This window comes from Globicephala melas, chromosome 12 (genome assembly GCF_963455315.2).
Source record: "Globicephala melas chromosome 12, mGloMel1.2, whole genome shotgun sequence".
NCBI classification, from domain to species: domain Eukaryota; kingdom Metazoa; phylum Chordata; class Mammalia; order Artiodactyla; family Delphinidae; genus Globicephala; species Globicephala melas.
In genome coordinates this window covers 51,487,043-51,558,188 of record NC_083325.1, presented here as the reverse complement: position 1 = coordinate 51,558,188, position 71,146 = coordinate 51,487,043, and the positions used below count along the sequence as shown (strand labels likewise).

The 71,146-nt window shown below is 50.1% G+C and overlaps 1 protein-coding gene across 1 annotated transcript; it reads right to left on the bottom strand.

Annotated features, from left to right (window-relative positions):
- Positions 1–15,817: 15,817 nt before the first annotated feature.
- On the bottom strand, positions 15,818–68,771 carry KCNK12 (potassium two pore domain channel subfamily K member 12). Its single transcript, XM_030857738.2, has 3 exons — positions 68,757–68,771; positions 66,880–68,291; positions 15,818–16,878 (listed from the first exon to the last, which is right to left on the bottom strand). Exons 2-3 carry the CDS (start codon positions 67,268–67,270, stop codon positions 15,977–15,979), a joined length of 1,293 nt encoding a protein of 430 aa, XP_030713598.2. The 5' UTR covers positions 67,271–68,291; positions 68,757–68,771; the 3' UTR covers positions 15,818–15,976.
- Positions 68,772–71,146: the final 2,375 nt, after the last annotated feature.

The window sequence follows — 71,146 nt, the reverse complement described above, 5'->3', positions numbered from 1 at the left end:
CCCCAGGCAGGCAGCAGATCACCCCCTTCTCAGTGCTTATTCCAGAGTGTAAAAGCCGAGAGCAGGTGTCACCTGAATGGACAGGCCTCAGAGGAGGACTGAGATGAGGTCTCACTGCGGGAGCTGGGGACTGCCCAGGAACAATGTTTGCCAGGCCTGGTGTCACTCCCAGAGGAGATGGGGCCGGCTGGGAGCCAGTGGGCAGAGCGGTTTGGGAGCCCAGCCTGTGGATTCGGTTCTGGAGACTGAATCCTTGGCGTGACAGCCCAGCATGATTGTGGTTTGACCCCAAAGCCTGCCGCCACCCTGGCTGTGGGCCCGTCCCTCCCAGAAGCCCAGTCTAGGTGACGTGTGGGGTGAGGCTCTGTCAGCAGGCCCACCCTTGATGGGACCGTCTGCCACGACTGCCCTGTCTCTGAGGCTGGGCTTCTGGGCTTCTGACAAACCAACCACAAAGCTGCTGGACCTTTGTGCCCTCCCACCCCCTCCCCACCCCCAGCCCCTCGTGGTACCAGTGAGGCCTGCTATTTCTGCCTTTCGCTCTGCCATAAACAGCCCCATGCAAGGGTTCTATTGTCAGTCATCTATTTGTGTGGTAGTATAAGTGGAAATCACAGTATCTCCTTTCTACCTGGTTATTTACACTTCAAGTCATATTGTGGAGAAAAAGTTTCTGTCAGCAAAAGAATAGTAATCCTCCTCATTTCTATTCATAAGGCCTCCAATGGTAGACATAATTTTTCTCATATGTCATCTTTTGGGCATGGGGTATTATAACCCTGTTTTACTTGCATCCCTGTGGAGGGCTCATTTGCTTATGTGGCAGCTCTGGCAGGCCCAGGCAGTATTGGCATATCTTTGTACAGGGATCGGGGGTCCCTGCGGCCTTTGGAGTTGGCGGGGGGGAAAACAGCCCCAAGATGGAGGAAAGAGATCGCCCTCTCCATCCACCAGGATGTTGACAAGGTAGAGAAGAAACTCCTCGTGAGGTTGCAAAGACTTAAGGCACTTGCACTGGGTCTTGGAATTCTGTGGGGAGAGGTCCTTTTGGGTATGACACTGTGGAGTGCCACGTGAGTACCCTTTGATATGGATTGTCCATGGTTCCTTGAGCGAGAGAGCTATAGGAAAAAGAGACAGCCGGGCCTGCCCTTGGGGACATTACTAGGGGCTGTAACACTGGTAGAGAACTTCTACCTTCCAGAAGAGCTGAAAACGGGACGTGTGTGAAAGTGATACAGCAGAGTGATGTCACCAGTGGGCGTGCAAGAGGAGCGTGTCAGGGTCCTTCCCACTCACGTGGAGAGTCAGGAGGTAGAAGGGATAAGGGTCACCTCTGATGGCCGCAGCAGGACAATTTTAATGGCCACCAAAGAGGACACATCAGCCCCTCAGGTCCCTGTTCGGGGAAGAGAGGGTCTTTGGGGCTGGGATCTGGTGCTAATTCTGCTGGAAGGGGCCGTGGAGCCGAGCCCAGCTGTGCTTCCAGTGCTCTTCTTGCCCATTTTGGCCACTGGCCTCTGCTGGCATGACCCAGGGAGGCAGAGTCCACCTTCCAATGAAGAACTGGGCCCAGGTGCAGGTGTGTGCAGGAAAGGGTCTACTCTGCAGGTTGGGGGTGCTCACATCTGCAGGTTCTCAAGGCCTGGCCCTTAGCTGCTCTGGGGAGGTAACCTCTGAGCGCTTGGAAGATCCTGCCTGATAGCAGTGTCTTTGCACACCTGGAAACTCGAGCCACGCTACATAGCTTACACTAACAGTGTGATTCGTGGCGATCACCTGGGCCCTGGACAGTGCTGTGTTGGTTTGCTTTCTGGAGGGGCTGAAGGCTGAGTAGCTAAGGTCAGTCCGTGGGTGCTCCCTGCCTGCGTGACTGACCCTCATGAAAACCCTGGACCCCAAGTCTCAGGTGAGCAGCCCTTGTTGGCAAATACTTCGTACATGTTGTTACACATCCTTACTGGGAGAATTAAGTGCTGTTCATGTGGTTTTGCTGGGAGAGGATGCCTGAGTACTTGCACCTGGTTTCTCCTGGATTCTTGCTGATCTTAATTTGTATCCTTTCACTGTAATAACCCACAGCTGTGAGTAGAGTAGCTTGTCTGAGTTCTGTGAGTCCTTCTAGTGAATCATTGGACCCGAGGGTGGTCTTGGGGACCCCTGACCAAAGGTGCCGGGGTCTGAGCCTCATGTTTGTTTCCAAAGTCCTACAGCAGGTGGTCTTGCCAATTTTCAGCACCAAGATGCTGGTGGGGGAGCACTGTTTTTTCTTCAAATGGTACCGTTGGTGAAACTGGGGAAGAGATGTCTGAAATCTCAACCCAGAGGCAGCTGCTGACTTGCCTGGGGGTTGCACCTTTTCTTGAATGTCTCAGGTGGTGTGCTGGTCACTTCATTTTCAGTGAACAGCAAGTAAGCACTGGTGGGGACTGGGCCCTGACATGGGCACTGGGGCAGATGGGGTCGGGGGTTGATGATGGAGAAATGGGGAGTAAAGAGATTTTATACTTAACAGTTGTGCTGTTTCCAAGCTATGTCTCTTTTTATTTTCACAAAATCCCTAAGAGATGTGGGCTAACATTTTAAACTCTACTTTATGGTTGAGAAAAGCAATCCCCAACAAGGCTGTGACTTGTCCAAGTACACAGTAAAAGGGGGGACAATTTGGCCTTGTTCTTGGGGGAGATCATGAGCTCCTGGAGCAGGTGGGGACATACACTCAACCATGATGAGAACAACTATAGATGAACAAGTGTGTACCGGTCAGGATAAGCAATGCGAAGCTGCAGTAACAAACAATCCCCACATTTCAGTGGCTTGACATTTCAGAGGTGTATTTCTTGTTCATACAAAGTCTTCTGTGGATCTGGATGACTCTCCGGGCAACTGTCTGGGGGACTCTCCAGGTGGGCTGGGGTCACCTGGGGTTAGACCTTGAAGGCCTTGAAGTGAGAAATGTTAGAAGAGAGGAAGCCTGTAAGCAGCAGAGGAGAGCATCTCCTTGGGGGTATGGGTCAAGGCCATGTTCTCCCATGTTCTCCCTGGCTATGGCTTGACATCATGGAAAAAGCAGAGGCTCTGTGCCAGAGGTGCCAACAGATGTGCTTCTGGTCCAGGCTTTTCCCACATACAACCAAGAGACTCTGGCCAAGTCACTTCTCTCCACCTAGGCTCCTCATCTGTAACACAGGAGGGTCAGACTAAAGCATGGTGGGCTATGCAGGCATCCGTAGTTTGGGAGGATTTCTTGGATCTCCCTTCCAGAAGAGAGGTGGCCAGCCCAGGCTGGAATCTGGCCTCGTCCACAACCTGTGTGGCTCTGAGCAGTTTCCCCAGTGTGCAGTGGGTGAGCTGGAGCGGCAGTAAGATGGCAGTGATGCTTTTCTTGCTCGTTCTGTGGTCAGATGGCTGATTTCACCACTGCCTCTAAGGGGGCACTGAAATTGGTGGCAAATCTCTCTGCAGTTTCTGCAGCAGGAGTGAAGCTCCTCCATTGCATCAATGATGGAGCAGCGGGTGTAAGACCAGGCTGGAGTCCACGTGCGGTCCCCCCAGTCACGGTGCAGAGAGGATGGGGCACTCACTGCGTGAGGCTGTGGGAGGAGGGAGGGGGTCTTACTGCCTTCAGGAAAAGGGGTTGAGGGGGACTGTAACATCCAGGAGAAGGCTGCACCATAGGACATCTCTGGGCCAGAAAGCTTGACTCTGCCTCCAGCATTTTGCATCATTTTCATTAACTTGTTTAGGATGAATAAAATTGCAATAGTAATAATTTTTCCCCCTTCTTTTATTTCGATTTTTAACCAGTGAAAAAGAAAATTCCTTGTTAGGGAGAGTGGAGTGAGAATTGGAGGGCTGGGGAGAGGCAGACCTTCCAAGTTTCTGGAACAGAGATGCTCCTGGCTTTCTAGCCAGAAGGAATCTCCCTCCTGCCGCCCTCTTGCCCCAAGCTCTGGATGCTCAGAAGAGAATCTGGGGAAGTTGGAACATGGAAGAGAGAGACAGATTGAGAGATTCCTGCAAATGTTGGGGTGTTTGGTTAATAGAATTAGAAGCCGGGCTGGCAGAGACCCTGTCACATAAACATTAAGTCAACACAGGAGACTGAGCATTTGTTAGAAATGTAACAGGATGGCTGGAAATTTTTTGTGTGTGTGTGGTACGCGGGTCTCTCACTGTTGTGGCCTCTCCCGTTGTGGAGCACAGGCTCCAGATGCGCAGGCTCAGCGGCCACGGCTCACGGGCCCAGCCGCTCCGCGGCATGTGCGATCTTCCCGGACCAGGGCACGAACCCGTGTCCCCTGCATCGGCAGGCAGACTCGTAACCACCGCGCCACCAGGGAAGCCCTGGAAATTTGTTTTTTAAGGGAAGGAGTGTTAGGGCTTCTATTCAGTTTCAGTTCTCTGAAGCCTGAGTCAGCAAGGTTGATCCATGATGCCTTCAAATGGCCTTTTCTGTGGCCTTTATTGGATCAGTAGAGCTCCCATCTCCATATGCCAGGAGCCAGGGCTTTTCCCTCCCTCTGCTCCATCAGAACCTGGTCTCAGGAGAGGCTCCACTGTCAGTCATTTACACTTTAGTGTGAAGTGTTGTTGTACTCACTCTCCCAGAGCGAGTCTGCATTCCAAGACTGAACTTTCCTATGAAAGTGGCTATCTCTGTAAAAGGCATTTCAGCCCTCAGAACACAGGGAAGGAGTTAATCTGGGGTAAAGAGACAGTGTTAGCCCAAATTTTTTTGGTTGCAGGGTAACCTAACTCAGCCCACAGGCAAAGGGGGAAGTTACAGGTTTACACTGGTAAAGAAAGGCTGAGGAGGCTCCCAGATTTGAAGGAAGAACTGCAGGCACTAGGCCTCAGGGAGCACAGCTGGGCTCAGGCAGGCGGCTAGGCCAGCCTCTGCTTCCTCTGCACGGTGGCTTCCCTCTCCTCCTGTAGGCAGACCCTCCATGTGGCAGAGGAGGGCGTTGAGCGCTGGCTGACAGCTCCTGCAGGCAGGATGTGGCAGACAGGCATTCAGCATCTATTCCACCCTCCTCGAAGCAGGCTGCCCTGTACTGCAGAGGCTAGAAGGCTGAACACTACACTTCCCAGACTCTCTTGCAGCTACCATTCTGGATGAGATTCCAAATGTTAGATGCACTTGCACAAGATTGGAGGTAGAGCCCATGCTTCTGCTGTTTTCTGTTGGCAAGCGGGTGTATCTGGTTTTTGGGGAGTGGCTTCTTGTTCATGGTGGGCTTCATCAAAAGGGCTGCTTCCTGGTCATAAGAGAGATAGCACCACCCTGTGGGTGTGTCTCTCCTGAGAGTTGGTCCTGAGAGCCCAACCTAGAGTCTTTTCAGCTTTCCCAGTGATGGGCCATTTAACAGCCCAGGTTAAATTAAAAAATGAAGCCCATCAGAGACCAAAAGTAGAGTGCTGAGTGAAAAAGTTGTCTGCCAAGCAGGAAACCTGACCCAGGACAGGGTCTAGGAAGGCCGTGAAGGCCGTTTCGATGAGGATCTTTTTTTTTTTTTTCCTGGCCGCACCCTGCGGCTTGTGGGATCTTAGTTCCCCAACCAGGGATCGAACCTGGTCCCACAGCAGTGAAAGCACCGAGTCTTAACCACTGGACCACCGGGGAATTCCCTGGATGAGGTTCTTGAGGAGGAGAATTGGTGTAGGTCTTTTAAAACCAGAAGACTGCTGTAATGCACAGCATGGTGACTACAGTTAATAATACTATATTTCCTAGTGGAAAGTTGCTGAGAGAGTAGATCTTAAAAGTTCTCATCACAAGAAAAAAAATCTTGTAACTTTGTATGGTGACAGCTGGTAATGAGAATTACCGTGGTGATCATTTTGCAGTGTATACAAATATCAAATTACTATGTTATACATCTGAAATTAATATAATGTTATATGTCAATTATACCTCAGTTTTAAAAAAAAGGCTGCAAATTCCCTCACTGTCCCATAGTAGGAAAGCAAAATCTCTGAGTGATATTGGCTAGAGTTGTTGGCTCTGTAAGCATTTGGGGAATGGTGGTGGCCTGTTGTGTACGAGTGGTGCCTGTCTCAGGATTATGGTGTCCAGATGTCTCTCCTAAGCACATAAGACCCTGCCCGGGGACTATGGCATCAGGGCCCTGTCACATGCCTGAGTCGTAGTATGTAACTCTGTCAGGTTGTCAGTGTCAGTGGGCTGAGTGGCCAGGTCAGTTTATCACCTACAATAAATTTTTTCCGCTTAAACCAGCTGAACTGAATTCTGTTGTATTAACTTTACCCTGACTGGTGTACTAGGCCTAACTTGTATCCCAAGAGAAGAAAGGGCCACTCTATCACCTCCAGTCCTTGTAAGGCCAGGGAGCTGCTTGCCTGGCCGGGGGCATGTGCCCTTCCTTAGACCAATGATTGTGTCTTTAAGGCTGTGGGACCATGATTGATCCAGCCTAGAGGGGAGGGTGGCAGGGACCGTAGGTGGTCTTACTCCACACCATCCCAGTCCCCTTGCCCTTGCTGTCCTCCTGTATAGAGGATTGAAAGCAAAATGCACCATCTCCTGGCCTCCCCTGTAGGTAGTGGTGACCATGGGACATTCTTCTGATTAATAAGATGCCAGCAGAAAGTCCCTAGGGAAGCCTGGGAAAAGGCTCGCTAGGAATTCTCCCTTCCTACTTCTTGCTGCTGGTAACATGGATGTGGGACTTGGAGGTGTAGCTACTGAAGTCACAAGCACGAGGACCAAAGCCAGCATGCTAAGGACCCCAGGGCAGAAGAGAGGAGGAGCTAGCTGTACGGCGGGCATCACCGAGACACGCACCACCCCACACCACCTGCCTCCAGACTTCTGGTTGTCGTCATCAAATAAACCGCTGTTGGGCTTCCCTGGTGGCACAGTGGTTAAGAATCTGCCTGCCAATGCAGGGGACATGGGTTCGAGCCCTGGTCCAGGAAGATCCCACATGCCGTGGAGCAACTAAGCCCGTGGGCCACGACCACTGACCCTGCGCTCTAGAGCCCTCGTGCCACAACTACTGCAGCCCATGTGCCTAGAGCCCGTGCTCCGCAACAAGAGAAGCCACTGCAATGAGAAGCCCGCGCACCGCAATAAAGAGTAGCCCCCGCTCACCGCAACTAGAGAAAGCCCGCACACAGCAATGAAGACCCAACACAGCCAAAAAAAAAAAAGCCCTGTTTCTCCTTCTTTAATCTACTCTCTGTTGGGCTGTCTGTTAATTGCAGCTGAATGCATTGGTAAGTAACACAGGAGGGCACCCTGTGATCCACAGGCCTGCTAGACCACAGGGAGATGGCCTGGAGTTTTTTGCAAAGGATAGAGCAACAGGGATACTGTTCCCATAAGAAGGAAACAGGAGAGCATCCTGGGCAGACAAAGACAAAGGCTGTAGGATCTACTTTGACAGGCCTTCTCAACACACCTGAAGTCTCACCTGCAGACAGCTATGATTCCAACTACGAACAAGCCCCACAATCATGGTTTGTGCCTACTGAGTGCAACTCAGTAGTACTGCGACCTGGGTGTGAGAAGGTCTTTAAGAACCTGGAGCAATTTTAGGTGGAGGAGCAAAAAGGTTGGGGTGTGGGTAGAAGAGGTCTCTAAACTCTGGTGTTAACTGGCTGCTGACATTTTGATAAATGAAGAATGTATCTTATTCTTTGCCAGGTGGAAAGGATGAGGAATGGGGAGCCACAGGACTAGAGCTGGGGTGAAGTACAGAGCCACCCAGTGCTGGGCGTGGGGCTCAACCCCAAGCCCTGGCTGTACCTCCTTCTGTGGTCACCCACCACCATGTCATAGCTGCTCGACCACAGTGGGCGGGATTCATGTCTTATTGACCATAACTGCTCTAGGGCTTAGCACAAAGCATACACGCAATAGGTGCTCATGTGTTTGTTGAATGAATGAACACAAGACCAGGCAAATGGGCTGGACAGAGCTGTGGGCCAAGCAGAAAGGCCGTCTGGCTGCTGCTGGAGATTGGCTAGTGAATTGCTGTGTGAGCTTCTCCTTGCTGGGCCTCGTTTTCCTCCATCTGCAGAATCAAGCAAGTGCTCCTTTGTTGTTCCCTCTCTGCCAGAACATTCCTCAATGAATGTTCAGATCAAAGGGAACAGCTCTCTGAAGTTTTGCTTCATGTCTTATTTGCAGCAATTCCTGGAACTAGGCCTTTAATAGAAATGTTTGTGTGCCCGTGCATACACATATGTATTTGGACCAAGGGCTCTCATGTGTGAGGACACGCATCCCGAAGGAATCTACCCATAGCCCCCCAACATCTATGGGGGCTGTGATGGGAGAGGCTCCCATTTTACCAATGTGGATGTCACCCACAGTGGTATAAAGTCCTAAAGGAGGCCTCAAGGGGTAACCAAGGGGTGGGGGAGGGGTGGGCGCCCCACGGTGAACAGCAGCAGGAGGGCTTTCCCTAGGGACAACGGAGAAGAGGCCACTTGGAGGTGGAGGAGACCGCAATGGGGCCTGGTGGTTGGGGAAGAGCTTCTACTTCAACTTCCGCCAGCCCCAGCCGCAGATCCCCCATGGGGTTCAAGCTTTCTGATTGCAGAGCTCCTCTAGAGCAGCACTGCAGCACAGACCTCGCTGCGGTGAAAGAACTATTCTGCGTCTGTGCTGGCCAGTATGGTAGCCATGAGCCACGTGTGGTTCCTGAGCACTTGAAGTGTGGTTGATGCAGCTGCAGAGCTGAATTTTTAATTCCACTTAATTTAAATTCATTTAAAATTAAAGAACTGTGCGTGGCTGGCAGCCACTGCATCGGACAGCACAGCTGTAGAGAATGGTACAAATGAGAACCAGGACCCGGCGCTGGCGGAGGTTCTTACAGGGTTGTGGGTGTGCTGGAGCTGCAGCTTTCAGCAGGAAGCTGGCCAGCCCTCAGGGGGCACAGGTCCTTCCCTCCTGCATCCAGAGGGCCGGTCCTGCTCAGCCCAGTCCATAGGCAAAGAAGAACAGGGACAAATTGTTGAAGCTGGGTTGGGCACACGGCTGAGGTTAGCTAACGGTGGTTCTTGATGAGAATCCCTGTGGCACTCTCACATTTCTCCTCCCAGACCTCAGAGTTACGGAGCTGAGAGGCCAGCCCCTCAGGTTGCTGACATGGAAAAGGAACCCTAGGGAGGGGAGGAGATCTGCTCACAATTGGCCAGATAGGCAGAAGCCAGAGAGGCAGAGGTGAGCTCTCATCACTGGGCGTTCGTTGCCTTATGGTTAAACCTTTCTTCAGCGATTCCACCAACATCCCTTCTGTGAACATTTCTCTCAGAATGGAGTAGGAAGGGGCCTTGAAAGTAGTTTTCTTTGCCGGGACTCCACTTCTTTCGGTCAAGGAAGCACTGTGCAGGCTCCAGGCCCGCAGGAGTGCACACAGTTCCCCTCTCTGTCTTCTCACATAGGGCTCCTTCTGCCTGGGACGCCTGTGCCCTGCTGCAGCTGGCTCACCGTGGCCCGTCTCGGGCTCAGCTTGGACAGCCTGCCTCTGAGAGCCTCCCCTGACTGCCTGGCGGGCTGGTTGCCTCTCTGTGGGTGCCCCTGGCGGCCCAGACTGCCCGCAGATGTGGAGTACTCGTCCTGCAGAACTGCGGGGCCCTGTCCGCTGTCAGCTTCCCACAAGCCTGGAGTAAGGGCCGTACTGTCCTTCTCACTTTGTCTCTCCAGCCCCTAACATGGCAGGGGCGTCCTGGCCCCAAACTAAACAAATTACTCATCCCCTCTGACCCAGGACAAAATGAAGGGGAAGTACCAAATTCCCAAGGTTGGTAGGAGATTAAGTGAGAAAAAATATGCAAATCTCTTGTCCAAGTAAATGTAAGGTTTTTTTTTTCTTATCTTCTCATCAGGAGAACAGAAAGGTAACTGAGCAACTGACCATAAAAGGGAAAGGGTTGGCAATCCATCCAGGATGGCTGGCTGGGGATCTAAAATGTCATAGGAATCATAGGCCTTAGAGCTTGAAAGGAAGGTAAGGACCACTTCATGCAGCTAAAACACCCACCTGAATTGATTACACAGCTGGGGCATGAGACCAAAGAGAGAGGAAGACTGATGGGTGAGCAGAGCCCAGGCCTGTCCACTGGCACGGTTAGCTTGCGGGTCTCAGCTGGAAGCAGGGTAAGAGAAAGGCCTCTTTCCAGAAACACCACAGGCTAGAGTTTTTCAAACTGCTGGGTATAATTCCTAGGCAGATCAGGAAATCAATGTGATGGCTTTGACCAGCACTGAAACAAAACCAAACCAAAAAACCAGAATGGAAAATAGTACACTGTGTATCACTGCAGCTGTATGAAATCTTTGGGGCTGGGGGGAGCCAGAGGGTGATTTTGCAGATTGAGGTGGGCAGGGCCTGCACTTGAGTGACCTGTCGATTACTTCTCATCTCTAGGGCAAACTGAAGGAAAAAGATGACCTGGGGAGGGGGCTGTGGAGGAGAGGGGAAGTCTCAGTGGAGTTTGGCGGTAGTGATTAAAGAGGTACCAAAAGGGAGAGGGTTGCACAGGCATCGTGGGCAGAAGCGATCATCTGGCTGCAGCCTTCTCCCCCAGCTGGCGCCACAGAAAGGACCCCCTGCAGAAGCAATAGGGGCTGCCTGGTCTCTTATCATGAAACGCCTCTATATCAGTGATACTGTATTTGTGGAGCATTTATACTTTTTGGAGTTCCCAGCCTCCTGCGAGGTGATGGTGAGGTGGTGGTGGGGGCGTGCGGGGGGTGGGGGGGGATGAGATCATTCTCCCATTTTAGAGGTGGGGAAACTGAGGATCTGATGAAGCCGACTGCCAGATGCGGAGCTAGAATCCGGACCTCCTAGCTTCTGAATGCGTGCCCTTTCCATACCACAGTGTGAGTGCTCTGTGTTTAGAGTGTACGTTTCAGAACCTGGTTGCCCTTTAATTAATTAATTAATTATTATTATTTTTTTGGCTGTGCCGCGAGGCATGCGGGATCTTAGTTCCCCGACCAGGGATCAAACCCATGTCCCCTGCAGTGGAAATGCGGAGTCTTAACCACTGGACCGCCAGGGAATCACCTTTAGAATCACCTGGGCAGGTGCCACAAAATTCCATTGCCTGCCTGCTTCCCTCATTGAAATTGAAATCAGAACTGGGGAGTGGGAGCGGGGCCAGGCCATCAATATCTTTCAAAGCTCCCTTCAGAGAACCTAGTTCACAGCCAGGCTTGGAAACCACGGCCACAGTTGGGGTCATTTCCCCCAGTGCTGGGTTCCTCATGCCCCTACCTTCTTTCCAGCCCTGGCCATCAGAATCTGCCTTGGCCCAGTCTGGCCAGGCTGCCTGCAAGGTCCATTGGTGCCCTTAGCTCAGATGGATTTCACTGTTGTTTTGTAAAGTAACTCCCCTGGGACGCTGCCACCCTGGCCCCATCCTCATCCTCTGAGCTGACGTCTCTTGGGCTCACCCCCCGCCCCCAGAGGAGGTGTGATTAGGGAGATGGGGAGGCAGGCGGCTTTGACAGACGAAAAGCAAACAGCTCAAAGGGGTGGCAGGCTGCATTTTATTCATCGTTAATTTAAACACCCCTCAAGCCCTCTCTTGGAGTGCTGCTCGGAAAAATAAATGTATTGTCTAAGAAACCCTGCAGGCTTGCCCCGCATGCTCTAACCCCCTCCTGAGAGAATGGGTAGCATAGAAAATGATTTATAAAGCAAGGGGGGAAGCTTCCCTAGGGAGGAGGTGGGGGGAGGCTGACAGAAAGGGGAAGGGGGTCTTGGGCCAGGTGGGTGCAGAAACCTCACCGCTTCAGTGATGAGACTGGCTGGGTTCGGTACCTGCAGGTGTCAGAGCTGCTCCAGGGACGAGAGTCCGGGCCCTGAGTCCATGCCGATGAGCCCGTCCTGGGGGTCAGGGGTGGTGTCAGCAGCCCTCCCCCGCCCCAGAGTGGAGCCTTCGGTGGCACCAACCAGCACATTTTGTAACAACTGTTCCAACAAAAAAACGGGCCCCAGCCAGCGCGTCTTCTGGACTCAGAAGTGCCTCAAGCCGTCTGTCTGAATGTGCTTTCCAGACAGTGTGCGTGTGGAATTGTGCTTTTTGTTTGTGAAGAATGTAAAAAGTTACAGTAAGGTGGAGCCACCTGGCCCACGGCTCCTGTGGTCTCCGCCTCTGGGGGCTGCCGTGGCCAGGAGGGCTCGGGGGCCCCTCACCCAGGGCGCAGGAAGAGGGATCTGCTAGGAGGCCTGTCCGAGAGGCGGAGGAGCCTGTGTACATTCAGCAGCTGTTTTCCAGGGTTTGGCTTGGGTTTGGTCGCTGGCGTCTGTGTAAAACACAGATACATGCAAAGTGTCCATGAAACTCCCCCAAGACAGGGAGGAATTTTCCAGGCCCCTGCAGATCTCCAGGGAGTTAAAAATGCAAAATCCTTCTCCTTAAAGTGGCCCAGACCAGGGTTTCTTTTCCGTGGGGAAAGGGGCTAGTAGCTCTTTCTAAGGCTGACGTGTGTGTGTGTGTACACGCATGTGTGTGCATGATGCTGTGATGTGTGACACTCCTGGCAAAGCCCAGGACTTCGTGGCATTTTCCACAAGCTGAAGGCCTGCGGCTGCCTGAGCCTTCCGACTCCTTCGCCAGGCCCGGAGGTGCTGGCTTCGGTCAGAGGACACAGGGCCCTGACCACCTGGCCTTCTTAGAGAGCAAGGGCACCAAGGGCGGCTCCTTCCCTGCCTGCTCAGCTCTGAGAAGGCCTGGCTGCAGTCTAAGGTCCTGGCCTCTGTGTGGCCACAGCCGAGTGACAAGAGCCCATGCTGCCTTTACGGGAGCCCCAGAGCCCCAGCACAAGAGGGGTGAGTGTGGGCCTCAGGTTAGGAAGCAACTCGTGGAGCCTGGGGACGTTGTGATTACAGCAAGCTACCAGCTGTGGGTCAGACTGGAGAACCCTGCGTGGTGGGAGAGGCCACAGCATCTAAGAGGAAGGAGCCCTTTCTTAGCCTGAGGTTCAGAAGAATCTGCACCAAAGAAAGGGGTCCCTATCATTGTCTATAATCCTGAAACGATGGGAGGATCCCATCCCAGCTTGTCACGCAGGTCTGGTTCTCTATGCTCGCCCTCAAGCAGGATGTCAAACAAGCCCTTTAGGCATGGGTCTAGGCTCCAACAAACCCCCTGACCTTGGGAGCCCGGCTTTTCCCAGCAGCCCCTGGCATCTGGGGGACTGAGCCCTTTGGCCTGAGGTAAAGGACAATGATGATTGAAAAGGGCGGCAGTAGGGGGGAACCAGGGGAACATGGACAAAAATATGTGCATACCACTGCGTCCTGGGCTACCATTGTACACTGGAGGACTGGCGTTTCTCTGGGAGGTTGCTGAGCAGGAAGGGTCCCCTTCCTAGCTCCCCTGAACCATGCTTTCGATTCCTTCAGCAGCGTGCTCAAGCTGCCTGCAGTTGCCTCCTTCCAAAGCCAAAGCATAGGAAAAGAAGTGAAAACAGCTAAGGCTGCAGCATGAGCAACTCAGAATAGACTTTAGGAAGCAGTGGTGACAGAGAAGACTGCCAGAGAAGGTTATGAGCTTGCCTTCTCCGGAGGCAGGTCCTGTTCCCGCCTGTGGGGATGGGATTCTTTGCAGTCCTGTGTGCTGGTCAGCAGATTGCCCGGTTGCCTTTTTGGCCTGTCTAGCTCAAGGAGCCATGGTGACTGTGTCTTAAGCCTCCCGTTCTCTTCCTGGGGCTCACTTTCTCTGAGTTGCCTGCTGTTTTGCCTGCTATTAAGTCCTCATGGTCTAGACGTCTCTGTCATGGGGATGTCTCCTTTCCCCTCTGGATAGCTCAGATCCCCAAATTATTTCCTGTTGCCTAGGTGACACCTCTAACTGGATGCCTTTTCATCTTTCCTTCTTTTAAAGGGATAAACCTGATACTTTATTTCTAGGTCCTGTTAGAGGACCCTGCCCTAAACAATGCGTGACTCTCTGAGCACAGTGTGACCGCAGCCATTGCTCAGATGGGGGAAGGGTGGCAGTGTTGGGGAGGCTCATGGAGCTGGCCTGGCTGACGTCACAGTGCATCCTGGAAGCGTGGCTCTCTGGAAGCCTACCCTTCAGGAACTGGCAAGACTGACTTCTGTCCTGGCCAGCTCCTCCTCACTGGCTTCACCCCCAGCTTACAGTCTGTGTTTAAAAACCAATCCCAATCCAAATGAGAAATTATCCCTCACCCCCCAAAAAAGAAATTACCCAAAGTAGCTGGAGAGTTACTCAGATCTTAACTTGTTTCTTCCTTCCTGCCATGAACTGGAAGGGGCGAGGGGAGGCTGACATTCAAGTGTGACTCTTAATGCTGTGTGTGTGTGTGTGTGTGCGCGCGTGTGTGTGTGTGTTTGAGTGTTCCAGGCACATATGCTTCCTTCACTGCCAGGGAGGGAGATTTTATGGCTTTTTGATGCCTCTCGGGCAGACGGTGTGAGATGTCCTGGTGCTTTCCTAAGACTTCCTGTCAGAAGCTGTATATATATTGGTGGGTCACACTGTGTCTGACTAGACTCTGGTATTTGTCCTTGGGATTGTCATCTTTTTGGATGAGAAAAAATGGGCCAAAAGAGTACTGTTCCTTTACAGTCCAAGACCCCCATCTCTTCAATGAAGGCTGGGTATCTGGCCTTCCTCCAGGTCAGTGACCTCCTAGGAGGTAGAGGGTGAGTCTGGGAGAAACTGTCCTTCACCTTGAGGATCATCCAGGGCAAAACTTTAATCCTAAAATTGCTTCCATCCACCAGCTCTCTCCCTCCTGCCTTCCTCCACCTCCAGGACAGACTGTGTGTGTGGAAAAAACACATTCACTTGAATATTAGTGGGGGCCAACCAGGGTGTAGAATGGGATGTGTCCCAAACACATGGCTCTGGAGTCAGATTCTCTGACACTGGCAGGATGACTGCTTTGGTTCCTGGTGCTGCAGGCCCTGGTGCCCACCAGTGTGGCTGGCAGAGCCCTGATGCAGAGGAGGGGCAGCTGGAGGGGGTACTGCGCTCTGCACCCCCGGGCTCTCTAAAAGGGAAAAAAAGATAAGAAAAAATCCACACCAACAAAGAAAAATCTTGTCTGAGAAGACTCAGACATTCCTGGTTAATAACGAAAAGCATTCCCGTGGACGATGCTGGTGAAAGGAAGGAGCGTTGAGGGGATTCAGAGATGTGCCCTGAGCCTCAGAGATCAGCCAGCTGAAGCAGAGCTGGGCTCCTGCAGCCTGAGTGCTCCCGGCCCTGCAGGCCACTCCAGGCTTTCCCTCTTTAAAAGGAGTTGCCCTGTGTGCTGTGCTGAGTGGACTAACTCCAGGCTGAGAAAGGCCTGCTAAGCCCCTTACCACTGCAATTCCCACATCTCTGGGAAATGCCACAGTCCGCAAGTTGGTGCTGTGTTTCATCCCATTGCATAATACTACGCCATTCTCTGTGTGTAGCGGCTGTACTATATATATACATCAGGAGGCAACATATGGCTCTCCCCATCCCCACCTGTCATAACTGTGACTATATCACTTCTGACGACCAGAAGGAAGCTGCTGGGCTGGGCCAGGATTCTAAATGCTGCGGAGGTAATTCAGAGCCATGAAAAGTTGCACCATATGCTTTGGGGTTGCCAGCTGCTTACGTGCATCGAGACGGGGTTTAGTGCCAGTCTGCAGAACCCAGGGGTGGCACTCTTCTCACTGCCGTGTGCACCGGGCGAGGGTCTGGGGTGCCACTTTTTCTCTCCCTGGAGGAGAATCTGCTGGGGACCACAGTTCTCCAAGAGGGAGCCCATAAGGAAAACAGGCTCCCCCAAAACCTGCCCTTGATAACATCAGGCCTGGCCAAATAGTATTTCTTTAAAAAAAAAAATTTTTTTTTTTGGTTTCATTTTATTGGATAAAGGTTAAGAAAGCGCCAGCGTCTGAGAGAAGGAAAGCAAACGCCGCCCGGCTGCACCCCAGCCTGGTGAGGGTCCGTGGCGCGGCGAGGCACGCGTCTACCTGGAGGCGCTCGTCTCGGCCAGGCGGTTGTTCATGATGCCCAGCGCGCCCACGCCGCCTGAGAAGCCGTTCTGGCGCGTGTTGACGCACACGCTGCGCGGGTAGCCGTTGGCCGTTTCGGACAGCTGCTTCTGTAGCAGCGCCAGCGACACCTTGTTGGAGGCCGTGAGGTCGCGCATGGAGATGAACTCGCCCGACAGGCGGCGGCCCTCTGCGTCGCTGTCGCGGGCCGCGGGGTCGGCGCCGAGCGCGGCCAGGCGGCGGCGCAGCCGGGAACCCGGGGTGATGGCGTTGCGCCGGGCCAGGGGCGCGCCGGGCGCCGGGCAGCAGCGCGTGCAGCAGCGGCAGCTCAGCTTGCGCAGCATCCAGTTGAGCACCTGCTTGATGAGGATGGAGATGACGTTGAAGAGCGAGTAGATGCAGCACACGCCGAGCAGGATGAAGAGGAAGTTGCCCAGGCGGTAGAGCCCCTGGTTCCGGTAGGCGGCGTGCTGGCTGCTCACCAGGTCCCCGAAGCCGATGGTGCTGAAGGTGACGAAGCAGAAGTAGAGCGAGTCCACGTAGTCCCAGCCCTCCACGCTGGTGTACATGGCCGAGGCGCAGCAAGACAGCAGCACGGCGAACAGACCCAGGATCAGCAGCACGTGGTACACCGAGGGCTTCCAGCCCGCCAGGCAGTCGGCTTCCGAGAGCGCCGAGCCGCGGCGGAAGGTGGCGGGCAGCAGGCCGCTGCGGCGCAGCTGGCGCTCCCGACAGGCGCGCATGATGAAGGCCAGCAGCGAGATGATGCGCTCCAGGAAGAGGTTGAAGAACAGGATGGTGCCGGCACAGCCGAACAGCCCGTAGGCGATGAGGAAGGCCTTCCCGCCCACCGTTGCGGGGGTGGTCATGCCGAAACCTGTGGAGACCAGAGCGGGGATCAGCGAGGTCCCGGCTGAGCGGGTGGTCCCCACCCTGTGCGGGGCAGGCATGTGCAGGTGCTGACATGGCTCCTATGCTGAGTGGCATCGCTCAAGTGGTATTTAGACATTTCTCTGCCTTGGTGGCACTAGATATGGTTCCTAATCTGGGCAACCCCTAAACTGATGGAGGAGACATGGCCCTTCGTCTGGGGTGGGGGATCTATAAATCAATACGGGTGAGGCAAGATGGTCACTAGGAGGGACCCATCAGGAAACACAAAACAGAAGCCACTGCACAGATGTGATGCCCACAAACTGAACAAGTGTCACCTGGTCTCCCATCCCTCAAATTGTTTTTAATGTACCAGTGGCACACCTGGGCCTTGTTAGGACAGACTTCCATAAAGGCTTCATTTTATGGGATTGCTGGGGACCAGGTAGGGTGTGTTCAGTCCAGGTAGCTCTATTTGATGGTCTCTGAAAAGGGAGAGTTTTGTCAGTTTATGAAACCGACAAATGGATTGTTTGAGAATGAGTCCACAACCTTCAGAGAGTGAGCGTGGCTCTGCCATTGGACATCAGCTCCTTCTCACCCAAGGACCACCATCACCCTTGCTCACACTTGTAGCCAAGGGAAAGGTTTTGGCCCCGCTGGGTCCTGTGCTGCCGGGTGTCTGGAGTGGCTTTTATCCTGAGAGGTCTGCTCTGTGCCAGGGCAGCTGCTCAGTGCTCTGACTCTTGTAATTAAGTCTTAATTTACCCATTCGCTCAAAGCACCGTCTTTAAGGGAGCTTCTTTATCAACTGATCTCTGCAGAAGGCTTGGCTTCCCGCCAGGATGCTCGGCCCCTGTCATCCAGGGCAGTGCAGAGTGGCAGCTCTGCTCCTCCAGCCTGAGCTCTCAGCCAGCTGCCGGCTGTGATGTCCTTGTGGGACCCATGCTGCCTGCCTCTGGTTATGGGAGGGGATGTAATCCCTTAGCATGAAGATCCACTGCTGCCTGGAGTCTGAGCAGAAAATGCATCATCTGTCTGAGTGGCACAGTAGCACCTGTCAACACCTCTGTAGCAGAAGTTCAGGGGCATCCCTGTTTAATGCATGCCCGACGTCAGGAGATCTACCTGTGCACTGTTAAGTGGGGGTGGTGCCAGCTCTGGGAAAGGTGTGGCTTACCATTTCCCTAAAAAGGCCAGAGAAAGTTTTTTTCAGAATGATCCCTTAAACTTCTATGCTAATCATTTTCTAGATTCCTTGGAGGAAATGCCCAATTGCCTGACATTGTCTCCATCTTATGCTTAATGACTCAAGTTAGGAGAAAACCTTATCATGATACCTCTGTTGAGGAAGATGGATTATGTCCTTAGATTCAGAATTTGGCCGTAAGAGTGTGAAAAAAGCCAAACTAGCAGTATAACCAGGGACTCAATAGAGGGATTTTGCTACACTTTAAAGCCAAACTCAAGTTCTTGAATTCATGAAGAAATCAGCTCTGAATCGATATGACTATACGTGGAGTGGGAGTGTTTGTGTTTGTGTGTGTGTATTTACAGAAAGTCCTAGGTTGATGACCCAAGTGTCCAACAGCCTAATTCATGGTCTGTTCATACAAGGAAATACTATACAGCAAGGAAAAAGCACAAACCACTGCTACTTGCAACAGCATGAATGAATCTCACAAAAAGAATGTTAAACAAAAGAAACTGGACACAGAAGAAGTATTCCATTTGCATAAAATTCAAAACCAGGCAAACCCAAGCTACAGTGTCTTTTTAGGGATGCATACTTGGCTGGCAAAATTATAAGGGAAATCTAGGAAGTAATTTTGATAAAAGTCAGAATTGGGGTTTCCTCTGGGGATGGCAGGGTGTGGTGACTGGAAGGGGACCCAGGGGGACTCTGGGGTGCTGGAAATCTTCTGTTGACCTGGGTGGTGGTTACATGGGTGTTTATTGTATAATAACTTTCAAATTGTATGTTTTATGATTTTTTTGTACTGTCATGATAAGAAACACTTCAAAATGCCTAGACCGTTAGAACTGTGAACTTAATTCTGGTCTGCCCCTCGCTGTATAGGTGAGGGAGAAGGGGCAGAGGGGACACGACCTACAGCTTGTGGGGGACAGGTGCCACACATGTGTCCTGGCTTCTAGCTTCGTGCTTAGACCATCATACACAGCACTGCTGCTACTCATGAAGGGAAAACAACACCTCTCGTAGGGGGATCACTTGGCTAAATTCCTAAAGAAATGAAAAATCCTGAGCCTGGAATATTAATACTATGCCTAAGAGGATATTGAATGGGATTTTCCTATTTTTGAGAATTTTCAGCTAAAGTCTTAAAGCTAAGAGTGACGTGTAATATGTTAGCCCTCATTCTGAAGAGAAGTTTTAGATACCTCTATGTCATATCGATTAAAATAGCAAAATGGGTCTGGTGACTAGTAACCCCTACTACCCACTTCCAGGCTGTACAGAAAGGTTAGAAATTATCCAGGGATAATGGGAGACGGTCCTGAAGTAGGAGGGGTGCTGTGGTACCCGCAGGTCTAGAGATGGCGGTGGTGGTGATGGTGAAGAGAACGTCAGGCTGCAGCAAGGGCAGCCTGGCAGCTCATTTCCCAGTGGATGCTGGCTGAGCTGCAGACACTTGAAAGCTTACCCAGGAGCACTGGAGTGGAGCATGGTGAGGGTTTCGGGAGAGCCAGAGGTGTCTCCTGGAGCCTGACGCTGTGCTCGATAGTTCTCTGGGTCAGAGGCTGACCGGAGCAGCCCACACAGGCAGGGACAGGAAGAGGGCATCAGTGGGAGCAGTCTGTACTCCCAGGGCACCTTGCGCCAAGGATGGGGGAGAGTGACATGGGTCAAGCAGACTCTGCAGACGGCAGCCACATCTGAAGAGACGCTGCCCGGGAGGGCTGCCTGCTGGATCAAGGGTGCCTGAGGGGCGGAGGGCGGGGGACAGCATGCGATGTAGTCACAGGAAGCACCACCCACTTAGGGAAAGGTGCAGGGCAGTGGTCCCTGTATTGGGGGGGAAGGGGGGAATCTCCAAAGACCCAATGGGCTCCATGGAAGGGTATGTCTGTCCTAGCCGTGGGCATTGTGATGCCACCAGCAAAAGCTAAGAAAGGATGGTAGTGGCACCAGTGATGTAAGACCAGGAGGAAACAAACAGATGACCCCTCCCACACTGCAGGTCCCTGAGCCGGGGGCCAGGCCAGAGCTGGAGGGAGAGGCTGAGCTTTGATTAGAAGTGAATTTGAAGATGGGATTTAGATTGGGTTGGACATCTGAGAATGGGTCTCAATTTTAAAACTGGTAATACTTAAAAAAATATTATTTGGAAAACTCTAGCATCTATCCAAGACGTTGTTAAGGAATCCAAAGGAGAATTCTTCAAAACCATAGATGAAGACAAAGCCATTTCCCGTGCCAGCCCATTTAATGAACTGGTTCCAAAGGCCCACCACTCACAGTGCCAGCCCCGCAGGTCTCGTTTCGCTCCATCTCTACAACCTGTGAGGGAGGCACACCCCTGTTTAGCAGATGAGGAGACCTCGGGTCAAGGGGCTAAGTAGTTGCCATGGCCGCACAGCCCAGAAATGGTGGGGCTGAGCCTGAAACCCAGGTTGGCTGGTGTCTAACATCCACCTTCTCTCTGCCACCCTAGACTGTCTTCTGAGGGCACCGCAGGGCCTCCATGCCTCTTAGAAAACCAAGAGGGCTGGCAGCTGGGAGAGCACTTTCATGTGGGCAGGGTGGCTGACCCTCAGTCACAGCTCCTGTCCCCAAGAGTCCACTCTCCTCTTGTGGCTCTCTCTCCACTGACTGTTGCTGGGGAGGGGGGCCACTGCTCCCCCCTTAATGTCTTCACCAAGGTGGACTCATCCCCCTTCCCGTGGCACAGTTAAGACAGCGAGGCAATTCAGACCAGACTCAACCCAGGGCTTGGGGACAGCAGGAGGACTGAGGCACAGGAGGGACCGCTGCTTCTGGCCCGCAGTCCAGCCGGTTGCCCCCAGGCAGGGCACTCATCTGCCCGCTGGGCTCCTGACAGGACTGCCCCTGCCTGACCTACCCCCGAGTCAAAAGCCATCTCCACTCTCGAGGAGCATCTTCAGATTCCCCCAAACTCCTCCATGACTGGACTCCTGGCTCCTGCCCCAGCACCCCCTTTAGAGTCTGGGTTTCTTGCTGAGGATCTGCCTCTCCCCTGGATGACAGAACCCTGAATGAGACTTATTTTTCCACCCACGCTTCTCCTTCCCCGCAGGGCTGTGGCCTTTGCCAGGGCCTCTACACAACAGCACCACCAGATATGCACCTGCAGCACCGTCATCCACCCGCTCATTCCTTTTTCCAGCAAACACTTACTGAACACCTGGTTTGGCAGGCCTTGGGCTGCGCTCAGGGCTGTGGTGGAAAACCAGGCAGACACCCGCACAGAGGATCCGGGCTGCCTTCTTAGAGGTTTTGCACAGCTCCCCACCCCTCTGCTGCCCCCATGCAGGGGCTGGGCCAGACCTGTCCTGAGGTGTCCTCATGGCTGTGACTCCAGGCCCAAAATGATGCCAAGTGCTTGGCTGGCTGTGGCACTCTCTGCCCAGAATGAAGGGGACAGGCAGGTCAGGAGGTTCTCTGTCCAGCACAGAGGGCACCCAACACAAGTGTCCCTCTCACTGCCCCGATTCCTGAGGTCCGGCTCCTGTGCCCACTTCACTTCCCTTTGCTTTCCTACAGACCCACGTCGGCTCAGCTCCAGAGGCAGGGCGGAGGGGGCACAGTCTACCCTCCTGCCGCACCAACGCCGAGAGGCTCAGAGCTCTGGGCTGCTGAGACCCCGGGGCCGGACCTCTTGCCGAGGGCAGTAGGGTCCGTGCCCGGTGCTGCTGCCTAGCCAGATGCTTCCCAGGATGGAAGAACAGTCCCCTAAGCTCTGGGAGCCAGGCTGGCTCTGGAGAGGGGCCTTGAAGCTTCAGCCAGAGAAAAGGCAAACCCTGCCACCCCGAAAATCCCCCTTTCCCCCACTCACACCCTGCGGGGGCGGGCGTGATCTGTCCCCGGGTTCGCACCAAGCCTCAATTTTGTTTGTGCCACAATTGATCTGCCATCCCAGTTTGCAAAGAGCAGACACTTGGGGGCTTTATTATGCCACTTTGACAAAAGCTGTGAAGCTCATTCCCACAGCCTGTCTGGTGCCGCCTTCGCAAGTGGGGCCCTGGTGACAGGGCCTCTGGAGTTCAGCTCCGAGAGCCTGGAAGTGAGATGGAGAGACCAGCACTGGTCTGAATCGGGCCCTGGGTGGCAGCCTCTGTGCTGGACACTGGACGCATGTCCCCTCATCCAGTCCCTCCAGCCACCCTGAGAGGGACGCATCATCAACCCCAACAATGCAGGCAAGGACGTGGGCCAAAGGAACCGAAGATACTCGGCTGAGTTTCCGTTTGTGAGTGGCTGAGCTGACCCTGAAGCCCTTTCCACTGCGCCAGATGGGAAGCCTGAGCTCATCACCTTGGGGACTTTTTCCCACTGGCTCTGCAGTATCAACTTGGTGGAGGGGAAATATAATTTATAATCCAACCTGGGATACTTTTGAGAGCAAATCATTAGCCCAGGACAGCAGGTGTAAACCAGAGTTGATCCAAGCAAGTGGGATGCATGATTAAAATGCAGATTCCAAGGCAGGTCCCACTCCAGAGGCTTATTTAGAGGGACCCAGGAATCTGCATTTTAACAAATGTCCCCTGATGATTCTAATGTGAATGGGCTAAAGCCCTTCCTTTAAGAAACAATATTATGCTGTATCCCTGATGACCCTACTGGTTGGAATCTGCCCAATTTCAAATATTTTGATTTAAATTTCTTTTAAAAAATTTTTTCAGCTTTATTGAGTTACAGTTGACATATAAAACTGTAAGATATTTAAAATATACATCATGATGATTTGTTGGTTTAAATTTCAAGCGACCTAACACCCTTGTTGTGGACATTGCAGCTATCTCCTTAACAACCATCGCCCCACCCCCCCAACCTAAAGTGTAGCAGCCAGGCCCCTTGGAGAACTGACCCAACTGCCAGGGGTGGGCTCCATTAGTCTAGGCCAATCAGGAAAATCCAGTCCCTTACCACGACTGGCTCAAGGATGGATAGGCCTAAGCCAATCAGTGCAGGCCATTTTCACGGCTACAGAGACTTGCTCAGGAATGGGCATGTGACCCCATTCAGGCCAATCAGATGAGAGGAGAGTTTCTCTGATAGTTTCTGGGTAAAATGCATCTCACTTTTTTAAAAAATATTTATTTTATTTATTCATTTTATTTATTTTTGGCTGCATTGGGTCTTAGTTGCAGCGCGTGGGATGTTCATTGAGGCACGAGGGATCTTTCGTTGCGGCACACGGGCTTCTCCCTCTCTAGTTGTGGCATGCAGGGTTTTCTTCTCTCTGTCTCTCTAGTTCAGGCCCACGGGCTTAGTTGCCCTGTGGTGTGTGGGATCTTGGTTCCCCGACCAGGGATCGAACCCATGTCCCCTGCATTGGAAGGCAGATTCTTTACCACTGGACCACCAGGGAAATCCCTAAATGCTTCTCACCTTTAAGAGCTGCCCTGGGTGTGGAGGGAGCAGGAGGTGGCCCCAGGAGTGGTTGGCGGCCACCTGTGGCCATGAGGAGCGAGCCTTAGACGAAGCTGACACTGCAGAAAGCTGTCCGAGTATCCTGAAAACCTAATGAGCTGTCCAAACTGCAGGCTGCCTGACCTACCCTTGGACTTCCAGTTACATGAGCCCATAAATCTCTTTTCCTGCCTAAGCCTTCTGTGACAGGCGACCAAACACACTCCAGCTGGTGCCGATGGTTAAGGGCCTGGTTAGACATCCCAGGGTCAAGGAAATGGTATCAGACTTGAACTCAAAGCTTTGCCTGCTGTTGTAGCCTCTTATGAGCCAAGTGATCGAAGCAAGTCACTCTAACTCCTCTGAGCCTCTATTTCTTCACCTGTAGAACGTCGACCTCCCGATGCGAGCCCTCTCTGTGAACTGTAATACAACCTGCCAGTGGGTGTTCCTCAAGATGAGACAATAGACTTAATGCGAGGTGGAGAGAATGCCCATGATTAAGAAAAAGAAATTTTAAGTAAAGTGAAACGCGTTTATTTACTGCGGGACTTTTTAGAGCACTCACCGTGTTAATGTGATTTATGAAGCCACCAGGGCTATGCTAACACTATCCAGTGTTCCCCAAACAAAGTTGACCATCGAATGTATTTAGTCACCTCAGGTGACTCGAGTATTTCAAAGAGTAATATTTGGGAAATGCCATACTCTATCCTCATGAAGAATTAAGGATGAGGCATTTAAAAATATTCTCGAGGATTTCCCACGTTTTAAAAAGTCACTGCAACACTGCAATGCCTTTTCAGTGACTGGCATGTAGAAGGTGTTGGGCCACGTCAGCTGAGTGAATGAACAGACTGTCACTCTACTTGTCTGGAGCAGTGATTCTCAAACTCGATTATCTAGGACCCAGCTGGGGATCTTGTTAGCTTCTGGGGTGGGGCTCACAATTCAAAATTTCTAACCTGGTCCCGGGTGAGGCCCCTGCAGCTGGTCGGTGAACCTTATTTTGAGTACCAAGCACAGATGACTTATAGTATTAATTACCTTCAGGGGCCTGTCTCCTGAAGAGAGATTGGGAACCCCTTGGGAGTAGGGACCAAATTATATTGGCTATTTGGAACTATAGGTTATATGGGCTGCTCAGGTTTGAATCCTAGCTCCACTACTCCCTAGCTGCGTGTCTTTGAGCAAATTACTTGACCTTTCTGTGCCTCATTTTATCTGTAAAGTGGAGGTGATAATATTTGTATTTTTGTACTCAACTGGGTCAGTATGTGCAAAACACTTAGAATAGTGCCTAGCACATTAATAAGCCCTTAATAAAGTCGTCTTCATCTTTCTGTTCTCCACAGTGAGCAAGGGAATCATGTATAAATTAGGCACTGATAGTTATTTGCTGACTGAAAATAAAAGTTTCAAGAACATCTCAAGGGTGAGAGTTAAATGTCAGGGAGAGTGAGAAAGCTGAGGTGTGGGGTTGGTGGGCAGAGGAGGGGAAAGGACCCATTAGGACTCATCAGATAAAATACAGGACTCCCAAATAAATATGAATTTCAGATAAACAAATCACTTTTTAATGTAAGTACATCCCAAACATTGCACGGGCCATATTTACACTAAAAAATGCTTCGTTGTTTTTCTGAAATTCGTATTTGACTGGGAGTCCTGTATTTTTATCTGCTAAACCTGGCAGCCCTACCCATGGCCCTACTTGTCTGCTGGGCACACTACTTTGGGGAGCGTCTCCTAACATCCCCCTCTCCCGGCATCCTTCCTGACTGGCTGGAGGCGGGATAACAGGCTCACTTTAACAGTCAAGGAGCCTAAAGGTCACACAGAACCGGGCCTTGCCCACCCGAGGCCAGGCCAGCAGCCTAGTCTTCCAGCGCCTCTCCCTCTCCAAACAGGGAACAGTGGGAGATGTGGAGTGGGCTGTGGTCAGAGGGTGGGACTGCCATCGGGCTGCTCTGTGGTTGGAGCTGAGACACAGACTCTTGGGGAGAAGGAGGGAAGCTCCTGGCCACGTTCCGTGGAGGAGGGCTGGACGCTTGAGAGGAGACACTTCCCTGGGACTGGAGCCCCAGGCCTGGAACCTCAAGGCTGCCCGTGTCATCCTTCTCCAAGTCCCTCCCCTGAGGAGGACAACTGAGTAGCCTGGCCAAACCTTTTGGGAGGGCTGGGAATGAAAGGAAGACTGGAAGAACTCTAGTGACGAATGGAAACGTGGAGGGGATAATAATAGCTGAAACGTGTTGCGCCCTCACTATTTCCGGGCACTGTGCCAAAGCTTCATGCGTATCAATGCACACAGCTCTGTGAGGCACTGGGTAGCGTTCATTCTAAGTCACGGCCTTTTTCCTGAAATTTTAACAGCCCTGAAATCAGGATGCATCTTACGGTCAATGACTCGACATAGTTTATTTGGCAGCATCCTAAATTCTCAATGGTACACGTTATTGGTACATTTATAATTGATGGTGTCTTAGATTTGATGAACTACAGTGGGAACTATTATCATTCCCATTTGTGAGATTAGTAAACTGAGTCACACTTAATAAAGACACTTAGGTTAAGTAACTTGCCCAGATCACAGAGCAAGCAAGTGGCAGAGCCCAGGTGTGAAACTAGAGGAGGGAGCTTGCGACGTGATAAGGGAGAAAGTTAAATGCACAGGAGTTCGGAGGAAAGAGACATAGGTTGCTTTTGGTTGGAGCAGCAGTTCTTAACTCTGGCTCCATAATGGAATCGCCTGGGAAATTTAAATTAGTCCCCAGACCAGCTTAGGTCAGAAGCAGGGCTGATGCTCTCCTGGTGCAGTGGCTGGGAGAGTCTTATGGAGGAAGAGGTATCTGTGTTCAGTCTTGTAGGGTGGATGGGATTTCGAGAGGGAGGAAGTAGAGGCCTGGGCTTGAGAAAGGTGTGCCCTGCTGGGAGAGCGCTGTGCACAGGGCCGGGGAAGGGGCTGGGTTCAGCCTGGCTGGTTCCCACGTGCAGCTTGGCGTCTAGCCCACAGACGTTTAGTAACTCTTGCCGATGGAGTGGATGAACCTGTGGCAGAAGGAGAAGGACAAGGCTGGGAGACCCTCCTATCCACGTTGTACTCAGGCTGAACTTGCAGGAGCACTGCGGCTGTGAGAGTGTCACCTGACACCGCAAGAAGCTTCTTCATCATCTGGGCCTGGCATCCAGCAACCTGTCTGGCCTTGCAGAGACTTACAGACCCTGGAAGCATCAAGCTGCAGAAGATAAACTCAGGGAGTCTCCCCTCCTGCAGGCTCGGGAAGGGCCGGCAGCAGCTTTCTTGGAGAGTTGAGAGCAGAGGCTGTGGCGTCAGGCTCTGGCGCCTCCACTTGCTGATGGGCCAATGGGGACACGTTATTTCTCCCCCTAAAAGTGGCCTGATGACTGCCTACTTCGTAAGGTTGCTGCGAGGAGTAAACGAGGAGGTGGCTCCCTGGTGCGCTCAAGAAGCAGCAAGTGTAGCTGGGAAACGCCCCGGCGAGGCCCCAGCCCTCACAGTGCAGCTGAAGAGCCGAAGGTGGAGCAAGGAACGGGCGAACCACGGACTAGGAGTTTCGGCGGAAAGGACAACCCCCCTGTACACACACCTAAGACGACTCTACCGCTAACTTGCTGTCCCTGCGTCTCGCCGGGCCTCTGTGTCCTCGGCGGTCCCCGGTGAGTGGCAGCGTCCCCTCTGGGATGGCTTCAGGCTCTGGTCCCTGCACCGAGGGGGTGGGGTGGGGAGGCCCCACCTTTTCCAATCCTGAAATCAAGGGTGGCAATGGGGGAGGGGGACGCCGGAGAGTGGGCCTGTGGTGGGAAAGCTGAGACTCGACTGCGACGTTTGCTGCCGCTGGAGGGTTTGTCTAAATTGTAACCGAGATGGGCAGCTCCCTGAGGGCGCAGCGCTGGGTTCCTTCCCACCACGGCCAGGTGGGGGCTGGGCTCGTGCTGGATGCTCCCTGACTCAGGACAAAGAGGCAACAGAAAAACACAAGTCACGTGGAGGAAGCGGACCCTTCCATTCTCCTGTTCAATTTTGCTTGTTCTCTGGGGGCCTTTGGGATGATCTTTGTTTGCTGAGAGCAGGGGGTGTGTGGGGATGGCTGAGAGGGCAGAGGGGCTAGGAAAAGAAGGCTGAACCCCGCAGGCTGCAGGTCAGGGATTTTTAACATTAGGAAAGTTTCGGTAATTTAGGAGCGATGGGCAAGTGACCCCAAGAATCAACTTCGAACCTCGGCACTGTTTTCCTCGCCAGTGGGGCTGATTGAACCTGCCCCGCCGCGCGCTTCATCTGTGGGATTAAGGTTTTCTCTCCTCACCAGAAATCATTCAGCAAAATGAGTTATTAAAAGCCAGCTAACTACTCCTGCCTCCAGGAAGCTCCCGCTTACCAATCTCTCCCGGGGCCCGAGCTGGAGCAGCTGTCAAGCTCGGGCCCTCGGAGCTGGAGGGAAGATGACTCATTTACATAGAGCCTGTCCTCCGTCCTGCCCCCCAGATCTGTCCCTGTCTCTCTGATGACTAATCCTTTCCAGGGGTGAGCTCACCGCCCCTCCTGCCCACCACGACAGGAGCAGAGCGGTAGCCTCAGCCCAGAATTTGGGGAGAAGACTGGCTCCAAGGCCAGGGGAGGCAGGGACGGTCCCTGATGGGACAAAAGTCTGGCCATCGAGAGCCCGCACTGGGGCAGTGAGATGAGGAAAGCCCTGAAGCCCGCCCAGCCCTGGCCTTTGCTCCCTCCACCTTAGGGTCCCACACGCACACAGGGCTGTGGTGAGGCACAGGCCATCTCTCAGAAGGGCAGACACACCTGCTGTGGGGAGAAAGCAGGTCCACCAACCCGGAAGTGTCAATATGATGTCAACTGAATCACATTTCATCTCAAATCCTAGATCAGAGAGGAGCAGATTTTGAAGAGGGAATCTGCGGTGGTTCCCGTCAAGCAAAGGCCCCTGCTCTCACGTGCTCAGTTCCAATTCCTCTCAGTTAATTCAGTTTTTATCCACCTGGCGAAGCACTGGCTCATCGCTGCCCATGCAGCTGTGAACCACGTTTGAAGGAGGGCCTCTGCGCCCAGGCTGAGGGGAGACGCGACGAAAGGGGCCAGTGCCCTGGAGGCTCGTGCCTCGGGGCCGCTCCTCAGGGCTCCGAGTCCATCCCGCTGACTCGGCCTTGGTGCCCGGCCGCCTCGCCATACCTCTTCTCACAGAGCCGGTTTGGCTGGCTGCTCAGAGGGGCAAGCAAGCCGAGAAGGCACGATGAAAACAAGCTGCACTTTAAGCTGCAGCCAGGGGAGCGCTGTGGAGGGTCCCGGGGAACCCTGGGCGTGGCCTGCTGACGGGGCCCCTAGCCCGAGAGGCTGGTAAGCCAGCACAAAGGGCTCCGTTAGGGCCTGGCTGGGTCAGCACGGCCTAGACTTGTGCCCCTGGACTGAGGCTAAGGGCTGAGGGCGCCTCCTTCTGCAAAGGGGGCGGCGGCTCTTCCTACCACACGGTCTGCTCCCAGCCCCCCTGCGGGGAAGGGAGGTTGGTCACTGGCTTACAGGGAGGGAGGGGCAGAGGGGCTGGACGGCTAGAGCCTTCGGCTATGCGCCGCACTCTGCTGGTGTGTTCACAGAGGGATCCCCGGAGCTGCTCCCGGAGGCTGCGGCAGTGTGTGGCTCCTGGTCACTATTGAGAAATGGAAACCGAGGCTCAGAGAAGTGAAATGACCAGTGAGAGAACACCACCAGCATTCAGGTCCCAAGCCCCACATTCATGGCTCTTTCCATTCCACGTCTTAAGGCCTGACTCAGCCTTTGGTTCAGAGATCGTGGCTGTGATTTTCTGGGTTTTGCTGTTTTTTTAAATTAATTATTTATGGTGGCGTTGGGTCTTCGTTGCTGCGCGCGGGCTTTCTCTAGTTGTGGCCAGCGGGGGCTACGCTTTTTTGTGGTGCGTGGGCTTCTCATTGCAGTGGCTTCTCTTGTTGCGGAGCACGGGCTCTAGGCTTGTGGGCTTCAGTAGTTGTGGCACACAGGCTCAGTAGTTGTGGCTCGCGGGCTCTAGAGCACAGGCTCAGTAGTTGTGGCGCACGGGCTTAGTCGCTCCACGGCATGTGGGATCCTCCCAGACCAGGGCTTGAAGCCGTGTCCCCTGCATTGGCAGGTGGATTCTCAACCACTGCGCCACCAGGGAAGACCCTGTGATTCTGTTTTGAAACATGCAAACAACTGTACCTTGCAGGAGGACTTGCTGTGGCCAAAATGCCTGCCCTGGGCCTATGGCATGAGTCTGTACCAGATCCCAAGCAACAGGAGATGGAGGCTAGGGCTCAGAGGTGTTAAGGACCTTGTCCAAGGTCCCAGAAAGTCCAACTCAGGTCTGCTGACTCCAAATCCCACATTCCTTCCACCTCATGGTGGTGACCTTGCCTTTAATCCCCTCCCCCCATTTGCACAGAGGCCCTGATCACTTGGGACCCAGATTCCTCGTTTTCTGAAAACATTCTTTCTCCTTCTGCACATTGTCCCAGATCGATTGCATTGAAGCACGGCTCTGCCCAGATCTCTCTCCTGCTCCCTCCACAATGAGCTCCCAAGTGACAGGAAGATCCAGAATTTCTTAGACTGGGATTCAAGGCCCCAACTTTTCTAGCATCATCTCCTCTCTTTGAACCTTCTTATTCAGGGCCACGAGTCCCCTCACTGATCCATACACACACATATTCATTCTCCACGTAGTTACTGAAAGCCTGCTCTGTGTCAGGCACTGTGGGGATATGAGGTGAGCAGGACGGGCAGAATCCCAGCCTGAAAGAACCTAGTGCCCTGCAAGCATACCACGAATATTCCCTCCTCCGTGCCTTTGCACCCGCCGTTCCCCATCTCTCAAAGTCTGCGACAACTTCTTTCCTTTTCTGTTCACCTACCTGAATTGCATTTGTCACCTGACAGCACTTAGAGTTCATCAGGCATTTAATTATGTGCTGCTCACAATGGCCCCTGTACTACTGACTGTGGTCCCACAGGATTATTTAACCTTGTGTGTTTCTGTGTGCCTTGCCAATGAGGACATGACTCGTGTCTTAGGTTTCCTGTCACACTTTATAATGCAGGAGTTCAAGGAACAGCTGCTAACTTCCTGGCAGAACCAGCGGTTTGTCTAGTGACCACCAGCATGTTCCGTACCAGAAATGTGGTTTCCATCTTAGTTTTAGTTAATTTATCTAACATGTTTTTGAGAACTGCTGTGTGCCAGGCATGGGGGGGGGAATACTCAGATGTACAATATTGTCCATACCCTGCTGCCAGAGGCCACCAGGTACACACCTGCAGGTGAAAAAAATTGAGTCTACTGACTCACTTTAACAAGGGAGACTGTCCACCATGGGGGGCATTGCCATCAGCAGGTATCAGAAAGGACTCATTCAGGATTTGGGCTTGAGTTAGGTGACTTGGGGGAGGGCTCAAGAAAGCAGGGCTTTGCTCTGAATTGGACGCTACCAAAGCAGGGAGCAGGGGTAATTCTAGGATTGGGTGTTTCAATAACTCTTACCTAGAAGGGGGAATGATGGGGCAAGGCCAAAGCTGGGATTGGTAAAGAAGCAGCAGTCGCTCATGTTAACCACATGGGGGTGTTTGGTCATTTTTGTGGTTTGGATGATGTTATTATTTGGTCTCCGTTCAGACATGATTACCGGTGAGTGGTTTGGTTTTTACTCTCACTCCACCCTGGTCCCAAGGTGGCCTCATGTGATGTAGATGTCCTGGGAAATTGCTTATGTTCAAGGTCAGAACCCCACCCCCACACTTCCTGTTGCCTAGCTGTGAGTGCTGGGCCAGCTCCTGGCTCTCAGAGGCTGCTTTTGTCTTTCTGAAGACAGTTCTGCACTTAGCGATCCATAAGATGCTATTCACTATTTCTTTTTCAAGAAATTCCCTCCAAGTCTTCCAGTTTATTTGGCTATATATATGGGAGACATCATGGAATGCCAGGAAACAAGAGAAGAGGTCTGGGTGGGCTTCCTAGAGGAGGTGCCGCTGGCTGAATAGTAAAGATGCCTTGCCCAAGCAGGTGGAGGCAGTGGGAGAGAGTCTTGGAGGTCTGGGCTGGAACTTGGGTTCAAGGGTCATGTGGATAAGACATCCCAGGAAGCATGTACAGTATGAGAATGGGGGCCCCTGGGGAACCCCAGCATTTAAAGAGCAGAAGAGGAGCTTGTGAAGGAGGCTTTCATTCACTCAACAAATAGTTACTGAGGGCCCACTATCTACCAGGCCCTTGGGAGTCATGAGTGATCAAGACAAAGTTCTTTCACGAGGCTTACATTTCAGCATGGGAGATGGATAATAAACTACAAACATAATGTGCAAGTAAACTACATGGCATATTGGAAAGTGGCAAGTGTTATGGAAGAAGAAGAAGGAAAAGAAGGGGAAGAAGGAGAGGAAGAGGAAGGAGAAGGAGAACAATAAGAGGAAGAGGAGGAAGAGGAAGAAGGAGAAGGAAGAGGAAGGAGGGGGAGGGGGGAGGAGGAGGAGGCTTCCCTGGTGGCGCAGTGGTTAAGAATCTGCCTGCCAATGCAGGGGACACGGGTTTGAGCCCTGGTCCAGGAAGATCCCACATGCCGCGGAGCAGCTAAGCCCTTGTGCCACAACTACTGAGCTTGCACTCTAGAACCCACGAGCCACAACTACTGAGCCTGTGAGCCACAACTTCTGAAGCCCAGGCGCCTAGAGCCCATGCTTCGCAACAAGAGAAGCCACTGCAATGAGAAGGCTGTGCACAGCAACAAAGAGTAGCCCCTGCTCGCCGCAACTAGAGAAAGCCCGTGCACAACAAAAAAGACCCAATGCAGTCAAAAATGAATAAACAAATAAAAATTTTTAAAGAAGAAGAAGAAGTAAAAAGAGTTGGCTGAGGGGGTGGGGAGAGCCTGGGGAAGGGAGGGGGCAAGTTGCAGTATTAAGTGGGTGGGTCAGGGCAGGCCTCATTGAGGAAGTAACATCTGATGAAGGACTGGAAGGAGGTGACATCTAGGGGAAGGGTATTCCAGGCCAATCAACAGCCAGAGCAAAGGCCCTGAGGCAGGGAGATGTAGGTGTGGGAGAAGAGAAGAGGGAAAAATAGAGGAAACACTGGACAAAGAGTTGGTCAGCAGATCTCTTATGGACACTCTCAGGGCAAAGTTTAAGTTACACAAATGCCCCAGAATATGAATAAAACCGAGGAAACTTCCACAAGCCTCTTAGATAGCCTCATCATGAGAGGGCAGACAGCAGAAGCAAGAAGAACTACAGTCCTGCAGCCTGTGGAACAAAAACCACATTCACAGAAAGATAGACAAGATGAAAAGGCAGAGGGCTATGTACCAGATGAAGGAACAAGATAAAACCCCAGAAAAACAACTAAATGAAATGGATAGGCAATTTTCCAGAAAAAGAATTCAGAATAATGATAGTGAACATGATCCAGGACCTCGGAAAAAGAATGGAGACAAAGATCAAGAAGATGCAAGAAATGTTTAACAAAGATCTAGAAGAATTAAAGAACAAACAAACAGAGATGAACAATACAATAACTGAAATGACAAATACACTAGAAGGAATCAATAGCAGAATAACTGAGGCAGAAGAACGGATAAGTGACCTGGAAGACAGAATGGTGGAATTCACTGCTGCGGAACAGAATAAAGAAAAAAGAATGAAAAGAAATGAAGACAGCCTAAGAGACCTCTGGGACAACATTAAACGCAACAACATTCGCATTAGAGGGGTCCCAGAAGGAGAAGAGAGAGAGAAAGGACCCAAGAAAATATTTGAAGAGATTATAGTCAAAAACTTCCCTAACATGGGCAAGGAAATAGCCACCCAAGTCCAGGAAGGCAGAGAGTCCCATACAGGATAAACCCAAGGAGAAACACGCCAAGACACATAGTAATCAAGTTGGCAAAAATTAAAGACAAAGAAAAATTATTGAAAGTAGCAAGAAAAACAACAAATAACATACAAGGGAACTCCCATAAGGTTAACAGCTGATTTCTCAGCAGAAACTCTATAAGCCAGAAGGGGGTGGCATGATATACTTAAAGTGATGAAAGGGAAGAAGCTACAACCAAGATTACTCTACCTGGCAAGAATCTCATTCAGATTCTATGGAGAAATCAAAAGCTTTACAGACAAGCAAAAGTGAAGAGAATTCAGCACCACCAAACCAGCTCTACAACAAATGCTAAAGGAACTTCTCTAAGTGGGAAACACAAGAGAAGAAAAGGACCTACAAAAACAAACCCATAACAATTAAGGAAATGGTAATAGGAACACCCATATAGATAATTACCTTAAATGTGAATGGATTAAATGCTCCAACCAAAAGACACAGGCTTGCTGAATGGATACAAAAACAAGACCCATATATATGCTGTCTACAAGAGACTTCAGACCTAGGGACACATACAGACTGAAAGTGAGGGGATGGAAAAAGATATTCCATGGAAATGGAAATCAAAAGAAAGCTGGAGTAGCAATACTCATATCAGATAAACTAGACTTTAAAATAAAGAATGTTATAAGAGACAAGGAAGAACACTACATAATGATCAAGGGATCAATTCAAGAAGAAGATATAACAATTATAAATATATATGGACCCAACATAGGAGCACCTCAATACATAAGGCAACTGCTAACAGCTCTAAAAGAGGAAATCGATAGTAACACAATAATAGTGGGTGACTTTAACACCTCACTTACACCAATGGACAGATCATCCAAACAGAAAATTAATAAGGAAACACAAGTTTTAAATGAAACAACAGACCAGATAGATTTAATTGATATTTATAGGACATTCCATCCAAAAACAGCAGATTACAGTTTCTTCTCAAGTGCGCATGGGACATTCTCCAGGATAGATCACATCTTGGGTCACAAATCAAGCCTCAGTAAATTTAAGAAAATTGAAATCATATCAAGCATCTTTTCTGACCACAATGCTATGAGATTAGAAATCAATTACAGGGAAAAAAACGTAAAAAATACAAACACGTGGAGGCTAAACAATACGTTACTAAATAACCAAGAGATCACTGAAGAAATCAAAGAGGAAATCAAAAAATACCTAGAGACAAGACAATGAAAACATGATGATCCAAAACCTACGGGATGCAGCAAAAGCAGATCTCAGAGGGAAGTTTATAGCCATACAAGCCTACCTCAAGAAACAAGAAAAATCTCAAATAAACAATCTAATGTTACACCTAAAGGAACTAGAGAAAGAAGAACAAACAAAATCCAAAATTAGCAGAAGGAAAGAAATCATGAAGATCAGAGCACAAATAAATGAACTAGAAACAAAGAAAACAATAGCAAAGATCAATAAAACTAAAAGCTGGTTCTTGGAGAAGATAAACAAAATTGATAAACCATTAACCAGACTCAACAAGAAAAAGAGGGCTAGGACTCAAATCAATAAAATTAGAAATGAAAAAGGAGAAGTTACAGCAGACACCACAGAAATACAAAGCATCCTAAGAGACTATGACAAGCAACTCTATGCCAATAAAATGGACAACCTGGAAGAAATGGACAAATTCTTAGAAAGGTATAACCTTCCAAGACTGAACCAGGAAGAAATAGAAAGTATGAACTCATCAATCGCAAGTAAAGAAATTGAAACTGTGATTAAAAATCTTCCAACAAACAAAAGTCCAGGACCAGATGGCTTCACAGGTGAATTCTATCAAACATTTAGAGAAGAGCTAACACCCATCCTTCTCAAACTCTTCCAAAAAATTTCAGAGGAAGGAACACTCCCAAACTCATTCTATGAGGCCACCATCACCCTGATACCAAAACCAGACAAAGATACTACAAAAAAAGAAAATTACAGACCAATATCACTGATGAATATAGATGCAAAAATCCTCAACAAAATACTAGCAAACAGAATCCAACAATACATTAAAAGGATCATACCCCATGATGCAAGGATTCTTCAATATATACAAATCAATCAATGTAATACACCATATTAACAAATTGAAGAATAAAAACCATATGATCATCTTAATAGATGCAGAAAAAGCTTCTGACAAAATTCAACACCCATTTATGATAAACCCACAGCAAACATCATTCTCAATGGTGAAAAACTGAAAGCATTTCCTCTAAGATCAGGAACAAGACAAGGGTGTCCACTCTTGCCACTATTATTCAACATAGTGTTGGAAGTCCTAGCCGTGGCAATCAGAGAAGAAAAAGAAATAAAAGGAATACAAATTGGAAAAGAAGAAGTAAAACTGTTACTGTTTGCAGATGACATGATACTATACATAGAGAATCTTAAAGATGCCATCAGAAAACTACTAGAGCTAATCAATGAATTTGGTAAAGTTGCAGGATACAAAATTAATTCACAGAAATCTCTTGCATTCATATACACTAGTGATGAAAAATCTGAAAGAGAAATTAAGGAAACATTCCATTTACCACTGCAACAAAAAGAATAAAATACCTAGGAATAAACCTACCTAGGGAGACAAAAGACCTGTATGCAGAAAACTATAAGACACTGATGAAAGAAATTAAAGATGATACCAACAGATGGAGAGCCATACCATGTTCTTGGATTGGAAGAATCAATATTGTGAAAATGACTATACTACCCAAAGCAATCTACAGATTCAATACAATCCCTATCAAATTACCAATGGCATTTTTTACAGAACTAGAACAAAAAATCTTAAAATATTTATGGAGACAAAAAAGACCCTGAATAGCCAAAGCAGTCTTGAGGGGAAAAAACGGAGCTGGAGGAATCAGACTGCCTGACTTCAGACTATACTACAAAGGTACAGTAATCAAGACAATATGGTACTGGCACAAAAACAGAAATATAGATCAATGTGACAGGTTAGAAAACCCAGAGATAAACCCACGCACCTATGGTCAACTAATCTATGACAAAGAAGGCAAGGATATACAATTGAGAAAAGACAGTCTCTTCACTAAGTGGTGCTGGGAAAACTGGACAGCTACATGTAAAAGAATGAAATTAGAACAGTCCCTAACACCGTACACAAAAATAAACTCAAAATGTATTAGAGACCTAAATGTAAGACCAGACACTATAAAACTCTTAGAGGAAAACATAGGAAGAACACTCTTTGACATAAATCACAGCAAGATTTTTTTTTTTTTTTAGCAAGATCTTTTTTGATCCACCTCCTAGAGTAACGGAAATAAAAACAAAAATAAACAAATGGGACCTAATGAAACTTCAAAGCTTTTGCACAGCAAAGGAAACCATGAACAAGATGAAAAGACAACCCTCAGAATGAGAGAAAACATTTGCAAATGAATCATCAGACAAAGGATTAATCTCCAAAATATATAAACAGCTCATGCAGCTCAATATTAAAAAAACAAACAACCCAATCCAAAAATGGGCAGAAGACCTAAATAGACATTTCTCCACAGAAGTCATACAGATGGTTAAGAAGCACATGAAAAGCTTCTCAACATCACTAATTATTAGAGAAATGCAAATCAAAACTACAATGAGGTATCACCTCACACCAGTTAGAATGGGCATCATCAGAAAATCTACAAACAACAAATGCTGGAGAGGGTGTGGAGAAAAGGGAACCCTCTTGCACTGCTGGTGGTTATGTAAATTGATACAGCCACTATGGAGAACAATATGGAGGTTCCTTAAAAAACTAAAAATAGCATTACCATATGACCCAGCAATCCCACTACTGGGCATATACCCAGAGGAAACTGTAATTCAAAAAGACACATGCACCCCAATGTTCACTGCAGCACTGTTTACAATAGCCAGGTCATGGACGCAACCTAAATGCCCATCAACCGACGAATGGGTAAAGATGTGGTACATATATACAATGGAATATTACTCAGCCATAAAAAGGAACGAAATTGGGTCATTTGTAGAGATGTGGATGCGTCTAGAGACTGCCATATAGAGTGAAGTCAGAAAGAGAAAAACAAATATTGTATATTAACGCATATATGTGGAACCTAGAAAATGGTACAGATGAACCGGTTTGCAGAGCAGAAATTGAGACACAGAAGTAGAGAAAAAAAGTATGAACACCAAGGAGGGAAAGTGGCGGGGGGTGGTGGTGGTGGTGGGATGAATTGGGAGATTGGGATTGATATGTGTACACTGATGTGTATAAAATGGATGACTAATAAGAAAAAAAATAATAATTAAAAAAAAAAAGAAAAGAAGAAAACCTAACACTCTCTTTTGATTTTAACATGAGGGACAAACAGATAAACAAGTGGTTTTATAAAAAGAGGAAGAAATATAATAAATATTCAAGTGGATTTCAAAGGACAGCTGAGATACTGAATATAGCTGTTTTTTTCCTCTATGAGCAGAATCTCCTGCCAGTTTAGAAGGTATTAAGATGATAAGAATAACCATCAACAGTTTTTAATATCTCTGGACAATGAATAGAGCAAACTTTTACATCTTATCTCATTTGATCATCACCATAACCCAGGAAAAAGAATGTCATCATTGTCCCATTTTATAGATGAAAATATTGAATCCATGGGAGATAATGTGACGTAAGTGGCATCTGACTTCCTCGAGTCTGAGCCCCTCTCCTCTCTCTCAACCTCATCTCTCAAGCCTATAATCTTTTTTTTTTTTTTTTTTTTGTGGTACGCGGGCCTCTCACTGTTGTGGCCTCTCCCGTTGCGGAGCACAGGCTCTGGACGCGCAGGCTCAGCGGCCATGGCTCACGGGCCCAGCCGCTCCGCGGCATGTGGGATCTTCCCGGACCGGGGCACAAACCCGTGTCCCCTGCATCGGCAGGCGGATTCTCAACCACTGCGCCACCAGGGAAGCCCAAGCCTATAATATTTCAGTGATAACAAGGGAAATGTTTGAGGGCATATCAGTTTGTATTTTGTATACAGTGTTAATATACACTCAATCAATGTGTATCTACTAAAAATTTTACATGACAGTAATAAAAAAAAAAAAAGGCCAGTCTCTCTGGTTGCTGTGCTGAGGACACCTGAAGGGGTGGGTCAGGGAGTCTAATTCAGAGGCTGCGGCATCGAAGAGGTGGGGTTGCCCAGAGCAGGGCGTTAGCTGGAAGGGGACTGAGGAAGGGACACCAAAGGGAGGGCACAGACATAGGAGAGAATGAAGTCACTGACGCTAGAGGAGGAAGCAGGAACGAGGGGGGGATCAGAAACTTCTAGAAGGGTCTAGTAAGTTGGGACCCTAACTGTTCCCCTGGGATTTGGGGAGGAAGCTGGCTGTAGACGTAAGGGGAGGGAGCACAGCCTCATGGATGCCAGACTGCAGGAGGCTGCAGAGGTGCCGAAAGGGGAAGAAATGAATGGGTGTGGGGGACTGCCTTTGAAGCAGCTTATGGGGAAAGCTGGGACACCCCCACCTGGGAAGGCCAGAGCCAAGACAGGCACTTCACTTACTTTACCTCAGGGAGTATTATGGACTGAATGTGTCCCCCCAAAATTCAGAGCTCAAAATTCTAACCTCCAATGTGATGGTACTAGGAGGTACTAGTGAGAGGTGATTAGATGAGGGTGGAGCCCTCATGCATGGGATTAGTGCCCTCGTAAAAGCGGCCCAGAGAGCTCCCTTTCTCTCTTTCCACTATGTGAGGACACAGCGAGAAGGTGGCCATCTGGAAACCAGGAAGCGGGCCCTCACCAGACACCATATCTGCTAGCACCTTTATCTTGGACTTTCCAGCTTCCAGAACTGTGAGAAAGAAATAATGTTTAAACCACTTAGTCTGTGGCATATTTGTCATAGCAGCCTGAACAGACTAACACAGGAAGGTTGAGTCGATTGCTGGAGTATCAGAGTACAGTGGTTAAAATCCCTGGCCCTGGAGTCAGAGATTTGGGTTGCATTCAGCCCCCAGCACTCACTCAGAGCTACTGGCCAAGGCTTCACGTCCTCATCTATCAAATGGAGACAGTATTACCTCCCAGGATGGCTGCAAGGGTTACATGGGGCGGCTCCTGTGCTTGGCACAGAGTGGACACTCAGTAAACATGCTCCTCACTCAGGTTACACACCTTGCAGAGGTCAGAGAAGGGAGAATGCCTAGCTGGGCAGACCTCTGTCTTGGAGAAAATACCTAACGTTTCATAACTGCATGTCAAGTGTCAGATCTTGCTTTGAAGGCATTCACTTCCTGTCTTAGTCCGTTTGGGCTGCTATAACACAATTCCACAGACTAGATAGCTTATAAACACAGAAATTTATATCTGACAGTTCTGGAGGCTGAATCCTGGAGGAAGGGGTAAGGGAGCTCTCTCAGGTTTCTCTTTTTTAAATTTTTTTTATTTGAATTTTTGAATTGTATTTTATTTATTTTTTATACAGCAGTTCTTATTAGTTGTCTGTTTTATACATATTGGTGTATATATGTCAATCCCAATCTCCCAATTCATCCCACCACCACCTCTACCCACCGCCACTTTCCCCCTTGGTGTCCATATGTTCTCTACATCTGTGTCTCTATTTCTGCCCTGCAAACCAGTTCATCTGTACCATTTTTCTAGGTTCCACATATATGCGTTAATATACAATATTTGTTTTTCTCTTTCTGACTTACTTCACTCTGTATGACAGTCTCTAGGTCCATTCACGTCTCTAAAAATGACCCAATTTCGTTCCTTTTTATGGCTGAGTAATATTCCATTGTATATATGTACCAACTTGGGTTTCTTTTATAAAGGCACTAATCCGAGTCATAAGGGCCCTGCCCTCATGACCTACTCGCTTACCAAAGTCCCCACCTCCTAATAACAACACCGTGGGGGTTAGGTTTCAACATATGAATTTTGGGGGGACACAAATATTTAGACCATAGCATTCCCTCACATGTGCACTCACCTGTTCACTCACTTCTGTAGCATCATGAAGTGCCTACCGTGTGCCAGCCATGAGGTGTGTCTGCTGTACCAAGGGGCTTAGTGTCTGGCCTGGGAAGTGGGAGGGCACAGGCTCACCCCATAAGGGGCTTGAACGAGCCCAGAGACCCTAAGCAGTAAGTCCCCTCTTGTGGGAACTCCAAGTGCCATCTCTGCATTAGGTCAGGTCATCAGAAAATAGCAACCGTGGACCATATTACCTGCTCCCCACAGAAATGCCTTCACTGTGATTTAATGTTTTACCTCATGTCTTTAGGAAGGGGTGGTAGAAACATCCAGCTGAGGGCCACGTCTGTATCTTTTGCAAAACCAAAGAAAAAAATATCATTGCCCAGGCCCCTTATTTAAGACTTGTGAGATGTGTTTCTCCTTGAATTCAGGATCCAAAGTGCTGGTTTCCTAGGGGCACTCGTTCACTAGCTCCCTTTTAGTGAACGCTGAGCACCCATCTGCCGGCTCAGTAGAAGCTCAGAGCCAGTGCAGTGAGCAGTTGCTGTAGGATGGTGTCTAGCACGTGGCACATCTCTCATCAATTCTTAATTATTTTCAGCTCCCTTCCTCCCTCCCTCGTCCTCTTCCTCCTGTCCACAAGATCTGTTGAGCGCCTGCTAGGGGCAAGCACTGTGCTAGGATACAGTCCTGCCCTCTTAGAACGTACAGTTCAGCTTATTTTTGTTTTTTCACCTCAATTTGTTCAAATCCTTTGTGGAAGTAAGCTGGCTTTTAGTCGTGTATAATAAGCAACAGAAATCTCCAAGTCATAGTAGTCCCACCAAATACATGGACCCTCTAAGGTGGTCTTTAAAATGCAGACCGACTCTCCGTCACCCAGGGGAGTCCTGACATGTTTCAGTTTGAAGGCAGGGGAATGGCCTCGATGACCTCTTGTTGCCCCAAAATTCATATATTGAAGCGTCTGGTATCTCGGGATGTGACTGTATTTGTAGATAGGGTCTTTAGAGAGGTAATTAAGGTAAAATGAGGTCATATAAGTAGGCCCTAATCCAATATGCCTGATGTCCTTATAAGAGATTAGGACCCAGACACACACCAAGGGAAGACCATTTGAGGACACAGTGAAAAGGCAGCCATCTACATGCCAAGGAGAGAGGTCTCAAAAGAAACCAGCCCTTCTGATGACCTTGATCTTGGACCTCTGGCCTCCAGAATTGTGAGAAAAGTAATTTCTGCTGGTTAAGACACCCAGCCTGTGATACTTTGTTTCCGCACCCCAAGCCCCTGTTTGCTGGGCTGCAGAAGCCCTGCATTGCTGCACCCTTGCTCGTTCTGTTTCTGCAGCAGCCGAGGCTGCAGGGAGCTCAGATGCAAAGCTCAGTTTCTAAGCCCAGATCGGGAAGGAGGCTGTGTTTATATTTATCCTGCTAACTGCAGGGGACTGTTTCTACCCAGAGCAATAACCTCCCCGGGGAGATGGGGGCATCCAAGGAAACAGCTGCCTCTGTCGACCGGCTGGGTTCCTCTAGCAGGGCCCACACGCTCAGGCCCCACGCTTCCCAGCTTCCTCCTCCCTTCAAGCTCTCTTTGATGCCTGACTCTCCTAACCCCTCCATGGGGCTCGGGGTCACAGGCCAGAGTCTAGTCTACCTGGCACACACAGATTGTGAGGAGGAGGACTGCTCTCACAGCCTCTCCAGAACGTGCCCAGACCGAGGACTGGTGCTTTTGCAAACAAGTCCTGATGCTAATCTCACTTAACCCATTTGACTACAGATCAGAAGGTTCTATCCGTTGCACCACTGGCCCCTCCGAAGATGCTAATCTCACTTAGATTCACCACAATACCAGGTACTTAGTAGGTGCTCAAAAACCAGAATAAAAAGTGGGGTTTTGTTTTGTTTAAAAAATTTAGTCTAGATTCATACCTTCATAAACTGTAAAGCGCTTCTGCCACCTGTCCTCCTGGGAGCTCTGAGGGGATGGTCTCCTGGGAGTGGGTCCCAGCAACCCTGGGCTGTTTTGGGCTCCTGCGGCCAGCCAGGAGCCTACAGGAGGTTTCAGCTGGACCCTGGCCACATTGTATACGTTCTTGTTTTATCAGAGAAATCGCTGCTGCACTGGGACCCTTGAGGTCCTCAGGGATAGCGTGAGGTGAGAGTACCAAAGCCAGGGGGAGGCGCCCAGGCGGCTGCTTGCTGTGGAGAGCTCAAGCCTTCAGGAAGCCAGGACGCCGCAGGGACAGGCAAGAAAAGGCAGGGAGAAGCTTACGGGTTTTCAGTGCTGGCTATGGAAACACTTTCTACTCCTGGTGGATAAATACACGGGTCAGTCTATGTGGCGGCATGTGAATGCGTGCTCTTTAAAGGAATTATCTGAGGTGGGAACTTTAGTTTCCTTGAGCAGGGGTGTCCATGGAACTATGAAAGAAAGATCCGCCAGGGCCTTACGCAGCAGACCCCGTCACCACCACAAATAGCTACAACCCCACTACAACAGCATGCGTGACAACCGCTTTTTTTTTTAGCTCTTATCACTGCACTGCATCACTTTCCTTACGAGGCTTCTGCGGGGTTTATGGTTTTAGAGGCCATTTCCCCACAGTTTATGTACCTTTCCCTCAAGCATCTATGATGTGGCATATACATCTATACATGGCATATACAAGCACCTGTAACTCTTCTGTTTTCAGACGCACAATCTGAGGCTCAGAAAGGGATGGTCTAAGGCAAGTAAGTGGTGGAGGTGGTGTCAGAAATCGGGTCAGTGACCCCACGGTGGCTGGCCCTCTCCTTGCGGGTCTGTGACAACACTGTCTGGGGCTTTCAGAGCAGAAACCCGTGGGAAGCTCAGCTGTTCCTCTGGGTACTCCTGCCACCTGGCTGGACAGATACCCCGGAAGGCAATAGGGTGCATTCCCCCAGGCGTGTGCTCTGTTGGCTCTTTGACAGAAAGGATGGTCAGGAGGTCCTGGACGCTGCTCCCGGACTGGTCTTCTGGGAGCTGGGCCAGCAAGCTGGGGTGGGGAATGGCTCATCCCTCCTCTCCCCCTGCCGCTGTGATTCTGTTGATCTAGAAAAGGATGTTCCACATTTTTAAAGTCTCTGTTTCCCATCCCTCTGCCAAGGAGTGAGGCATGGTACACCGGCTTCAGTTCTCACAGCTATTCTGCCACTGATGGGAGGAGGGCAGAGATTCTTTCCAGCAAGGAGCCAGGAGGATGCCCCATCACTGCTCCTGGGAGCAGGCTCCCCCAGATGTGGTGCTGAGTCCCCAGGGCCTGCCCTCCCTCGGCTCTTGGTGACAGCAAAAGGCCAAGTAACATTCTTGAAACCCCCAATTTCACCTCTTCTTTTCAGACTGACTCCACTATCTCAGAGGAAACCGACCTTGACCCTGACGCTGGAGGCACAGACATGCCCGAACCCCCCCCTTTGCTGCCCCATCCCCTGCCTCCCCCTTGACATACACATGGTGTCTCAGGGATAAAACAGACCAAAGGAGTTCTCATCGTATCAGTTCTTAGTGCAGTCTCAGCCTGTCTCTCAAGGCCTCATAGCTCAGGGGAGCCCCGCATCTCTCAGTGTGGAGTGCTCGCCACGTCCGCTCCAAAGGACAGGGCTTGCTTACGGACAGCAGCACCTAGGAAAGCCTCTGTCTTTCAAACCCTACCTTCCCAGGCCTTCAGGATGGCTAGCACCATTGTTCTCCATGTTCTTACTAAAATGCATCACCCCTGTGTGCTTTCCTGTCTGAGTAACTCATAGGTTGCAAAAACTGTAATTTCCTGGGATCTGTTTTAAATGCCCTTTGCTGGCAGATGTGGGCTCAGCAGGAGTTCTCTGTAATTTTCCAGCCTCCTAAATGGCCCCCCTGTAGCTAACAGGTACCACGCATCGAACATAACTCACCCGCTTTCCACCCCGCCCCAGACGACCCAATTACTCACTCACAGTGTCTTCAGCAGGGCCCTCCTGGGGGTCCCTGGCTAGGTCCTGGGTGGGGGTGGGTGGATGCAGTCATGCTTCTGACAAACTACAGCACATCCTCTCCAAGCAACCCTACGTATCCAACAACAGGGACGCTTGAAAAGTTTATTTCTACATCCTATATCAGTACATAAAAAGCAGGACCCCAAATTTTTGTCTAGAAAAAGGCTTGTAGTGATTCTATTTTAGTGGTGAAAATGTGGGGATTTTTTTTCCCCTTTCACTTCTTTTTCAAGAATTCTAATGAACATGTATTATCTTAATGAATTACAGACAGCTCATTTTGGGGTGTGTGTGTGTGTGTGTGTGTGTGTGTGTGTGTGTACATGCAGAGGTGGCTTTTATTTCCTTCAATGAGTTGTTCATTGTTTTCAAAAATTTGCTCAATGAACATATATATATATATATTTTTACATCTTTATTGGAGTATAATTGCTTTACATGTCATTATTTTTTAAAGTCAGGGTTGGACAGCATGGTGGGGCGGGAAGTCACACAGCTGTGAGAGGATAAGGCAGTGAGGGGTCGGGCGGGTGGTCAGATGATCATAGGCAGAAGTGAAGTGAAGAAAGAGGGTTGGTGAAGCCTGCATTACTAGGGTGGGCTCTGCAGAGGAGGTGGCCCTCGGATAGCATGTGGACTTGGGGGAAGTGCAGTGGGATGGATGGGAGAGGGTATTCTGGGCAGAGGTAACGTTGTAATGAGGACCCGGAGGTATGCGGTACCTGGTCTAGCTTGGCTACAGCTAGTGCAGCAAGGGGAACATTAACTCCCTTGGGCTTGGAGGGGTTGGGCCAGTTTGTAGAACCCTGAACTGTCAAGGAGGTTTCCCTGGAGGAAACCAGGGAGGCTGCTGCCAGAGGATGGACCCTTTGGGAGGTCTGGATACAGACCAATGTCTTTCCCCAATTCAGTCCTTTTTTTTTTTTTTTTTGCCATGCCACACAGCTTGCAGGATCTTAGTTCCCCCACCAGGGATTGAACCCGGGTTCCACTGGACCATCAGGGAAATCCCTCAGTCATTTATTAAGTACCTTCATGTCTCTTAATTCCTCATCATTCAAGCAGCACCAACTTTGCCGCGCAGGGCAGGGTGGGATGGCAGAGGCGGTAGGGCCACCTGGGTTAGGATCTCAGTTTGGTCACTTGCTAGCTCTTTGATCTGAGAAAGCCATTTGACTTCTCTTGGCCTCGGTTTCTTCTGTAAAGTGTGGGCATGAATGGTACCTACTTCCACAGGAGGTGATGAGGATTGCAGGAGATAAAGTGTGAAAAGCACTTAGCATGGGCCTTAGAAATGTTGACCATTTGCGCTGTTAGAGAACAAGGAACAGAGTTTCTAAAGATAGGGTGTCAGGAAGAATAGAGAAGTGGAAGGTGGGGAAATGAGTACAACCTCAGACTGAATTTCACTAAGCTCCTTTTGTTCTCTTTGGGGAATTAATTTGTTCAGGAGGCCAGCTGGCATTACCTATGTGCTCTTTTGGGGAAGAATCCACCCCCACGTTAATCTCTCAGAGAAAGGGACAACTACAGACCAGACCAGATGGGGAAAAGCTGTAAAACAAGTAGCACTGAAGGGCCCCCGGAACAGCCCCTCCCCCATTCAAAAACTTCCAGTGGCTTCCCAGGGCCTAGAGCCATGGGTCCCAGCCATCTGACTTGGATGCCTATGTCTCTGCAATTATGGCAAAGGCGTCTGGATTGATTTGTTCAAGTGAGTCTTGTTCTCAGCTGTCATAACTTTCTACATCCTCGTGCTGTCCAAACATATGTAAATGGTTTTACGATGACGAAAAGATGCATTTAAAAGTGGTATTGAATTACTTCAGAGGAATTTGTGTGTCAATATTTTCCCTATTAATGAATGGATACTGGAAGTATATGTGACTCCTGTCAGACAGGTTCTGTAAAAATATCTCTAGCTTTCAAAGTGATCCTCACACTTCAAAAGGCTGGGAGACTTCTGATTTAAAATGATCATCTAATCACCTGATCGTATCTACTCTCCCTCCCAAGAATCTGTGCAAATGATGGTAAAGGGATGTAAAGGCTCAAACACTGAGAAGGGGGAGGGAGATTTCCAGTGGATGAGGAATTTAAACAGACTTTGTTCGGGAAGGTGCACGGCAGGTGAGAATGGTGACCGGTGAAGGTGACTGCAGCTCAGAGAGGACGATAGCCAAGGAGGGGAGGGAGATGAACTGTCCCAAAGAGCCCTGGGGAGACTTGGGTCTGGGCAACACCACACCGATAATGGCTGGCTGCTCACCCTCTGACCTATAGAGAGGCTGGAGTCCACAAGCCCCACCTGTGCACAGTGAGTTTCCAGTCAGAGTTTCGATTCTAATTCTTAAATGTGGGTGGACAGCCACAGTTCTGACATCTGAGGAAATCCTGGGACCTCTCCCTCTAGCTCAGTCCTTCCTTCACCTTCAAGACCAGTAAGCCTCCATCTTCTCTTCTGGGTCCCACGAGCATGCCCTAGGACTTCATGGTTCCAACCCTGGCTGTATATTGGAGTTACCTGAGGAGTTTAACAAACTATGAATTCCTAAGCCCCACCCCTGGAGAGTATGATGCAGTTGAATTGGCGGGGTGTGTGTGGCGCGTGATCGAGCCTTTTAAAAGCTCCCCAGGTAATTTTAATATGCAGCCAGGGTTGCGAACACTGTCCTAGTTGATATTTGGTAGGGCTTTAAATAACACTTAGAAGAGTGGTTCTCATCCCCGCCCGTACATTAGAATCACTTGAAGAACTTTTAAAAATATCAATTCCCAGGCCTGACCCCAGAGATTCTGATTGAATTGGCCTAAGGTCAGGTCTGAACATTGATTTTTTTTTTTTTAAAGTTTCTTAAGTGACTTTAATATTGCTGCAGGCAGCGTTAAGAACCGGTGGTCCATAGACTCACAAATCCTAAATCTGCATCAGTCCCAACTGCCTAACTGACATCCAATTTGAAGTCTGAGAGACATCTCAAATATTTTTAAAACTGAGCTCTTCTCATCTCCCTCCCAACCACCCCCTCCTTAGTTCTATTAAAGCTTCCCTTATCTCAGTAAATGACAAGTCCATCCTTCCAGTTGTTAAGGTCAAAAATCTTAGAGTCCTTTTTGATTCTTTTCTTTATCTCATACTGTACATCTGATCCATTAGCAAATCCTACTGCTCTACCTTCAGAATATATCCAGAATCACTGGTTTTTGCTTCAGGCCATGAGGGAATAACCGGATCCAGATTTCTTTCCCAACATAAACAACTAGGAAACTAAATTTATGACATAATTATTTTCAGACACTGGAAAAGAGGTAGTACAAGGTTGTGGTTCCTGAGAGAGGGAAACAAACAAGGTGAGACCTTTGATTGCCCTGGTTTTCTGCCTGGAGGCAATTTTCAGACAACAGTAGAGGGAGGGGAGACCCAGAACCCAGCAGTCTCCTGCAATTGAGGAAACAGAGATTTGAGTTCAAGGAGGACAAGGCAGCTTCAAAAAAAAGGCAGACTTGCAGGGTAGCATACGGGAGCGGAAGGAACTACCAAGAGAAAGAGCTCCAGAAATCTGTGCAGGGATTCCCCTGAGTATTCGGCTGAATAACAGTCCGTGCACGTATAGGGTGAAACCAAGGGAGAAAAAAAAACCCCCACAACTTCCAGGAAAGAACAATTGCCAAAGAGCTGTGAGCCAAATAATTCCCAGAATTCTCACAGAGCCAGGAATCACCTGAGTTCCCATCAGCCAGGGTGGAGAGGTTTCAGTGAACACACAAAGCATTCCAGAGAGCCCCAGAAAGGTCATGCTGTGGCTAAATTAGTCCCAGAGAAAAGGCTCTTTTAGATCTGACTTTAAAAAGCTTAAAAACAAGTCTGGAAAAGATCATACTTATCTATAAGAAGCTTAACTGTCTGCCATAACAGAGTCCAGCCCTGTTTAAAGGAAGACAACAACATAATCGAGCATCAAAAACTCACAATGTTCTGGTCTCTAATAAAAGAGTATCAGACATGCAAAGAAGAAGGAACATGTAATCCACAAACAAGAGAAAAATCTGTCAACAGAACCAGGAATGGCAGAGATTAGGGAATGAGCAAAGATATTTAAATAGCTGTTATAAATATATTAACTATGCTCAAAGATTTGAAGAAAAAGATGAACATAGCGAGGAGAGAAATGGAAAAAAAGTTTAAAAGAACTACGTGCAACTTCTAGAGATAAAGAATATAATATGTGAAATAAAAATTTCACTGGATAGGATTTACAGTAGATTAGACATTGCAGAAAAAAAAGATTGAACTTGAAGACCTAGCAATAAAAACTATTCAAAATGAAGCACAGTGAGGGGGAAAAAGACTGAAAAACAAAAAAGAAATCAAAGATAAGAGCCTCAGTTACCTGTGAAACAATATCGGTGGTCTAACATATGTGTAACTGGAGTCCGAACAAGAGATGGTGAGGGGTAAAAAAAAAAAAGACTATTTGAAGAAATAATGGTCAAAATGTTTTCAAAGTTAATAAAATTTATAAACACACAGCTCCAAGAAGTTCAATAAGCCCCAAGTAGGATAAACACATGCACAAAAACTGTACTGAGGCACATCAAAATCAAATTGCCGAGGGAACTACCTGGAGGTCCAGTGGTTAGGACTCCACTCTTCTACCGCAAGGGGGTGCAGGTTTGATCCCTGGTTGGGGAACTAAGATCCCACAAGCCATGCTGCATGGCTAAATAAATAAATAAATATTTTTAAAAGGAAAAAAAACAAACAAAAAAACCCCAAACCAAATTGCTGAAAATCAGTGAATGAAGAGAAAATCTTAAAAGCAGCCAGAGGAAAAAAGGCATGTTACTTAACGTAAACAAAGATAAAAATCACAGACTTCTTGTCAGAAACTGTGCAAGCCAGGAAACAACCTTCTAAATGCTGTAATTAAAACAAAAAAACAAGGGACATCCCTGGCAGTCCAGTGGTTAAGACTCCGTGCTTTCACTGCAGGGGGCATGGTTTGATCCCTGGTCGGGGAACTAAGATCCTGCATGCCATGCAGCACGGCCAAAAAAACCCCAAAACAAAACAAAAAAAACAAAACAGCCATTCCACCTAGATTTCTATACCCAGTGAATATACGTTTTCTGAAAGATATTCTGAAAGATCTAATCACTTTTCTCTGACACTGCTCATCACACTCTTGTCCAAGTCACCATGATGTCTCACCTGAAATATTTCAAGCCTCCTAACTTGTTTACATGCTTCTACACTTGCTCCCCTACACATATAAGGTCATCTTACTCCTCTTCTCACAACCTTCTAATGGCTCCCATTTTACTCAGAGTAGTAAAATCTGAAGGCCTGGCCATGGACCACAGACCCTACGTGATGTAGTCCTTGACTATTGTTCTGACTTCGCATTCTAACACTCTCCCACTTGACCTTCCTTCAAACACTACTCCAGCCACACTGGACTCCTTGCTGCTCCTCCAGTAAACCATGCAAGCTCCTACTTAAGGACCTTGCACTTGCTGGAATACTGTTCCTCCAAGGAGCCACATGGCTTGCTCCCTTGCTTCACTCCAAGTCTTTGCTCAAGAGTCATGTCATCAGAGACCCTTTTAGATTACCCTATCAAAAAAAGCACCCCGTCTTCCATCACTCTTCATTCTGTTACCTTTTTCTTTCAGTAGCATTTATCACTGTCTGACACTTATTTGTTGACTGACTGCCTTCCCCAACTACAATGTTAGCTCCATATAGCAGGGACTTTGTCTACTTATTCACTGTTGTACACAAAATGTGAAATCAGTGACACACACATATACACACACGCACTGCAGCCATACCTCAAGTTTGTTCTAGACTCCTTGATGCATAAAAACGTTTTGGTGCCAGTTCAGGGGAAGGCAAGCCACGGGTTGAAAGTTCAACTCTAACCACAGGCTGCCCTGCACATAGCTCAAAGGGGCTGGGAGGAGCTCTAAATGACATGTGTGTCACTTCAGTAGCACCACTCTGTGGCTGGAAACCCTGGAAAAATTACAAGGGAGAACAGCCAGGGCCTTGCAGATGCTGGCTCATTCATTCACACAGAGAATTGGGCCGCTCTCTGCTGGGTCTGCATCAGCTCTTTCCTCTCTGCTCAGCCCTGGGGCGAGGGGAGGGTCAGGAGCTGGGATAGATTTAATCAGAGTACTCAGCACCAAGTTGAAGCTAGAGTGCCCTTCGGCCATAAACAGCTATAAAAGAAGAAACAGTTTTATGGAAAACATTAAAAAAGATATAAACCAGGGATTTAGAAGAAGGTGAAGGTGATTTCTAGGGACAAAGACGACATGAATTAAGGTCATTGCTACACCCCAACCTCCACTGCATTCAGGCCATCCTCCCCCAGTGTCTTTCTCACCTGCGGAGCACAGGGGGCTGCCCTCAGCAACCTCTGAGCAGGGAGGGGAGGGCTTCCCTGCTGAACCCAGCTTTAGAGGAGGGGCTTTCTCCCCAGCCTCAGCCTGACTTCACTTCCCACCTCCTGTGCACCTGCAGCATCCTCATCCCCCTTCCTCCCATCATTAGACGTGCACACAAATCTCTGGACGCATCATAGAGATGCCCAGGCCCATGGTCAGCCCCTTTCCCTGTATCTTCGTGTGTGATCTTGATGTCAGGAAATGGGGGAGGAACAGAGAGTGAGAACCAAGATTAGTGGGGGTCATATTGAGTCATGTTGAGCGCTGGTCACTAGATCCTGCCGTTCGGCTCCTGAGAACATCTCTCGTACCTTCTCTTCTCCTTTCCAAAGGCCACAGGATCCCCGGCCCCTATCCCTAGCCCTCTCCACCCAAATCACTCTGCACACAAATATTCAGCATAAACACACGTAAACAAAACAACAAACATTCACTGACCCTTGGCCTATTATGTGGGGTCCTCCCCACAGCCCCATGAGGCAGACATCATTGCGAGAAAGATGTGTACACGGCAGCTAAGTCAAGTGTGCCAAATTCTGCTCTTTGTTCAAAGTGTGTACACCCCTGGCTGTAAACTTAGAGCTGTCAAATACCATGAGCCGCTCAGAGCTCATGAAGAAACAGTGTGCATTGGCAATCCTTTGAATGAGTTTGGAATCACACAGCGGTTCAGAGATGCTGGTACAAACTCAAGGATTTGCCACCTATAGAGATACATAAGCTCCCCATAAAATGAAAGGGGACAGCTCGTAGTGGGTTGATTTAAATGTTCAAAGTGAACAGCCAAAACAGGGGACTTCAAATTAGCTGGTTGTTTCCAGGCAGTCTAGAGGCCGGCAATTTACGCTAACTAGATTGCCTGATTTAATGGCATAACTGTATAGTGACTAATCAGCCAGAATCCTCTTCTCAGACACTTAGCATCGTCAAGAACATGTAATGGCTCCTTATTGCTCCCCAGGCCAAGCCGAAGACGTTTCTGCCCAGCTTTCAAGACCCTCTGATATGACCTAAACCTATTAAAGCAGTTTTACCTGTTGTTGGTCCTAAGGCAGGCTGGTCCTGACCTCACTCACACTGCTCCCCCAGGCCTACCCTGCAACCTGAGAGGTGGCCTCAGACACGCTGGAATGAGCAAAGGATTTGGGGTCCAGCTTTACCGCTCACTGTGTGACCTCAGCCAAATTATTAATAAAAACACTAGCTCATATTAGAGTGCTTATTAAATGCCATGGCCAGATGAGGCACCTACATCCATGGTCTCGTACAATTCTCCCAACAACCGTGTGAGATAGGCACAGCTTTATTCCCACTTTATAGATGTTAAAACAGAAGGTTTGGAAGTTTGTTCATTTGTTCAACAAACACCAAGTGCTGTGCTGTGCGCTGGGAATATAACAGTGGGTGAGGAGACGAGACCCCTGTTCTCGTGGAGCAGGGAGTGGCTAGAGGTCAGGCAACAAACAAGTAAATACAGGAACTGGATGATTTAGGAATGTGGTACATGCTCTAATAAGACCGTAGTGTGATGGACAGAGGCTGGAGGTGAGTGGGGGACACTATTATAGTCAGGTAGTTAAAGAAGGCTCCTCAAGGGGTGACATTTTAGTTTTAGATATTGAGGCTTGAATGTGGTTGAGAAGTCAGCCATACCAAGACCCAGGGAGCTGGACTCCCAGGAGCAGGAACAGCAAATGCAAATGCCCTGAGGTCTAATAAGTCCAGTCTGGACACCATAATGAGTTGAGCAAAGGGGAGAGCAGTACCAGTGAGGCTGAGAGGAGGCAGGGCCAGGTCACACAGGGCCTTGCATGTCATGGTGAGGAGTCAGATTTCCTGCAATGGGGAATCACTGGTGGGTTTCAAATAAGGGAAGAGCTTGACTGATGTATACTTTTAACGGCCTCTTTGGCTGCTGTGTGGAGAAGAGGTTGTCAAGAAGCAGAAAGGAAGCTGGAGGATTGGTTAGAGACTGATTTAGTTGCCCCAGCAACATACAGTGGTTGTGACCAGAGTAGACCAGTAGTGATGGGCACAGAGACAGGGGATGAAATTGGAATGTATTTTACAGATTGAGCTGACAGGATTTGATGATGAATATGGAAAATTAGAGAGAAAGAGGCGTCAGGACAGCTCTTCCTGATGGTACCATTTATTGAGGTGAGGAAGACTGGAACAAAGCAGAAATCAACAGTTCTAGTTCAGTCTTTTTTAAGTTTTAATACATATTAGACTTCCACGTGGAAATGTCAAGCTGGCCCTTGGACCTGTGGTCTTGAAGCATAGTGTGGAAGATTGGGGTTATTCTTCTGGAAGTCATCAGCAGATAGGTGGGCTTTAAAGCCATGGGGTGTGAAGGGGATCAGAGGATGTGACCCCAAAATATGCAACTTTGGCATAAGGATTATTTTAAGCTGGAGGCCATAGAGAAACAGCAGACTCAGGAAAAGCTTTCTAACCTTCCCCTATCTGCCCAAAGGTAGGGTATAAATTTTCCTTTGTGAAGGTGTCCCCCCGCCTCCTCAACTATACCAGGAAAGAAGAACAACTCTTAATAACCAGAGACACTTCTCACCCCAAGACTGCACAAATTGGAGTCTGCACAACAAACCTTACTAAAATAACCCTTACCTTCCTTTCCCCCATATATTTACCTTCTCACAAGTTACCACTCCTAGAAGCCCAGACCCTTTTGCCTTTGCCTTATCACTTCTCCACAATTTACTGCTCTTTGTTAAAATGGTATATAAGCCTCAGGCTTAACTGCTTCTTTGGATCTCAGTTCTTTTCTATGAAGCCCTCCATATGCATACATCATAAGACTTTTCTCATGTTAATCTGTCTTTTGTCAGTTTAATTTGCAGTACTCCAGGTATAAAACCTAAGGGCATAGAGGAAAAAAGGTTGCTTCCCCTACAGGTTAAGTGACATTGTCTGGAGAGAGAATCCAGGGAGAAAGGTCTAAGGACTGAATGTGGGGTCCTCTAACAATGAGAGATCACACAAAGGAGGGGATTCAGTGAAGGAGACAGGATAGCAGCCAGTGAGGGTCAAGGAGAGCACGATGTCTCAGAAGCCGAGAGAAAAGAGGATTTCAAGGAGGAATGGCCAGTGGTGTCAACTATTGCCGAGTGGCTGAGTAAGATGAAGACAGGGAAGTCATCACTGGATTAGCAGAAAGGAGGCCATGGGGGATCTTATAACAGCAGACTCAGTGGAAATATGGGGTAGATTCTGGATCGATGTGGATCCAGGGAGGAAGGGAGATGTTGACTACTCTTTGGAGAAGCTTTCCCGTAAAGAGGAGCAGAGAAATGGGGAGGTAGCTGGAAGGTGATGCAGGGGTCAAGGAAGGGTCTATTAAGAAGGAAGAAAAGACAGCATTTTTGCATGCCAATGGAGGACACACTGACCATGTATGGGGCGGGTCATGGCAGAAACAAGTCTCTGAGAAGGTTGGAGGGGATGAGACCCAGTGAAGCAGGCATTTGAAAGTGGACAATCTGTCTGCTATCATAAGGAAGCAGCAGCTCCCCATGATGAATGGATCAGCGGTTGTAAAGATGAGAGTCCCTGTCTGATGACTTGTATTTTCTCAGGGAAGTGTGAGCAGAGTGAGGGCTATGGGAGGCTGGAGGTGGGAAGAAGAGGGATAAGTGGTGAACGGACACAATAGGAAGGTAGTAGGAGGGTCTGCCAGCATGGAGTGTCCGGCTGGTCCCCAGGGTCACTAATTTAAAGTTGGACCAGTCAGCATGTTTGCATGGTTTTCTCCAGCCACGTGTAGTGGCTTGGGTACAGGTAAGGAATAGGTGGAAAGCTGGCATTTTGATGGTACCAAGTTGGGGACAGGGACACAATGCAGGGAGAGAGAGAGGCAAGGAAGTTAAGGGTGCTTGCAGAGGGAAGCACCTCTGAATCTAAGTTGGGTTAGAAAAGAAATGAGGGCCCAGAAAAGATGATGGAAACGTAGTAGGGGACTGCCCGTTTGGGGTCCAAGGAATACTATATTGGGGCAACAGTGGATGAGAGCTGGAAGGATGGGAGGTGGTGATCAGAAGGTGAGCTTTGAAGGCAGTGCAGTTCACTGGTCATAGCAAGGACATGGGTAGAACAGAGTACCTGCCAGAGTGGGACAGAGAAAAACGTTGCTGTGGGTGAGATGGTCAAGGAATGTGAGGCCCAGGTCTTGGATGGATCATGCCTGGGAGACTGGAGGGGAAGGCAGTGAGCCAGACTTGTTCAGTGAACGAGCCGGAGATGTTTCCTGGCAACCCCACCAGTGAATGACGGAGCTGAAATCCTAACCCAGGCCAGGGCCCTCAGCACTTGCGCCTAGCCGCTACACTGCACTGCAAACCGTCTCTTGGTGTTGCAGATTTCTTCATTCTTAACATGGAGACACGTACAATGCCCACCTGCCTGACTGAACAATGCACATCGAGGAGCCTTATGAGGCACTTTGCGTACGTTGGGCATATGCTCCGTCGGCTGGACGGCTCCAGTGGACCTGGGCAGCTCATCAGTACAAGACACACCACCCGCATTAGCTCTTGAAACACACACTTCTGAATTGCCCACTGGGTCATGTGTATTGCTCACTAATTCGACCAGAAGCCCTTGACTTTAGGCACTGGGCTGCCTCAGGGATTTGGGGTTTGTGTGAAGGTGGCAATGGCAGTAAAGGGGACTTGGTGTGGCTCTGGGTTCCTGACATACTGGCTGCACGTTGCGTCTCACTGTAAATGCACTGGTGTGCCTGGAGAAGCCCCGGAGTGAAGACCTTTGCAAATTGAAGCTTTCTTTTACAAAGTGAATCATCGTCTGATTTGTAAGTGGAGATTTTCGTATTTTACTTTTCCTTCAACTGGTGCCTAGGTAGAGTTGAGAATCTTGGAAATGGCCAATTATTCAAATTTATGTTCTTTCCACAAATATTCGTGGAGCCCCTCCCATGTGCCAAGCCTGGTGCTAGGCACTGGGTGATGGAGCAGAGAACAGGAGAGACAGGCTCCTGGGTGCTGGGGGGATCAAGCCCCGCAGTTTCACTCAACGTGGGCAGAGTTTTGTGTTTTCCTTTCCCTCTCCGGCCTGGGCTGTCCCTGAAGCTTCTCTGGCAGGTCCTGGTGTGAGCAGCTCACCACGAGGTGCTCAGAATTCCGCACACTTGGCAGCAAGGGAATGAGGTCGGGGCCATTTGGAAAGCATTAGGGAAGAGTCACGCGGAGTGCGATTCGGGGCTTGTGTTTATCTCAACTGTAACTTTCCAGAAAGCTGGGACACCCCATTCCAATAAAAGCTTCCCCAAGTATTTTTAGAGGCATTGTGATGGTGCTGGGCTGTGTGGATAGGGGTGGTTTTCTGGATTTGTGGAATTGCATTTAGTTACTGATAAAACTTCTGTCCAATTTGTGAGCCAACATCTGGTTTCTAAGGGGTGTGCCATGGGCTGGTGATGGAAAAGGTAGAACTATTGAGCCGAGAGGCAGAACTCAGCAGGGCTTCCTTGTGGCTGGAAGCTGCGGCCAAGGCCAGGGCCAGATGGGGCATCTGGGTTGGTGGGAGAGCTGGGGCCAAGGAGCCTGGCCTCCTTGTTCAGAATTGAACTTTTCCCACCACTCCTGGGGCTCTGGGGGCTGAGGCTCAGAACTGTCTGGTTTGGTATCAATCCAGTGATTCTGCCGGGCCCCAGGCAGGGTAGGACAAGGACCCAGCTGACTCAGAGAGCCACGGAGACAGCACTGTCCGCCAGGGGAGCCCCAGCCAGAATGAGCTAGCTGTCTCCTGCACACCTGCCAGGCGGGGAGGGAGACGGGGGTGCTGGGAGGTTCCTGGAGCCCAGCCTGGGCCCAGGTTTTTCTACTCTCTTTTTATTATTTCCAGCAGTCCAAGGTTTTCAGTTACTCACACTCATTTATTCATTCCATCCATTCAACATTGATTAATCACCTACTTTGTGCCAAGCACTCTGCTCCATGATTTGCAGAAACTACCTCTTTGCTTTTCAATTATCCCCATCTCCAGACACGGTGCCCACTTTACAGTAGTCATTCAATGCATGGCTGCTGCCATATGGCTATTACTGTCATTAACTGTAGCAGTGACAAGCACTACTAAGACAGAGCTCCTGACCTGGAGGAAGGAGAAAGGATACCTACGATGTTCTGGGTCCGGTACCAGCCTTTACCATACCTTACCCCACCGAACAGAGGCTGGTATTATTGCCAGGGAAACTGGCATAGAAACAGGTAATGACCACGTGTCTGGGGGCAGTGAGAGGGGCTCCAAGAAGGTCTCGCTTTAGTGGCCTCGTTTGAGCTGCGCCTTGAAGTCCAAGTTCACTTGGTGGAAAATGGAGAGAAAGGGGAAAACATTCCAGGTGGAGAAAACAGCCTGAGCGATGGCCTGGAGGCGGAATGTGCCTGGGGTTCAGGGTGGGGTGCAGGAGGGATGGCCAGAAGTTAAGAGTGGCTAGAGCTGGGGATGCACCAGCAGGTGCTTGGTTTCACGCCTTCCCTCAATGTCTGGGTGGGTTTGCCTCCAGGACATGACCTTGGACAGTCCTGAGCTGGCCGAGTGCCCAGACGTTCCTGGCTGATGTGCTCAAGTGCGGACCTTCCGGTTATTTGCTTTTCTGGTCCCGCCACTCTGTGGCCACTGCTGCTATCCCAGGTGCAAGGCTGAGGGCCCTCAGCTCATGAGGTCCTTTCTCTGGGCAAGAGCTTGGTGTAGTTGGCCCCCAAAGTTCCCATCAACGGCTCCCAGAGTTGTAGTGAGCTCTGCGTGAAGCACCATGCTTTGCCTGCCTGCAGCCTCCCTCAAAAGGGGCGCAGCGTTGTGTAGGATGGAAAGCTCAGTGTAGCCATGGGGGCTACAAGGAGCATAGCACAGTCAAATCCAAACCCCTAAACTGTGCTTGAGCCCTTGCTGACACCACCTCATATTCACCTCTTCTGCCCCCACCGCCCCCAGACCCCAGACTGGGCTGTGACTCTTCTCCCTCTGTGGTCGTGCATGGCTCAGGGGCAACAGAAAGGATGCCATACAGTCAGGAGGCCTGAATCCTCTATCCTGCCATTGACTCCCTGCTGTGTGAACCCAGGCAAATCGCTTAACCTCTCTGAGCCTGTCTCTTCGTCTGTGAAATGGGATAATAGCATCCTCTTTGCTGTCCTAGGCTTTGGGGGAGGTTCCTGAATAAACATGGGTAAAAACACAGTAAACGGGCAAGCACGACGTGTGTGTGTGTGTGTGTGTGTGTGCGTGTGTGTGTGTGTGGGGGTGACAATCAGTGAGACCAGCGATGTTGCGGTTACCCTCTTTCTCCCTGGAACAAAGGCCCTGGCTGCTGGCATGGTGGAGTCTGGAGAGGGAAAATGCTGGCAGGCCCTGCAGCCTCCCCTGTCCTGCCCTAGGACAGGGAATGCTTTTTCTACCCAGCAGGGGAGCTGAGTAGCCCCAGGGTGAAGGGTACAGAGTAAGGTTTGGGCCTGGGGACCTGAAGCAGCACCCTGGTTCCCACCCAAAGTGGGGCTGTTCACCTCAGTGCCGTCCTGCAGCCTCCTCCACCCGCAGTCCCAACACCAGAGTCGCCTCAGAGAAGCGTAGCGAGGCCTGGCCTCAGCCCCATCTGGCCTCTCTGCTGGTCTCAGCTCCACGACCTCCCCCTAAGCCCAAGCACTGCCAGGAGGCCTCAGCCCACTAAACCAGGATGGTGGGCAGGGGTGTGGCTCCCCAGGGCTCTGCTCTGGGGGTGAGAAGCAGAGACGTACCGGGGGACAATGGTCTAAACCACCGCTCAGTCACTTGTTCAGTTATTCACCAAACAGCTTCTTTAAAAAGATCAAAGAGCACACACGTGAGGAATTATTAAGACATTCTAGTTGAGGAACCAAAGAAAATGCATTTTAAAAAGCACCCTCCCAGGCCAGTTATGTAACGGCGCAGGACAGCAACATGCCCCAGAGACAGCGGCCGATGAGAGGGCGGCAGATGCCACAGTGCCGGGGCGGCTGAGACCCAGAGGACTGTACGCAGAGTGGTGGGTCGGCCATGAACTGGGCCTCGGTTTCCCCCCGTGCAGGGTGGCAGCCCAGGGCTCACCCAGGAGGCTTGCCCAGTTCTGAGGAGCTGATGCTTTCCAAGGGTTTGCCAGGCACTGCACACGTGGATGAGCTCATTCAACCCTTGTAGGTGCCCGTGGGGTAGGGAACATTGTTATCCTCACTTTACAGAGGAGGGAACTGAGGTAAGAAGAGGCACATCCTCTCACTGGGAGCACATGGCTTGTCAGTGGCAGAACTGGGACTGGGACCCAGTCTGCAGAGTTGGTGCATTTAGTCTGCACTAAACTGCACCAGAAGATGTGAGCAAATAGCCTTCCCAGATATGAGAACATCAGAGCTGGAAGGGACCCACGTGACCCCGGCACTCCCTGCTTTTAGGAATGAAGCCACTGAGGCCCTGCGTGGTGTCGTGTCCTGCCCACGGCCGTGCAGCCAGTGAGGGGCAGAGTGGGTCCAAGCTGCCAGTTCCTGACTCACTGCTGCTTCTCTCTTCCCATGCTATGCCCAGTGCAGTCTGGGAACCAAGAATATGGGCGTCACTGGGAGCTAATGAGGAATGCAGTCTCAGGTCCCACCCAGACCTACTGAACAGAAAGTGCTCTTGCCCTTTGACGAGAGCCTGGTGATTTGCATGCACTTTACTGATTGAGAGGCACTGCTCTGTGCTACCCTGCCTTCCTGGTCGGCAATATCTGTTACTGTGAGAATAATGACATTGTATCCAGACACTGTAAAACTTCAAATTGCAAGATACCGGAAGCTCCATCCTGGAGTCACCTGGGATCTGGGGGAAGTGACAGAGTGGGTCCCCCAGAGCTTAATCCTTCACAGGGCCCTGCACACCCATCCTGCTAGTGAGCTTGGGAGCTTAGTCCTGAGCTGGGCTTGCCCAAGCCCAGGGAGGAGGTGACACTCAGAGCATCCTCACCGGAGCTACTGGCTGCTACGGTCCCCCAAGAATTAGAGCTGGCGGTTGGCTAGGGAATGGCCTGGTTTAGGACAGAACTTCCTGGGGCCAGAGCCTGACAGCCATGGTGGCAGCTGCCTAGAGCTGGCTTGGGGTGAGCCAGGGGGCCTCGGTTCTCTCTCACTCTCTACCAGCACCTCTCCTGTACCGTCTCAGTCCCATGGAAAGTCCTTTGTCCTCAGAGCCTCAAGACCCTATGCCTCCCCAAACTTCACCTCGTAGAAACCCTGCCACTGACCCCAGGTGAGATCAGAGCCTGAGACTGCCCAGCACGCCCACCTCAGCCCCACGTTCTGGTTGGCTGGCTGGCAGCCCCTGGCCAAGCCCTGGATCCTGGGAAGGTCAGTGGAGCTGGGCAGAAGCAAGGGGAGGGCTAGGAGACTAGGGCAGACCCTGGGCTGGGGCTGTGAACAGAAACACAGTGGCTTTTTGCTCCGTCTCACCTCCTCTGAATCTGAGGCCACCACGCAAGGGCACAGAGAGTCCCACTGTAGCTGATGGGGGTGGGAGCCCTGAGCTCCACCTTCGAACACAGACCTAAGGCTCCCCCACAGCCTTCAGATGCAGCAGGAGCTTCTCCCTGGAGGACCCTCCAAGGCACTCGACTTACTTTGCTGCTCCTCAGATGCCCTACCCGCCTCCCTCCAAGCTCTTCCCCTTTGTCTTTGATGTACTGTTCAACTTTAACCCCTTCTGGGAAGACTGGTATCTGCTCAGAAGAGCCATGGCGGGATCTGGTTCATTTGCAGGGTGTGTGTGTGTGTGTGTGTGTGTGTGTGTGTGAGAGAGAGAGAGAGAGAGAGAGAGAGAGAGGGAGAGAGACAGACAGAGAGACAGACAGAGAGATCTTCAGCAGTATTCAGGAAACTTTTCCAAGGCGGCATGAGAGCTCAAGGACCTCAGAGTCCACATAGGCAGGTCCTGGGTCAGCACCAGCTCTCAGCAAATGCCCCTCTGACTTGCTGTGCAACCTTGAACACCCTCTCTCCTTCTCTGAACCTACGTAAAATGAGGAACAAGGCTAACTTAACCCTCTTCGGGTTGGTCTTGGAGGAGCACCAGGGCTCCTCAGAGAAGCTTTCAGGGAGTACCTGGCATCTAAGGGGAGGCCTGATGGGTGGGGCTCCAGCTCCCCTGTTTTCTGTAATAGGCTGCTTGTTGGCCTTTGTTGACAAAATGGTATAAATGCCTGGGGAAAGTTCTGGAGGATTTCTATGGTGCTTCCCAGCTGGAATACTCTAGAGCTAGGTGTCTGCTCCATGTGGCACAATTCTGGGCCAGTCCAGGCTGGGGTCCTTGGGCACAGTCAGGACCAAAGGGAAGAACCCTCTCCCTCAACTGGCTTGGCCCAGGAGTGGTGGCAGACATCCCGGGAATGCAGGGGACAGGAAGGAAGAAGGTCCAGGTACCCCGTCTCTGTCTTTGATGGCCGGGCAGCTGCTCCTGTTCTCCTTCCTGCCCTTCTCCACCCACCCAGAATTTCCCAGAGGAAGTGGCTCTCATTCAAGCAAGGGAGGCTGAAGATGCTTTAGTCACTGACTTGTTCAGGGGTCAGCTCAGCCCCTGGGAGTGAGTGCAATCCTGGAGTAAACCAAGTGAATCTGTGGCCTGTTTCCATGGGGCAATTTGCTGGGTAACTGTCCAGTCTCTTCTAGGCTTTGTAGAGGTTGTAGGCTCAGCTCAGGAGAGATGAGACAGTCCTTCACTCCAGAGGGACTGGCCCCAGGAGCCATGAAGATGGTAGTGTGCCCTGACTATCAATTTCACTGCTGGGAATTCAACTGAAGGAGATATTGCATAAAGAAAAGGCCATCTTCATAAAGATGATGACTGTGGCATTACTCACAACAGCCCCCAAATTGGGAACCACACCCAGCTACACAGCAATAGGGGTAGTAAATTACAGAACGTCAGTTACATAGAATATTATGCACCCATTAAAATTAGTATGTAGAAACATGGAAACAACACTGATAAAAAAATGTTACCAAAAGCAGCTCAGCACTTGTCAAGGAGTTCCCTTTTTTTTCCTACAAAAGGTGACAAAGAACTGCAGGGGAACTTGCAAAAATGAAAACAGTTATGTTAGGGCAGAGTATTAGGAGTTATTATAATTACTGACTATTTACAATGTGCTGGGTTCAGTGCCGGGTGCTGAGGACAGAGCAGTGAATTAGAATGTATTTCCTTGCTGTCCATCTACAGCTTCAAATCTAATGATGGATTTTTTTCCCCTAAATGTCCTTCAGAGTTGTCATAGCATCATCTTCCAATAAAAAATAGCTGATGAGAGAAATAAGCGAGGAAAGGTACTCCTCTCCTTCTGGGTAATGTATTTCATTCCCGGCATCAGAGCCGCCTCCAGCTGGATTACATACATGTCAGAAGAAAACCGAATGTAAATGTGGTAGTGACATTTCGGACTCATAATGTCTTAGTTTCCTTTGAAGCAAAAACATTTTTAAAACTCCATGTTAAAAAAGAAGTAAAAAGTTAGGACTTGAAAATTAAGTATGCCTAATTCTGAAAGTAGCAAGCTAAATTATGCAGTGCCAAAAGTGACATCTCTTATACCTACACCATCCCGGCTACAGCGGCATGGTTTTAGCTTTATAGCTAAAATATGCTGCCAGAAAACCTAATAAAAGGAAGCAAAAATATTTCTGTTTATATCAAGCTGCCATTTGAGAGAGACTTTGAAATATGTTCTTCTCTATGTGTAAATCTGACAGCAGTTGCATAATTAAAACCCCAGTGGAGAGTTTCCTTTTAATCTTTTCAAAGTAAACCAATAAAACATCCTTTAGGATGTGAAATGATGGATTAATACTCTTTGGATTGCTTGAATATCTTTGAGCTAGGGCCTGACTCCAAGAATACTATTTAGTACTAAAAGAACACCAGCCAGTGTCTTTCTCTTTAGAAGTTCATGTAATCACGGGAGATGCAGATGACATGCCAAAGGCGACACATGCATGGTTATGAGTTCTGCTTGTCTTGGATTTTGTTAAATGGAGGGATGAATAAATGGATGTATTTACATGAAAACAAACTTGATTTCAATCCCCTGGGAATATGTCATAGAGCATAAATGGCAGAAATAGCAACTGCCCAGGATTTCAGTTCAGCGTAAGCAATCCATATGAATAATTTAGACCACGAAGTGGATTTTCATTTTGCTTAAGCTATTCAGACTGACTTTCTATTCAGCCTCAACTACCACTGAACAGCCACTGGCAAATCTTCCCACTGGGTCTATGTTGTACGGACAGTTGCACATTACCTAACTCCGGATATGGGCCTTGTTCAAGCCAAATGTCAGGACAAGTATTCTACCTCATCATGGTGTTTCATCTAACATGAGTACACACAACCACACCTGAATTTTTCTTCTGTGTCTCCCTCTAGCTGAAGGCCCATTCCTGCCCCTTCTTCCCCTCCCCTACACAAACACACACACACACACACACACACACACACACACACACACGTGCAAAAGAAGGCAGAGAGAAAGTGGCTGCTGTCCTTGGACCAGAATTTACCCGAATGTCTCCTACTTGCTAGCATTTCTGTCTCTAACCTTCTTGGTACTGGCTCTTGCCTTCCCAGCTGTCTAAGACTTACCAGATGCTTCTAGTCTATCTGACCTCTAAGATGTGTCTGATCCTTCAAGTTTTCTCTGGACTTAATCAACTGTTGGCCTGACCAACAGACCAGTCCTTTTGCTCAGCCCTGCTGTAGTGTCTGTCAGACAGACACACACACACACACACACACACACACGTTATTAAATACTTCAGCCTCAAACAGGAATGTGCCCACCAATTATATCAATGAAACTGGGAGAATAAACACTGCATAACTTGGATTCTGGACCCAGCTGAATACATAATTAACTGTGACCTGAGACACGTCCCTTAACACTCTGAGCCACATGGGATTGGACCAAAGGACCCCTCCTTGTTCCAATCATCATTAGTGAGGCTAGCCAAGATGTGGCGCCCATGAACACTGCAATCCAACTGCCCATGTTGGAATATGCTTCCACCTTTGTCTTGTAGAATAAGCTTTAACCTTTCAACATATTAGCACTTGGGGCCTGATATACACAATATATCATATTTATGGGATGAATGAAGAAAGGGTTTTCTACACTAAAGTCTAGATGAATCATTTAGTTGGGTCTATACAATACAAGAAAATGTCCACACTGCTGCCTGGACCATACACACTGTGATATTCAAATAAAACCGAGTGCATGCTAATTTTCCTCTTCGCTGGATGAGGTGTCAGATAGAGAATACTGACTGCCCATTTTGGATTCGGCTTTGGTTCCCTGAGCTGCAGAATCCATAAAAGCACCAGTAATAATAATTGTCTCTGAAGACTCAGGGCATTTAAGGGAAAGGAACTACATAAACAGAAGTGAAACTGACGTAGGTAGGTCTTTACTTAAATCTCATCCAAGTACATTTTGCAAGAGAAGCCTGAAATAAAAATCATGCTACTTCAGGATTCAGCAGAACTTATGTGACAGAAGTGACCAATTTGAACCACTGCCCCAGACCACGTCAGCAGGTGGATAACTGATAGAGACCCTGCTACTTGTGTGGCTTTCTTGGCACCTCTGCAAAGGGGCTAGTTCAATGCCGAGCTTTCCACTGGCTGGTTCTGGTCCTGAGTGCAGCTCTTCTCAGAGGTAAATATCTCCCTGCAGCAGATTTTGGAAACAATGTGCTGGGTCATTTGTAACATAGCCACCAGCTTCAGCATAGCCTCCTACAATGCTTGCCTGCATCCCCAAACACAAATCAAGAAAGAGAACATAGTTTCTTTCTGCTTGACTAAAGAACAGCCAATCCTGCTCGTAGATTAAGGGCTCGGGCTTGGAACAATTTACCAACACGCTGACTTGATTTTGTGCAAAGAACTGACAGAAGCTGTAGAAGCCATGGCTGGGCGGTGAATGAAGGCATTGATGGGAGCTCATCAGAAAGGCACAGAGACCACAGGTCACTGGAATGAGGCCCCATTTGGATAGACTCATGGCCTGTAGGGGAAGGGGACACTGCTCCCACCTTTCCCTTAACCTGTGGGCTCCATTAGGAAGCCAAGGTCAGAGCACACCGCTGGGAAAGAAAGGCTGTGGCTGCCCAACTTGCGCACAGGTTGCCTCTAGGTGAAAGCAAAAGGGTGTGTTTACAAGAGGAAGAGCATAAATCAATAATGAGCTATGAACACATGATGTCATCTTCCAGGACTAAGCATCTTTAGTACTTTTAAAGCACTTAAAAAAAAAAAAGAAAAAAAAACTCTAGTTGCTATAGCAACTTGATGCAGCTCTTAAAAGGGGATTTTTTTTAAGGGGGTCATTTTATATCTTCAATCACCATAACAACATGATATAGCTTTTAAATGGTATTTTTATCCAATTTGTGTGTACTTTGGACTTGGGCCACATTTGCCTTTTCTATTTAAAGTCATCAGATCAAACATGACACATGAAAATTCATTGAAAGGAAGCCCTTTCGTAGACTATACATATACACTCAGAGAGCCATCTCTAGCTGCTCATATCCTGCACATGGACGCAGTCTTTCTCTCTGCCTCCCAGCAGCCACCCACAATGGCTTACACTGGTCAGTTAGTCCATTCCTCCGTCTCTAAGCTGGCATACCAATCCAGCCCAGAACCCACCCACAGAAGGCGGGCTGGTGCAATCCCTCACCTCTCAGCCCGGTGAATCCAGTCCCCTCCTCCAAAACTACCACCGGGGGATAGTGCTTTGGGGTGACTAGAGGCATGACCAACCAAGGGCCTTCTTCCACCCTGGGACTGGAAGCAGGAGGAGATGAGACACAAAGTCTTGCCAAAGTGAAAATCTTGTATTTATTCTGCACTCTATACAGCAACGGGAAGAGGTCTGTTTCACGTGACACCCAGGGTCCAGGGAAAGTGGGGGAGGGATGGGGAAAGTGGGTGAGAGGAGAATAAAGAGAGGGACAGGGTGGAGTGGGGAGCAGTGATGGCTCCACAATCTCTACAAGAGAGGCTCAGAGGAGGGGCGAAAGAAACAGGGGGGCTTCGAGGAATAGTTACACAGCATTTTTTGTACAATTGCAAAATCATGAACTATTTTACCAAAAATAAGAGGAAGGGATGATGGAAAGTATAGAGAAACTACCTCCTGCACCCAAGCTACCCCCTTGGTGCCACTATTGGTTGGACAAGATAGCAAGGTAACAAAGAAGAGAGGTCAAGAAATTGGAGGGGAAGCTGGAAGAGGGGAGGGGGGAAGTAAGAGGAGAAAACCAGAACCAGAGCGGCTGCAGTCCTATTCTCCAAGTCTAATGGGGTGGTGTAGACTGTAAAAAAAAAAAAAAAAAAAAAAAAAAGCGAAGGAGATCTAGGGATTCGTCTGGGGAAATGGTCGCCTTCCCCAGGGTAAAAGGGCTGGAGGACTCTGAGGGAAAACGCGTGTAAAAGAAGAAAGGAGAAGAGAAGGGAGGTAACAACGCTGTGAGTGGAGAGAGGAAGGGTTTTCCAAATCACCTGGATGAGGAAACCGAGGACTAGGCGGCGTGAGAAATAAGAAGGAAGCAGCAGGCCCCTGATACATGTTCTCCCAAGTCCTTTTTTAGAAGCCGAAACTGAGGCACAAGCGGTTAGGTCACGCAGTTGGCAAGTGCTGGAGCGCGGGCGGCCCCCCGTCTGCCCAGCGCCCGGGTGAGGGTTCTCCCCGTTTGGCCTCTTTGCCAGGCAGTCACCGCTGGGTGCGCGCCAGAGATGGGCCTCTCAGGCCACCTCCCGCGCCGAAAGCCAGTAAAGAGGGAGACCGAGCAGGAGGAGGGGGACGGGTGGGGAGGAGAGGGCGAAATGAAAGTAGGCAGCGGGGCCTCAGAAGGGAAGAGGGAGCCGAGGGACGCAGCTCGAGCCCCGAGCAGTGGAAAGGGCGGCACGTGAAAGACGCGGAGAGGAAAGTCGCCCGCTGGGCGCGCCGCTCACCTATGGTCGACACCACGGTGCCCACGAAGTAGAAGGCGCCGGGGAAGTCCCAGCGCGGGCGCAGCGCGTCGGCTCGGACGCCGGCTGCCAGCGCGGCCTCGTAGTGCCGGAGGAAGGCGCGCAGCTCCGGCTCGGCCACTCCGTGCGCCGCGCTGAAGTTGCGCAGCGTGGCGCCCCAGCGCGCCCGCGCCTCCGCCTCGCCCGGGCTCTCGAGCGCCGAGAAGACTGTGGCGCCAGCCACCAGGTAGAGGCCGATGAGCGCTGCCAGCAGCACGAAGCGACCCGTGTCCTCGTTGAGGTGCGAGCGGCGGCAGCAGCAGCAGCAGCAGGAGGGGCGCGGCAGGCGGCGGCGGCAGCGGCGGGGCGGGGGCCGGGGGCTGCGGGAGGACATGGTCCGGAGCTCAGCCCCGGGGCCGGGGCGGCGCTCGGGGCCCGGGCCGCGACATCCCCCCCGCGGGAGCAGAAACGTGAGGATGGTGACCAGGGGTCGGGGGCCGCCGCGGAGCCCCTCGCCGCCTCCTCCAGAGCCCGGACGGCGGGGCGCCTCCGCCTCCTCCTCGGCGCTCAGGCCGCACACGGGTCCCGCGGCCCTTCGGGCGCCGGAGCTGGGGCGCTCCTTTCTGCGCCCCGACGCCTGGCCGGCTGCCGCGGCTCCTCACCCACCGCCCTCGGGCGCGGGGGTCTCAAGGTAGGCCCCTGCCGCCTTGTGGCCGGCGTCCACGGGGCCCCGGGCCTCATACTCCTCTCCAGACAGGCCGCGGGCTGCGGGCGGGGCGGGCTGTAGAGCCCGGGCGCCTAGGACAGGGACGGGAGAGCAGGGCACGAAGAGAGACCCCGGGCGCGTCCCATGAGACGTTCCCGGCTCAGCGGCTCCCCAGCGCAGGCTCCGTGGGCAGTCCAGCTCCCGCCCCCGGGCTTGAGCTGGCGGCGTCGGCTTCGGAGCCTCGGAACCGAGCTGAGTCCGGGGAAGCGCTCCCTTTCCAGCTCCAGCCGGAGAGCCGCCCGGCACGGAGAGGCGGAGTCACCGGCGCCCGGGGCGGGGTGTTGGGGGGTGGGGAGTAAGGAAGGGAGAGAAGGGGTGGGGAGTTGGGCTGCTGCGACGCCTCCCTGTCGTTCTGGCTGCACTAATGCGGGGCACCGAAGCAGGTGTCCGGACTGCGGTGCTGGCTACCACGCCGCCAGGGAATACCGTCCAGCCCCTCCCTGCGCTTCGGCTCCGGAATCCCTCCCTTCTGTCCAAGCCGTCGTCAAACTTTGCTCAACTTGATGTTGTCCTGTGGTCTCAGGTGCTGGAGGCCGAAAGACGGTAATGCCCTGACACTGGGCTCTCCAGCTCCAGTCCGAAGTTTAAGTTCCCTGTCGCTCGCGTCTTCTTCCTGCATCCATCCACAGCGCCAGGTCTCGGAGGGTTCCTTTGGGGAAAAGATTCCGCTTAGGAGCGGAGAAAGGGCCACTCGACTCGGGGCGACCGGAGAATGAGGGCGTCTCCTCCCCCTCCCGACCGAGCGGGTGGCCGGCGTCAGCACCGCGGACAGCGCATCGGTGCCGCAGCCGCCGGGCGGGCGGCTCTGGGGCTGTGGGGACCCGCGGCGCGGGACGAGCCGGTCACCCTGCTGCGCTGTGCTTCCCCAAACCCCCGGTTTCCCTTTCTACCTCCCTTGTGTCCCCTCAACCCCTAAGGCAGGTGCGGTCGCGGAAGCGGAGAGCTGACAGGGAGGGGACGCTGCGGAATAGAGACGGGGGAGGAGTCAAGAGCGAGTAGAGGACCAAGGTGCCACGGGAGGAGGAGGCCTTCGGGCCCACCGGCTGCTGGATCTCCCTTCGTCACCCCAACCCTCTGACCCTCCGGTCCAGGGCGGGGAACGCTGGATAAGAACCTGGCTGCGGCAGGGTGGGTAGAGGAGGTGCAGGGAGAGCCCACTAGCCGGCTGCCCCGAGGCCGGCGGCGGGAAGGCTGGGTTCTTGAGCGCTGAGGAGGGTGTGTGTGTGTGGGTACATCGTCGCCCCCTCCGCCGCGTGGCAACAGGGAAACACGGCGGGGGGCTCGGCCCCAGCGTGGGAGCTTCTCCGCCCTCCGCGGGCCGCCTTTGCCGGGATCTCTAAGTTCTGTGTCGAGGAACGTCCTTGGTACGGATAGAAAACCGTCCTCTTCTGGCAGCCAGCCCCTTCTCCGTCCGTCCCGCTTCCACGGGAGAGGGGGACCCTGATGATGATGAGACGATACAGATAACAGAAAATGAAGATAATTATGGAGGCTGTGCTTAGCTACCCTAGGTGGATGAACCGTGACTAAATACAGAACTAGCCCCCCACCCCAAGTCTCGGGCGGTCTGGTCTCCACAGCAGAAAACACTCAAGCTAAGGCCGACCCAAAGTAGTGGCATTTTCAGTCCCCTAAGCGTCAAGGGACTCAAAGTCATCCACAGGCAGGGGGTAGGGGTGGGGTTTGGGCAAGAGAGCTGTCCAGAAGCTGAAAGGCATCTGACTTCAGATGTTGCTTTACCCAAACCAGGGCACATCGGAGGCTTGGATCTTCCTAGAAGTTCTCCTCCAGTTTATGGGTGGAGCCAACTATACTCCCCTTTGTGTTAGGGGAGGGGCCAATGGGAGAGGATCCACCACTAGCATAGTCAGAACCAGCCTTACTGGTACTGGATGGCATGTGGTTAACTTCGCAGTGGTCTTCTGAGAAAGGGGCAAGGGGAACCTTTGTGTGAGGGGGAGAACATCTCATCCACTGAGAATATAGAGCCCTCTCCTCCTTTTTCTGGAGCACAGTGGGAGCCTTATGTAAACACACATTTTTGCCATTGCAGACTATTTTTACTATTGGCAAAATGCACTTCAACTACTCTCTTCAAGCCTTTGCCTCCCGTGGGCTCACCACTGGTGTCACCCCAGCCTGTTCCCCCATCCCTACCATACCCCCATCTCTACAAGCTTCTGCAGGCAGGGAGGACAGCCTAGCTGTGGGCCTCCAGGGCTGGATTCCACTTGACTGGTCAGCTCTGACAGAAGTGTCACTCCTGGAGTTGGCCCTGGAGTCTCCAGATGCAGCTGAAGGGCATTGCCAGATCTCTCAGTGGTTTCCTTTGCCCAGACTCCCAGGTCAGGGACAGAGTGCTTTGCTGCAGTGTTCCGTGCCTCTGGACCTGCTCCTTGCCCAGCTGGCAAAGGGCCTGCCTTGTCCTCCCGCTTGTTATTCTAGCTTGATTAGTAGCAAACCCCTGGCATCAATCTCAACCGTGAATGACCTAATCAATTTATATAATAGGGAAATGATCAGTTCCCTGAACATAGGCTCGGGTTCTTTGGGGAACCAGTGCCATGATGAATGCTGTTTTTTTGCCCACTGAATCCATATAAGTCACTGGCTTCCAGCTGGCTACCCTCAAAGCTTTTACCTCAGCCCTGAATTGCTGCAACAGCCTCCAAAGAATGGGGGCTTGCTATCACAGATGCGTCCGTGCTTCGGTCTATCCTGCCTGCACCTGCCCATCATTGCCCTGACCGTGTCCATTTGATCTGATCATGTGACTGATGTCCATAGACGACAGTCTCCAATGGTTCCTTCAAAACTATAAAAATTTAGTCTCAAACACTTGTGGCTGCTATTCAAAGTCCTTGATGATGTGATTCCCAACAAATCATTCTAACCTCACCTTCTACTACTTGCTGCTTATCCCCCAAGTACTCTGTACTCAGCCCAATCACCAGCACTTTGCTTATGCTATGGCCCTGCTGGAGTGTCTTCTTCCTTCTCTTCTTCTCCAGCTCTTCATACATGCAGCTCAACTCAGGTTAGACCTTTTTCTTCCAGAAAACTTTTTCTTTGTAGGATATTTTGACCCAATCACTTTGACTGCCATCATTTCAGCTGTAGAACATTTGATTCTGAATGTCCTCAAGAACTTCAGACAAGACACCAGAGCAGGTACAGCCTCTCTGTGTCTCTGCCTGTCTCTGTCTCTCTCTCTGTCTTTCTGTATTTTGTAAAAGAAAACACAATGGCAGGAGTGTTAGTCAGGAAAATTAGGTAAGGTCAAGTGCGATCAATTGACGATTCCACTCCTAGGTATATGTCCAAGATAAATGAAAACATACATTCGTGCAAAAGCTTGTGTGTGTACGTTCATAGCAGCATTAATCGTAAAAGCCAAAAAGTGGAAACAACCCCTATGTCCATCAACTGATGAACAGTTCAGTACAATGTGGTATAACCATACAATGAAATATTCAGCAATAAAAAGGAATGAAGTACTGATTC

Excerpts from the sequence above, each read along its gene's own strand:
- KCNK12 (XM_030857738.2), bottom strand. The coding sequence starts at position 67,270 with ATGTCCTCCCGCAGCCCCCGGCCCCCGCCCCGCCGCTGCCGCCGCCGC. Across the intron at positions 16,879-66,879 it reads CACCGTGGTGTCGACCATAG|GTTTCGGCATGACCACCCCC; the intron begins GTGAGCGGCGCG and ends TGGTCTCCACAG.